This window comes from Neltuma alba, unplaced genomic scaffold (genome assembly GCF_004799145.2).
Source record: "Neltuma alba isolate B1F8T4 unplaced genomic scaffold, ASM479914v2 tig00010252_pilon, whole genome shotgun sequence".
Lineage (NCBI taxonomy): Eukaryota > Viridiplantae > Streptophyta > Magnoliopsida > Fabales > Fabaceae > Neltuma > Neltuma alba.
Window position 1 is genome coordinate 51,364 of NW_021635179.1, and position 69,596 is coordinate 120,959.

The 69,596-nt window shown below is 31.3% G+C and overlaps 2 protein-coding genes and 1 pseudogene across 2 annotated transcripts; 1 reads left to right on the top strand and 2 right to left on the bottom strand.

Annotated features, from left to right (window-relative positions):
* Positions 1-484: 484 nt before the first annotated feature.
* Positions 485-5,566, bottom strand: LOC114755351 (disease resistance protein At4g27190-like). The gene is made up of 4 exons (XM_028944228.1): positions 2,549-5,566; positions 1,268-1,936; positions 528-665; positions 485-493 (listed from the first exon to the last, which is right to left on the bottom strand). The coding sequence occupies exons 1-4, from the start codon at positions 5,564-5,566 to the stop codon at positions 485-487; spliced, it is 3,834 nt and encodes a 1,277-aa protein (XP_028800061.1).
* Positions 5,567-21,749: 16,183 nt separating this feature from the next.
* LOC114755352 (disease resistance protein At4g27190-like) lies at positions 21,750-28,258 on the bottom strand. The gene is made up of 4 exons (XM_028944229.1): positions 28,114-28,258; positions 24,148-27,602; positions 22,869-23,537; positions 21,750-22,241 (listed from the first exon to the last, which is right to left on the bottom strand). Exons 1-4 carry the CDS (start codon positions 28,256-28,258, stop codon positions 21,750-21,752), a joined length of 4,761 nt encoding a protein of 1,586 aa, XP_028800062.1.
* A 37,484-nt stretch (positions 28,259-65,742) lies between these two features.
* On the top strand, positions 65,743-68,408 carry LOC114755353 (leucine-rich repeat protein 1-like; annotated as a pseudogene).
* The last annotated feature ends 1,188 nt before the right edge of the window (positions 68,409-69,596 follow it).

The following is a 69,596-nucleotide window of genomic DNA, read 5'->3' on the forward strand; positions in this document are numbered from 1 at the left end:
ATATATATAATGATTCTAATAGCATATATTCCATCTAATTTTGAAGACTCTAAATCAAGATGATATGGAATATTCATTCATACCGATATTGTTCCCAATTGTTGAAGAGCCCTTCCCAAAGTTGAATCCACAAATTTTGGGCAGTTCCGTATGCTGATGCTGCTTAACTGCACCTGAATCTGCAATCCTTGACAAACACTTGTCAAATTTGACAAATTTGTTAGCTCTATCGTCCTCAAGCTGGAAAGCACAATTGTCTCACTGTAGTTCGCATCACCTTCACTGCTTTGTCTAAAAATCACCTCTAATTCCTCACAATCAGATAAGGTTAGGGAAGTTAGCTTGGGAAGGCTGGTATGGACAATAGTGCTTCTTGAGAACAAAAACTTCAACTTTTTATTGTGAGTTACTTCTAAGGAATGAAGATGTTGAAAGCTCAACACTTGCGTGGGAACAAGACCTCCCACCATTTGCTCTTCTGATCTCAACATTTCTGAGTTATTGGCTTCTTCTTGCTCATCATTAACAATCACTCGCCGCTTGTGTTCAACTCTAGGACTTTGAATATCAAACTCTCCAATATTTAGAACAGAAAGTGGAAGATTATTGAGAGCCTCATTGTTATCCAATTGGCTGTATCTCAACACATACTTCCTTACAAGTCCCTGCATATAACAGAGAAGTGAAAGGTGAGGGAATAAAATATTCTAAGTTCCTTGATAAAGGTTATGAAAAGGAAGAGATTGAGTACATTCAACATCTGTACCTATTTGTACAAGTTAAGATATGCAGTTCTTAATTTGGTAACTTCGATTTGTATGCAAGAATATATGATATCTTAGTCAATTGCTTGTCTACATGGCAGAATCATGGTAAAACCGGAAATATATAATGCTCTGCATTGCTGAAATCCTCCTTCTCTTCAACTTCTATGACTTGAACTGTCATTGATTTTGAGATAACATGGTGGAAGACTAGTCACAAGTTGACAAACTAAACCGTAGTTCGTTTGGTTTCTTTCATGAAATGCAGAATGATTCGTTTTTTGAAGCAGCTTTTTGTATGTAGAGATGTCTTATTCATATGCATGTGAAACGAATGAATGTATTAGACCGCAGTTCATGAGCTTAAATGAACAAAACATTAAAAACAAAAAATTGAAAGTATTAAATGTTCAGCTCGCATGAATTTAATTAATTTTGCAAAAAAAAAAAAGAAAGAAAAATATTTGCAATATGGAGAAATACAAATGCAGAATATTCGTTACCTCTTTAGTCCAATGAATAGATGCACCCATAATTGGCATAAGTTTTGGGCAGTCATGAACCGCAACCGTGCAAAACTCCCCTGTCTGCAACTTGAATCCTTGGCAGACATTAACAAGTCTTGGCAAGTTCTCAAGTTTCAGATATTTCATGTTCGGGAATGTAATCTCCTTTTCACTACTATCAATGTGATGATCTTCAATATTTGGGCATTTGAAAATTTCTTCCATTTCGGAAGAATTTGATATGGCTAGAGTGCTTAGTTGTGGCAGCATTGAGACAGTAGGACCAATCATGAAAGATAAAATGAATTTAAGCTTGTTGCACTCAGAGACTTCCAACGTCTTCAATTTCGGGAGACAAGATTCAGCATTAGGTGGATTTTTCTGAGTCTCTTCATTCTCCGAAAAGATCGCCTCCAACTCCTCACAGCGAGATATGGTTACAGAAGTTAACTCTGGAAGACTTTGACACATGTGAGCAGAAAAGACAAATTTCAATCTTGCATGGTTTGCCAAGGCTAGTTCTTTAAGGGATTGAAATGTTGGATATTGTTCTTCGACGCGCGTCTTATAGAGGGAAATGGATTCTACTCCGCAGTTATGAAGTCCAATACGTTCTATAGTTGCCAACGACTCGTGTTCTTCATTCCTCTGGTGGCTCTGAAGTTCCTGCAAATCCTTTGTGAAAGGAAAAAAAAGAATAAAGAAAATGACATCTTTTAACATAATTCCTAAAAAACAATAAATCGAGATTGATGAAAATTCCATATGCATCATTCTTGCATAGACTTAGTCCATCAATTTTTTGGTAAATTAAACAAATAAAGATAAACCAAATGCATATATAAGAAAATAGATTTCACAATCAATGAAGTCAAGGAAAAATTATAAAGAGGGGCCCATAAGAGTCAGTGTTTATTGTGGGCCGTTGAAATGGTAAACAAAAGTTGTTATTGGTCATTGCATTTTTATTTCCATAATGCAGAGTAATTCTAAACCAAAAGCAGAGTGAAATTCAAATGCTCAAAAAAATTGTGCATGATTTTAGATATTTTAATTTTATTTCTTATTTTAAATAACAAAATGTGAATGAATTAATTGACTAACTCATCTCTCAAGATCTATTCACTTGAACATTATTTGCTATTTTGTGGATGATAAAGAAAAAATTAGACGTGTAAACAAAGATGTCTTTTTACATAAACTAAAAAAAAAAATTAGCAATTTCAACTTTTTTTTTTTTTTGCAAATCAAATTACAATATGTGAGGCAAACACGTACCAGATTTGGACAATCCTCGCATTCTATTGTCTTTATAGATGGCCCCCTTAGATGATACCTCTTTGAGCAAATTCCGACAAGGTTTGGAAGATTTGTTAGTGTGAGGTATTCCAAAATAGAAAGAGCTATTTGAGTCTCATCTTGATCACGCAGTGGTTGTTCTTCATCAGCATTTTCACCGAACAAAAATTTCATCTGAGGAGCATTTGCTATGGATAGACGCTGCAATTGTACAAACCTTTGAGCTAAAAAGACTGAGCATACAGATTCTAATTTGCAGCAATTATCAACAGACAAAATTTTCAATTTTGGGAAGCTCAAATTCTCCCTTGCATCACCATCAGCCTCTCCTTCTATTACATGCTTCAGTTCACTGCACCTTTCTATTCGGAGCTCTTGTAAGGACAGCAGAGTGAACATAGCAGAGACAGGGAAGAGAGATGTCAACCTCAGACAACCAGAAATATCGAGAAACTTAAGATTGCCTAAGTTGCAATCAGCAGGGAATATATGGAGCAACTGAGGGCAATTGGATATAGTTAGTCTTTCCAGCTTTTGGAACAAGCTAAAAGAAGAAAGACCACGATGTAGTTGTTGAAGATTATCCATATCTTCTAGCACTAACTCATCCAATCTTGGGGCAATCGCATCTTCATGAGCATTGATTTTGTCAATAATGCATTCCATCTCTGAACACCTTCCAAGACAGAGCTTGGTTAACTCATTCATGGCTCCAATAGCTTGAACAACATTAGGCATGAAACTTCTGCTGCCTCCCTCAAGCTCATGAAATTCAATTGTAGTTGCTCTTTGTGCAAGATCCTTGATTCCTACACCTAACATGGCGATATTTAACTGAACCAAGCGTAAATATCTTGCACTTTCCCTTTGATACAAAAATTTATGCTCCCCAATTTCTATCCTATGCCTTCTCAGTTTAATCAAAGCAGTAGGGGCCATAAGGCATTCATAGCATTTTGCAATTTTTGACTGTGGACAATGCATGGTAACATACAACTCTTCTAACTGTGAGCATCTTCCTATTACTTTGCAACAACATTCACCTATGTAACAATCTGACAAATCTAACAACTTCAGCTTGTTTAAATTTTCAATTCCATTTGGCAATCTTTCAAACATACTTGTTTGCAAGTCAAGAATTTCAAGTCTTGTAAGGCTTACCACAAAAGAGATGTCACGTAAATTCCAACCTTGCAATCGCAAAGTTCGAAGATTAGACAAGTGTTGGATTGATTGAGGTTGTAATAGTTTAGCTTTGAGGTGCCCAAAACAGAAGGACCTAATAATTAACACCTTCAGTCCTTTAGTTCCTTCAAATGATGCATGTGAGATATCCAAGAGTTTTCCAGATTGTAACAACAGAAACTCAAGCTTTGGAGCATCCAATTGAGAAGGAAATTGAAAGACATCCAATTGAGAAGGAAGTTGAAAGAGTTTATTGTTCTCATACCATGAAGATACAGCATAACAATTTTTCACCACTTCATCAGCAATCAATTCATTCAATTCCTTTCCACAATTTACCCCAATGGTACGATCCTCTTTAGATGCTTTCCACAATGCAAAATCACGAACCATATCATGCATTGTCACATATTCTTGTGCATTTGTGTTGAATTTTGAAGAATACATCAACAATGAGGAGTTGATGAGATCATTTATAGTTGTTCTAACTTGGCTCCTTGCTATTTCAAATGAGTCTACATCTTCACATAGGCCTAAACCCACTCCATATCTGAAAAGGTCTTCAACACTAATATTACGATCTTCAGTAAACATAGCACACATTAACAATAACAACTTGGCTTCTCGGGTTGCCAAATTATCATAGCTTAATTCAAGACAAGTAAAAGCATCCCTTACTCCTTTATTCACATTGGTTGCTTTCGCATTCCTCAACTGATACAACATTACCTTCATCTCATCAACTCCTTTTTCTTTCAAGCAAGTACCCACAGCTACAATCGCAATGGGTAGGCCCTTACATTCCATAGCGATTTGTCGTGCCATATCCTGTTGAGCAGCATCATTGACATTAGCATGACTTTGAAACAAAATCCAAGCTTCATCTTCTTTTAACAAATCAAGTTTGATTGTCTTTTGACATTCCATCAAGGTACACACTTCTAAAAGGCGTGTGGTCAGGACAACTTTGCAACTTCTTTGAGGATTTCCCCCCATGGGAATCCCTATGTGCTCAAGATTTAGCTTAGCCCATATATCATCCAGTATTACCAAAATCGGTTTTCCGCCTTGTAATCGTAGTGCAATTCTTTTTGCCCTTCCTGTTTTAGATTTTTCTTCTAACTTGAGCCCCAACGAGTCAGCAATTTCATCCTGAATTTGCATGATATCTAAACTTTGAGAAATTGTGGCAATCACAACTCTATCGAAGAGTTGTGACTCTTTGGCTTTCTTTCCCACTTCTGTCACCAAGGTAGTTTTCCCTGACCCTCCCATCCCCCAAAGTCCAATCACGGAGCTACCCTCATTTTGCAAAGCCTCCCACAACTGGTCAAAAGCCATTTGTGTAGAGTTGAAGAGCTTGAAGTTTTGTGAAGAGTGATACACTATATCTGGAACAATAACGGGATGGGAAAATGGATCCAAGCGATTACTCTTTGTAATTAGATCAATCATCCTCCGGATTGTCTTAGCCAACTTTTTGCAGAGATAATATCTCCTCCAAGTAGGACACAACCCTCGAAGGCAACCATGATTAGCCCTTAGTCTTTCCTCCAAATTCTCCACCTCTTCTATGAGGCTCTTCACGTCATTCTTCCACCTGTGAACCTCATCATCAATCCTCTCAGTCCTGTTGACGGCCTCTTGAACGCGTTCCTGCACCCTCCCTTGCTTCAGGATCAGCTCTTCCTTTCTGATCTCAACATTTTTGGTGATTTTGCCCACACAGAACAAATATTGCAGCTGCTGTAAAGTTGGATGCACCAAATATTCAGCAAGTTTTGCTGCCACCGACACTCCCACCTCTGCCATTTAATACTAATAGAAACCTGAAAGGGGACCCATTCATCAAATTATTAACTCAAAATTTCATTTTGAAGAATTGAAGCATCTTAGGTACTTAATCTGTCATGAAGATATCATCAAGAGGTCATCAAGATGAGAATAACGATTTTTTTTAATCCAGAGTAAACTATAGAAAGATCAATTGTTTTTGTTCACCTTTCTTGCTGTGATGACAGGGTTTTTTGGCCCCGCCGGCTATGTCCAGAGATTAGAGTAACAAAATTTAGTGTTTTATGATTCTATTTTTGTAGCAGATCGATGCAAAGGTGAAAGAAGAAAACAAGTAGTCTAAAATTGGCAGCAGTAATTATCAGCAACTAACAAGCTTGTCATACTTTGAGAATTGAGAAAGATCACAGATAGATGCGTATGTATGGCAAAGCAAATAGAACAATGGCAAAAGAAACATGTGAATGAATAAAGTGGGAAAAAAATGAGACTCTGCAAAAGAAGGGTATTACTTCATACCTGTGACGGATGAAGTTGCACTTTCGGTCTGGGGTTGTAGATTTTCAAGAGTAAGAATAGAATTGGGCTGCAATGACCAGATCCGGCGAGAGACAAGACGCAGATAAGATGTTTCAGGCCTTGAACAGTAGGTGTTGTCCATTTTCAATTTCTTTGGTAAAATGCAATCTTTCAGAAGTTAAAATGCAATCTTATCATTTTTACTTTTCCAAGGTAAAATTTTTTAGAACTAGCATTTTATGAGATAATATAAAAATATTCTAATATAGATAGAACATGTGTGCTAGAAAAATCTTGAAATATTAACTTATTTATTGTAAAGCTATTTTTCTTCCAAACTCAGGTGCGTACCGTTTCAAAATCAAAATTTCATTCCATGAAGAGCAATCTTTTTACTGCTTCATCTCGAAATACGTAGCAGCAAGCTGATGAAAGGTAAATTTGAAGGTGTTGAATCTGAAAAATAAGAAAGATCAGTTGTTGTCACTTTATTGCCATGAGATGTAAGCTTTTTGCAGCTACTTTTAGACACAACTATGTATTGTTTTGAGTGGTATTTTCTATCGGATCTGTGCCACGCAAGTTGAAAGAAGAACAAGTAACAAATGCAATATCTGTAAGTGACAGCTCCAGAAAATGAAAGACTGATGACGGTTTGATTTTCATACCAGATAATTAAGCTTGCAAAATTCAGCTTGAGATTCTCGGCTTGCAAATTTTCAGAAACCAGATGAACAGAATTCTACTGCGATCACCAGACTTTTTATGAGCTTGATGAGTCGTCAACTTGGTTGGAAACCATACTGCTCGTTCTTTCTCTCTCTAAAATAGAAAGCAATTATCACAAAATGAAAAGCTTAGAGGCAAAGAAAAAGAGGTTTTCATATTCATATATCACATGAACTTGGGTCGTCAACTCGGTTTCAGCTAGGAAGTGATAAGGCTCTTTCTTTGTCCTTTCTAATGGACCCCAAAAATGTGAAATCAAAGTTGAAGAAATCAGTGCGTTCCAGTTAACTGTTACTACGTCTTTGGAATTCTTCTGATATTTGCTTTTCTCGAGGTACAATTCTCTGAAATTTCAGAATTCTTATTTTGCAATTGTTTGTACGAAAAATTAGTTACTTTTTTAATATCATTTTCAAAAGTTACCGAATGAATGAGTGCGACAGTCTGAGAGAGAGGAGACTCCTAATGCAAAACTCCTTCATATATACAGCACATAATATTTTTATATAATTTCCGAGGAATAAAATTTATTTTTCATTAATTAATTCATCTCATGCTATTTCTATCTTACGTTTTTCTTTTTTAATTGAGGTCCATATATTCCCTCACATCATTTTGCACTTAAATTTAAATTTGAGAAAATTCAGAAATTGCTTGGTAAAAATAATGATCTAGGTTGACTTTAAAGTTTAAACCACAACATTTATATGGACCCAATTTAATTGTGGTAAGTACTATCAGTTTATCATCTTACTTTTTTTTTTTGGCGATACAATTACCTTACTTTTTACTGTAAAAACCTATTTTAAAACAATTGAAAACTTCCCTTCTCTATAGAATTTCCCAAACCATGTAACTGGTTTTTAAAGAAAGAATTACAATGAGGTTTCAAAAATAGAAAATAGTTATCTGTAAATTTTAATGACAAGTAAGCAATTGTCATTTTTTATTCTGAAACTTGTCATTGGAGATTGTTGTATTATCACTAGGATCTTTTAGTTAAGTAATTTAAATATTTTCTTAATCTTTTCAAATTAATCAATTAGATTGTATATTAAAAATAGAAACTAGTACATTTTAAGCATACCGAACAAACTCTTTACTGATATACGAATGTTTATATATCTTTTTTGACCGAATATGAATGTTTATATATCAATAATGTATGATTACAGGCCAAAAAAATGATTTATACAGTAATGTGATCCCATGATGTCATATAATTTTATATAATATTTCAATTTTGTCCATTCATTTTATAAGTATTTTCTTGCTCATCTTGCCATAATACTGTTAGTATCAATAATATAACGATGATTTTATGTCTCATTCATTATTATTTTAAAAATTTAAATGTCAGCATCTGAGAATATTTTGTCCATTTTCAAAATTTCAATGTTGTCACTTTTTTAATAATGTTAATATTAGATAACTAATTGTGACCTTTACCCCCAAAAAAAAAAAGATAACTAATTTTGACCCCAAAAAGTATCAGATAACTAAAAACGACGTTTTTTAAAATTAAAAAACAAAAATAAAAGCTTGTGAGGAGTTAAACACCTATGGTACATCTATGTACGAGTAGTATTACTTTTCAGGCTTTCGGCTGCATATTATCCTTTTCACATATCAAAAAGCACCCACTTAGCAGCAATTATTATTAGCAACCAACAAGCCACTCATGTCATGCGCAGAGAATTGAGATATATATACACATATACTCTTCCGGTTATTAATAGAGGACCAATTGTTGAGTTAGTTTTGGTTTTAAATATAAGACTTATTATCATATTTATCAATTTTCTCTAAATTACCTCTATAGATACTCCCTCAACCATAATCAAGTAGAAAGGGGAGATGGGGTATTAAGAAAAATGATTATGGTGTTTTAAAAAAAATATGTTACTTTTTTTATAATTAACTAATTTACTTAACTTTCTTAATTTAATTAAATTAGTTAAATGGGTCTTATATTAAAGATCAGAAAAGTCTATCACATATAGATGCTCATGGATGGAAAAGCAAATATAACAATGGTGAAAGAAACTAAACGGGTGTACGTATGTGATAGCTGCTCATATCATACGTAGAGAATTGATAGTGCTCTTTCGTTTTCCTTTCCTTTCCTTTTCTCTGCAAGTGAACTTTAAAATCAGGCCTTCCGACACTCGATTGTTATTACGCGTTTGGGGACACCTTGTCCCTACTACTTGCTTTCCATTCCGGGTGCCTTTAGACCAGATGTAAAAGTGAAAGTTAAAAAAAAAAAAAAAAAAAAACCAATCTTAAGACTTTCTTTTTCTTTTTTGCAAAATTTCTGAATTTTTATTTTGCATTATTTTATCTGGGAAATTAATCATCTTTTTGTTATGCCATTTTTCAATTTGGTTGCTTCATTTTATAAGGTATCTTTGTAGTCATATGATTAAGGGTGTGTTTGGCAAGCATCCCAAACCATGGTTTGGGAAAAATATTAGCCAAACACCCTTAAAAAAATCAAAACCATGGTTTGGGTTCAAAACCATGGTTTTGACTCCGAAACCATGGTTTTGGGAAAAGCAGAAATTTTTTACTTTTGGAGAAAAAAGGGAGAGTGTGAGAGCCTATAGGATATGTATCTTGTTGTTTTTTTTATAAACATATTTTTTATAAACATATTTAATCTTATATCTTATAAATATATATACATATTAATTATTTATTAATTATATTATCTTATATATTATTAATATATGTTAATAAAAAATATATTATTAATAATTTTATTCCTTCAAATTAAAATATATCATAAAATATATTTTTTCTATAATTATCATATTAATTTATGCCAATTTGTATATATAAAAAGTACTTCTAATAACAACTATCCAAACACTCACACTTCTCAAAATCACTTTTTTCACAAAATCTATTCTTCCCAAAATCTATTTTTTTTCAGAATCTATTCTCCAGAAGCTATTCTCCAAACCATGGTTTGGTTTCATCCAAACACACCCTAAGACTAACTAATATTGTTAGACTCAAATGATTATTTTTTGTACGAATTATTTTTTTCCAAAAAGTAAGTTTAATATGCCAGTATTTAAAAATATTTTATCAATATTTAATATTTTTAACATTGACGTTTCTTATTCATGATATCATACCAAGAAAACATAAAAGACATTTTTTTATTTGACAAACCTAAAATAAATCTTGTGGGACCACACAGGTGATATTTTGAAAAGGGAAAATTGCAAAAAAAGACCTTGGAATTGCAAAAACGTAGATAGGGACCCTTGACAACTTCACTTTGGGTTTTGACAAGAATAATATGCCCTGAAGTTGTCAAAACCCAAAGTGAAGTTGTCAAGGGTCCCTATCTGTGTTTTTGCAATTCTAAGGTCTTTTTTTGCAATTTCTCCTTTTGAAAAGTTATTCTTGAGAAATTTTTAATTAGTTTGAAAATTTTTTAATAAGAATTATTTTTTATCATATCCAAACCTAAAATATTTTAAAATCACGTTTGAAAAAAAAAAATAAACCAAATGCAAATATACTTAAAAGCATTAGAAAGTCAAAGAAATACGCGGTGTCGCTAATGATTGTCCTTCACCACTTGATTGTCATTACGCGTTTAGGGGCACCTTGTCCCTGCTTGCTTTCCAGGTGCCTTCAGACCACATGTAAAAGTGAAAGTTAAAAAATAAAGAAAGCAATCTTATGATTTTCTTTTTCTTTTTTTCCAAATTTCCGGATTTTTATTTTGCATCAGTTTATCTGGGAAATTAATCATCTGTTTGTTATACCATCATTTATTTTCAATTTGGTCGGTTCAGTTTATAAGGTATCTTTGTAGTCATATAATTAACACTAATATTGTTAGATTACCAACAGAAATTACATTGCTAGATATACCAACAAATTGCCTGCAGAATTCCATTCCATCGATAATCTGACAGTAATTTCATCACTAATTTTTTTTAGTGATTTCGTCGCTAACTTTTGTCATAAAATTTTAATTCTATCACTGGTCCGTTAGTAATTCCATTGTTGAATTCCGTCAATAATCACAAGTTTTTTAGGTGAAGGCAGAAAGCGATAATTATCAAAGTGTTTTTCATTATTAATCCCACTGCCGTTAAGCTATGCCTTGAACAAATGCAAGTCGCTAGTGTATTTTATTTAGGTGCTAACGTGGGTTGATCCAGGCTTGTAAACTAAAGCACAAACAAAAGCAATTGGAGGATCACAACAAATCCAATCTTATTAAGTAATGAGTAATTCAACAACCACTAATTAGCCCTAAAGCAGAGTAAGAAAGCTACTTTTGACTAAAGTCAAAATAACTTTTATTTTGCATAAAATTTTTAAAGAAAACAATTTTAATATAACAGTTTTATATTTAAAAAGGCCCAAAACAAAGGGCAAATAAACCCAATTCTTGTCAATTTTTCCATTTTTGTAGACCCCAAAATACGCAACATGAAAGACAATGGTCAATGGGGTCACTTGGTAGTTGATAATTTGGAGCTTAGTGAAATGCACTACACTTGGTTTACTTGAAGGCAGAGTTAAAGAAATTAGGGGGATCAAAGGACTCCAAATATACCCATTTGTTTTTTTTTATCCGTTGGAATGTACTCATTTATTTCTGTTTCTTAACCTGAATATTCATAATTCCATTTGACCATTTGGTTTTCTCTGTTTTTTTTCCCTTCAAAACCTTCTTCAGGAGACTCAGCAAGTACTTTCGTTAGCATTATCGGATTGGGAAATTCTATTACTGTCACCGTTTTACAAACTTTTGAAAACATACCTTTTGTAAATTTGGAGAAACAAAACCATTCTATAGCTCGTTTGGTCACAACATTTCCAAACACATAAATGGAGATAAAATTTTCTAATACTATTTATATTCTAAACTCAATTTTCTAAGACTGTTCCAAAAAAAAAGGAAAAATTGGAGAGAAAAACCTAAAGAAAGCAATTAAAAAATAATAATGATTGTCCTTCACCACTGGTGTGAACTCCCAGGGCTAGATTCCCTATTCCACTTGGAAACATTTATTTTACGCTTTTTTGTCATCACTTATTACCTATAAAATTAATAACAAAAAAATTGTTCTGTCAATAATTTGGTATATTACCAACAGAAATTACATCACTAAATTACCGATGAATTAGTCACAGAATTCCTTCAAAGTTGAAGAAGTTGAGAAAATCAGTGTGTTCCAGTTAATTGTTATTACACTTTTGGCCAAAAAAAAAAGTGAACTGTTATTACACGTTTGGAATTCTCCTGATATTTACTTTTCTCAAGGTACAATTCTCTGAAATTTCAGAATTATTATTTTGCATTTATTTGTATGAAAAATTAATTATTTTTTTAATATCAACCTCAATGAATAGTGCGACAGTTTGAGGGAGAGAGAGAAAAGAAAGGCTTATAATTAGAAGATGCGGTAATACAACACATATTTTTTTATATAAAACATCATTATAATTTCTGAGGAATAAATTTTATTTTTCATCAATTAAATTCATCCTCTGCTATTTCTATCTCGAATTTTTTGGTCTAAATAGATTTTAGCGTCATATACAATATTGTAGTTTGTGGAATGCTTTTGAATTGGTTTTCATGTATTTAAATATGAATGTTTTGCATTTTAATTGAAAACCTATTTTAAAACAACTGAAAACTTCCCTTTTTCTAGAATTTCGCAAGCCATGCAACTGGTTTTTGTGCACATGGCAACGATAGTTATGGTAAGATATACACTCTCCGAACATAATTTTAACGACTCAGATTTAATTTACATAAAACATTATTTTTGCAAAAACTAAACATTAAAATATTTTTATTTTAGATTGTATATAGTAAAATAAATTTTTAAAAACTTTAAAATAAAAAAAAAATCTAAAAGATTCAATTAGATGCAAACAATCCTTTAGGTCCCCTTGTTCAGTTTTTCACTTCTCCAACTCATTTTCAATGGGTCAAGAAATTTAGTGGATCACAATTTTAATTATAAATGCTTTCACTCATTTCTTTATTGGTTCATCAACTCTTCCTTCTTCTCTTTGGATAATCAATCGCTTCAAGTCTTGGCCTCTATCAAACAATTTACTTAGCTTAATAACTGCGGAGACAATGCTAATGGGATCGTCTTGAAGGACATCACCTTTCTTTATCAACTGTTCTCTCTCATTTTGATGTAGTAATAGTTCATGCTTTGTACTCTGTATTTTCTAAATTTTCTCATTTTTTATTTGACTTCAGTTCTGTGCTTGTAAAGATATTATCTTTTCTTTTTAATATTATTTGCTTCTTTTTCCAAACTTTTTTTTACAAAAAATGAAAACTCTTGTCAGTCCTCGTGAGAGGACCGAAGTTTCTATCTATCTTCTTTGGGACCGAAAGCGTGTGGCCATTATTATTATTATTTTTTTGGTTATGGCCATTATTTTTTTTAGATGAATCAAGGGTATCCCTAAATTACATTGGATTTGAAACTAATTTCTTTCGGGCCTGAAGCGATTAAAGAATAACCCTCCCAACAAATACGCTTTCTGGGATTCTAACTTGTATGCTCCTTCTTACACAGCTGTTAGTAACATGTGTCCATTATTATGGTCATATAAGATGTGCAATTCTCTTCTCATTAGACAGAAACCAAGCTATATTATTTAAAAAAATAATTGTATTTTTCTATATTTTTTATTTATGAGCATAAATAAATAAGAACAATAAAATTAAAAATCAATTTAGATACGATATATACTCGTTTACTATGTATGGGTCTTTCTTGAAGGGACTGCATAGGTGATTACTTTTAGAACTATTCTAAGTAATTTCTAATTATTCTTAAAATCATTTTGTTATCATAACGAATTTTAAAATCACCTTTATAAATTTAAAATAACATTCATAATCAATTTTGAAAGCCAAAGTTGTGACTTCCTAAAAAAAGTACCAGTTGTTATAAATCATAATTCAATAAAATCGATTTTATAAATTAATTTTATCAACAATCCATCATACTCGCCGTTAACCCTTACCTATACTAAATCAAAGGAAAATGTGCCTAAAAGCATTAAACCCAAATTGAAAAAGTAAAAAAATGGGTTCCCACAAATTCTTGTTGGTTTCCTTTCTCTCCTCCAATAGAAAGCAATGATCACAAAATGAACAACCTAGAAAACTTAGAGGCGAAGAAAAGGAGATTTTCATATTCATATATCACATGAACTTGGGTCGGCAACTCGGTTGGAGCTAGGAAGTGATAAGGCTCTTTCTTTGTCCTTTCTAATGTGAAATCAAAGTTGAAAAAGGGGAAGAAATCAGTGCGTTCCAGTTAACTGTTATTACGCGTTTGGAATTCTTCTGATATGTAAGGTACACTTCTCTGAAATTTCAGAATTCTTATTTTGCATTTGTTTGTATGAAAAATTAATTACTTTTTATATCATTTTCAAAAGTTACCGAATGAATGAGTACGACACTTTGAGAGAGAGGAGACTCCTAATGCAAAACTCCTTCCTATATGCAACACATAATATTTTGGGAAAATTGCAAAAAAAGACCTTGGAATTGCAAAAACGCAGATAGGGACCCTTGACAACTTCACTTTGGGTTTTGACAAGAATAATATGTCCTGAAGTTGTCAAAACCCAAAGTGAAGTTGTCAAGGGTCCCTATCTGCGTTTTTGCAATTCCAAGGTCTTTTTTTGCAATTTCCCCTAATATTTTTATATAAAACATCATTATAATTTCCGAGGAATAAATTTTATTTTTCATTAATTAATTCATCTTATGCTCTTTCTATCTTACCTTTTTTTTTTCCTGGTCTGCATATATTTTAGTGTCATATATAATATTATTTTAGTTTGTGGAATGCTTTTGAATTGGTTTTAATGTATTTAAATATGAATGTTTGCATTTTAATGAGGTCCATATATTCCATCACATCATTTTGCACTTAAATTTAAATTTGAGAAAATTCAGAAATTGCTTGCAAAAATAATGATCTAGGTTGACTTTAAAGTCTCAACTACAAAATTTATTTGGACCTAATTTAATTGTGGTACGTATTATCAGTTTATCATCTTACCTTTTTTTTTTTTGAACGATAAGTTACCTTACTTTTTACTGTAAAAATCTATTTTAAAGCAATTGAAAAATTCCCTTTTTTTATGGAATTTCCCAAACCATATAACTGGTTTTTAAAGGAAGAATTACAATGAGATTCTAAAAATAGAAAATAATTATCAGTAAATTTTAATGACAAGTGAGCAATTATCATTTCCTACTATGAAATTTGTTATTGTTCTATTATCATTAGGGCTTTTTAGTAATTATGTTCATTATTTGGGATTTTACAGTAATTCTCCCTAATTTAAGTTTTCAAAACAGTTTATTGTGCAAATCAATATTAGAATAAAAATATGTTTGATTTTAATAGAAATATAAAATATTTAGTCCAAAAAAATAAAAATATAAAAACAGTGTCATTGTAGAGAAACACAGTTTTTATTTTATTGATATAGAATTTTGTAAAACTTAGAATATTCAGGCATTAATTAATTCATGGATTGAACTAATTAATTAATAATATATGTAGTTCTCGGAGCGCACCGCTTCACCTTCAACCCAGGTACGTCCCGTTTCAAAATCAAATTTTTATTGATCTGCAACATAAATGTTTTACTGCTTCATCCTTAGATAGGTAACAGCAAACGGAAAGTTAAATTTCATGTTTTAACATATTTTATAACTAAGTAATTTAGTAATTTTCTTAATCTTTCTAAATTAATCAATTAGGTCTTATATTAAGAATTAAGCATACCGAACAAACTCTTTACTGATATACGAATGTTTATATATCTTTTTTGACCGAATACGAATGTTTATATATCAATAATGTATGATTACGGGGCAAAAAAAAAAATGATACATTCCTAATTGCAGTTGCAACTATTTGATTTACACAGTAGCGGGATCCCATGATGTCATATAATTTTATATAAAATTTCAATTTGGTCCATTCATTTTATAAGTATTTTCTTACTCATCTAGTCATAATACGGTTAGTATTAATAATATAACGATGATTTTATGTCTCATCAATCATTATTTTAAAAATTTAAACTCAATATGTCAGCATCTAAGAATAATTTGTCTATTTTTAAAATTTCAATGTTATCATTTTTTTAATAATGTTATTATTAGATAACTAATTTTGACCTTTATCAACCAAAAAAAAAATACTATCTAATTTTAACTAAAAACGACATTTTGTAAAATTAAAAAACAAAAATAAAAGCTTGTGAGGAGTTAAACACCTATGATACATCATGTACTAGTAGTATTATTTTTCAGGCTTTCGGCTGCATATTATCCTTTTCACTTATCAAAAAGCACCCACTTGGCAGCAATTATTAGCAACCAACAAGCTACTCATGTCATGCGCAGAGAATTGAGATATATATATACGTATATTTTTCTAATCCTTAATATAGAACCTAATTATTGAATTGGTTTTGGTTTTAAATATAAGAACTATTTTTCATATTTATCAATTTTCTCTAAATTATCCTTATAGATACTCTCTCAACCATAATCAAGTAGAAAAGGGAGAGGGGGTATTAAGAAAGATGTCACTTTTCTTATAATTAACTAACTTACCTAATTTTCTTAATCTAATTAAAATTAGTTAAATAAGTCTTATATTAAAGACGGAGAAATATATCACAAATAGATGCTCATGGATGGAAAAGCAAATATAACAATGGTGAAAGAAACTAAACGGGTGTACGTGTGTGAAAGAATAATTAAAGTGGGGGGAAAAATGAGATGAATCTGAATCAGGCTACTCATATCATACGTAGAGAATTGATAGTGCTCTTTCGTTTTCCTTTCCTTTCCTTTCCTTTTCTCTGAAAGTGAACTTTAAATTCAGCATATGAAATCAAAAGGTCAACAAAATCAGGCCTTCCGACACTTGATTGTTATTACGCGTTTGGGGACACCTTGTCCCTACTACTTGCTTTCCATTCCAGGTGTCTTTAGACCAGATGTAAAAGTGAAAGTTTAAAAAAAAAAAAAAATCTCAAGACTTTCTTTTTCTGTTTTGCAAAATTTCGGAATTTTTATTTTGCATTATTTTATCTGGGAAATTAATCATCTTTTTGTTATACCATTTTTCAATTTGGTTGCTTCGTTTTATAAGGTATCTTTGTAGCCATACGATTAAGGCTAACTCATATTGTTAGACTCAAATGATTATTTTTTGTATGAATCATTATTTTTTTTCCAAAACGTAAGTTTGATATGCCAGTATTTAAAAATATTTTATCAATATTTAATATTTTTAACATTGACGTTTCTAATTCATGATATCATGCCAAGAAAACTTAAAAGACATTTTTTTATTTGACAGACCAAAAATAAAATCTTGTGGGACCACACAGGTGATATTTTGAAAAGTTATTCTTGAGAAATTTTTAAGTAGTTTGAAAATTTTTTTAATAAGAATTATTTTTTATCATATCCAAACCTAAAATATTTTAAAATCACGTTTGAAAAAAAAAAATAAACCAAATGCAAATATACTTAAAAGCATTAGAAAGTCAAAGAAATACGCGGTGTCGCTAATGATTGTCCTTCACCACTTGATTGTCATTACGCGTTTAGGGGCACCTTGTCCCTGCTTGCTTTCCAGGTGCCTTCAGACCACATGTAAAAGTGAAAGTTAAAAAATAAAGAAAGCAATCTTATGATTTTCTTTTTCTTTTTTTCCAAATTTCCGGATTTTTATTTTGCATCAGTTTATCTGGGAAATTAATCATCTGTTTGTTATACCATCATTTATTTTCAATTTGGTCGGTTCAGTTTATAAGGTATCTTTGTAGTCATATAATTAACACTAATATTGTTAGACTCAAAGTCTCAAACGATGATTTTCTGTGTGAATCATTATTTTTTTGTCATCCTTCACTTAATGGAAGAAAATCACCCTACAAGAAAAGCACTACAAAAAATAGCTTATTACTGATAGAATTAACAATGAAAAAATTATTGGATCTGTCACTAATTTTGATAGATTACCAACAGAAATTACATTGCTAGATATACCAACAAATTGCCTGCAGAATTCCATTCCATCGATAATCTGACAGTAATTTCATCACTAATTTTTTTTAGTGATTTCGTCGCTAACTTTTGTCATAAAATTTTAATTCTATCACTGGTCCGTTAGTAATTCCATTGTTGAATTCCGTCAATAATCACAAGTTTTTTAGGTGAAGGCAGAAAGCGATAATTATCAAAGTGTTTTTCATTATTAATCCCACTGCCGTTAAGCTATGCCTTGAACAAATGCAAGTCGCTAGTGTATTTTATTTAGGTGCTAACGTGGGTTGATCCAGGCTTGTAAACTAAAGCACAAACAAAAGCAAGTGGAGGATCACAACAAATCCAATCTTATTAAGTAATGAGTAATTCAACAACCACTAATTAGCCCTAAACCAGAGTAAGAAAGCTACTTTTAACTAACGTCAAAATAACTTTTATTTTGCATAAAAATTTTAAAGAAAACAATTTTAATATAACAGTTCTTATATTAAAAAAGGCCCAAAACAAAGGGCAAATAAACCCAATTCTTGTCAATTTTTCCATTTTTGTAGACCCCAAATGAAAGACAATGGTCAATGGGGTCTCTTGGTAGTTGATAATTTGGAGCTTAGTGAAATGCACTAAACTTGGTTTACTTGAAGGAAGAGTTAAAGAAATTAGGGGATCAAAGGACTCCAAATATACCCATTTGCTTATTTATTTATTTCGTTGGAATGTACCCATTTATTTCTGTTTTTTAACCGGAACATTCATAATTCCATTTGATCATTTGGTTTTCTCTATTTTTTTTTTCAAAACCTTCTTAAAAATGTGTTCAATTATTGAAGCTCATCAATAGAAATGGCCAAGTGGGAGACTCTGCAAGTACTTTCTTTAGCATTATCGGATTGGAAAATTCTATTACCGTCACCGTTTTACAAACTTTTGAAAACATACCTTTTGTAAATTTGGAGAAACAAAACCATTCTATAGTTGGTTTGGTCACAAGATTTCCAAACACATGAATGGTCACGTCATCAGTATTTCTATGGATAAAATTTTCTAATACTGTTTATATTCTAAACTCAATTTTTTAAGATTGCTCAATAAAAAAAAACAAAAAAGGGAAAATTGGAGAGAAAGACCTAGAGAAAATAATATTTATTAGCGAGGATTATAAAAATTGTAATTATTTAAAAAGACTAAAAACTTAAATGTAAATATAAATTTTAATTTTTTTATGGAGAATAATGATTTTTTAACATCTATAAAATTTCTTATGTTTTTTTAGTTTATATTGAATAGAGTTTAATTAATCAACATAAATATAGATAATATCAATCAGGCAAAAAAAACTTGATGATGTAAATGAATAGATGCCAATATTAATAATTAAATTATATATCGATGATATGGATATAACCTTGGTTGGAAAAGGTTAATTAGGTTTTTTCTTTTAAAAAAATTGAGGCAATTTAGTATTTTAAAATTTTTATTTTGACAGATGATCCTTTAAATAATTACAATTATTATAATTCATCTTCAATAAATATCAGTGGCTATAAGTCCTTCTTTCTAATTTGCACCAAACAAAAGAATATTAAAGCCGTCTTTGAAAATTTTATTCATTGAATTGGAAGAAGCATTGACATGTTATTTCATTCTTGATCATTTTGAGGTCATTTCGACTTATTAATTCTTTTAAGCAAAAGTAAGTAAAAACCCTTTTCATTGTAAAAATTAAGGCAAAAATAAAAAAAATAATTATAAAAAGTCATATATGCTGCCTCACAAAAGGTGTTGATTGAAAGTTGAGAAAGTAGTATTTGTGTATGTATGGAAGCAACAACCCGGAGTATTTAAATAAAAATGATACAAATACGAATGCCTTCTGCAATGTTTTGATTATTGAATGCAATAATGCATCAAAAAAAAAGTGATCAACAGAAGCAGACCGTACTAATTCCCTGCTAGGACCATCCCCCCATCCGTCGTAGGTTTTTCTTTGCGAGACTGAGCGAATATGAGAAAAATGACAGTTAGAAGAGTAAATAATAGATCTGAGGAAAACATATATGCAGCATGTATCGGGGAGCTAGGAGATGGTATATAAATAAGAAAAAAATCAGGCCTAAGGGCCACTAATCACAATAATTAGCATTATTCCGGCATTAATTTTGTGTTATTTAAGTACTAAATAATGTTGAATCTGTTTCAGATTTAGTTGTAAATTTGTATTACGTAAACGGTAAATGCTGACTGTCTACTAGCAAACATGCATTGTGTGAGAGGTAAATAGTTAATTTGTGAATTTGGCCTTTTACTGTAATTCTTTTTATAAATAAATTCAAAAATCAAAAGATACAAAACTTTGTATGGTGTGCCATGCCAAAATTTCTAAGTGTATGCAATCAAAAAATATATTACCGGGAAAAAGAAAAAGAAGAAATTCAAAAGGGAAAAAAAACAGAACAATCTAAAGTCAAATGTGCACACCTTTGAAGAGCCGCGAGTGTGGTTTTAGAGAAGGTGGGACAATCTGTAATATCTGGACATGACAGTTTTGGAAGTACGTTGTTGTAAAACCCTTCCTCTTGGATTTCAGGTTCACAATTAAAAAGTCCTCTTAGCTCAGAGCACTCATCAATCCACAAACGATCCAACTGTGGAAGATGATGTTGAGTAGAGGGTGGAGAGGGGAAGAGCCATTTCAACTTTCTGCATCTTAAGACTCTAAGATATTCAAGTTGTGGGAAGCAGAAGGAATGAGAGGAGGATGCATTTGGAAAGTAGTGATGCTCTTCCTCTGATGACATCATTTCCTCCATCTCTTCACATTCTTCAATGCTTAGATCCTCCAAACGTGGTAGGCTTCTGATCACAGTGTTTGGGAACATACACTTCAATTTTCCAAATGCATCCTCCCATACAGATTTTGAAAGACCATGAAACCGGGACCCTCCCATACAGATACGAGGTTCATTGAATCCTCCAAACACAAGTGCTCTGCTCCTGAGATCACCACCGTCCCTTTTTCTTCATTTACTGGCAATTCTTTTTCTCCATTTGATGAAGTTTGAACACTTGAAGCTTCTATCGAAACCTGTGGCAATTGCAATTTCATTTTTTTAAAGAAAAACGGACAAATTTATTCACATCAATAAAATTTAGAGCATTCAAATTTTCTTTTTTAAAACCTCGATTTAAAAAAGTTAGATACATTGTAAGCATACCAAGCAAACTCCTCGCTTTCTACTGATGTACAAATATTTATATATCATCAGTATATGGTTACAGGATAAAAAAAAACAAATTTATAATTGATTTAGATTAATTTCCTATAAAATATATTTTTTATCAAAATAGTCTGTGAATCACCACGCACACAATTATTCTTTTACTGCCATTTTTTCTGGGGTGAAATTTCATAGTCACAATTTTGATATGAAAAATTTTAAAAGAATATATTTAATGAATATTAAAAAAAACGTGAAATGAAGTCTCACAACACACACACATATATTCCATATAATTTCATCCATTGTGATCTGAAATTGAAAGAAAAGCTATTTGTGTCCATACATCAAGTATTTTTTTTTCCTTCTTCACGTCCTTGAAAATCTCCTTGTAATTTATAAATTCCCTATATAATTTATACAGCTACCCAAATGAGAGATATATATATATATATATAATGATTCTAATAGCATATATTCCATCTAATTTTGAAGACTCTAAATCAAGATGATATGGAATATTCATTCATACCGATATTGTTCCCAATTGTTGAAGAGCCCTTCCCAAAGTTGAATCCACAAATTTTGGGCAGTTCCGTATGCTGATGCTGCTTAACTGCACCTAAATCTGCAATCCTTGACAAACACTTGTCAAATTTGACAAATTTGTTAGCTCTATCGTCCTCAAGCTGGAAAGCACAATTGTCTCACTGTAGTTCGCATCACCTTCACTGCTTTGTCTAAAAATCACCTCTAATTCCTCACAATCAGATAAGGTTAGGGAAGTTAGCTTGGGAAGGCTGGTATGGACAATAGTGCTTCTTGAGAACAAAAACTTCAACTTTTTATTGTGAGTTACTTCTAAGGAATGAAGATGTTGAAAGCTCAACACTTGCGTGGGAACAAGACCTCCCACCATTTGCTCTTCTGATCTCAACATTTCTGAGTTATTGGCTTCTTCTTGCTCATCATTAACAATCACTCGCCGCTCGTGTTCAACTCTAGGACTTTGAATATCAAGCTCTCCAATATTTAGAACAGAAAGTGGAAGATTATTGAGAGCCTCATTGTTATCCAATTGGCTGTATCTCAACACATACTTCCTTACAAGTCCCTGCATATAACAGAGAAGTGAAAGGTGAGGGAATAAAATATTCTAAGTTCCTTGATAAAGGTTATGAAAAGGAAGAGATTGCAGTACATTCAACATCTGTACCTATTTGTACAAGTTAAGATATGCAGTTCTTAATTTGGTAACTTCGATTTGTATGCAAGAATATATGATATCTTAGTCAATTGCTTGTCTACATGGCAGAATCATGGTAAAACCGGAAATATATAATGCTCTGCATTGCTGAAATCCTTCTTCTCTTCAACTTCTATGACTTGAACTATCATTGATTGTGAGATAACATGGTGGAAGAAAATTTACATCGTATTTGTATCGGCAGTACCAAACTAGTCACAAGTTGACAAACTAAACCGTAGTTCGTTTGGTTTCTTTCATGAAATGCAGAATGATTCGTTTTTTGAAGCAGCTTTTTGTATGTAGAGATGTCTTGTTCATATGCATGTGAAACGAATGAATGTATTAGACCGCAGTTCATGAGCTTAAATGAACAAAACATTAAAAACAAAAAATTGAAAGTATTAAATGTTCAGCTCGCATGAATTTAATTAATTTTGCAACAAAAAAAAATATTTGCAATATGGAGAAATACAAATGCAGAATATTCGTTACCTCTTTAGTCCAATGAATAGATGCACCCATAATTGGCATAAGTTTTGGGCAGTCATGAACCGCAACCATGTAAAACTCCCCTGTCTGCAACTTGAATCCTTGGCAGACATTAACAAGTCTTGGCAAGTTCTTAAGTTCCAGATATTTCATGTTCGGGAATGTAATCTCCTTTTCACTACTATCAATGTGATGATCTTCAATATTTGGGCATTTGAAAATTTCTTCCATTTCGGAAGAATTTGATATGGCTAGAGTGCTTAGTTGTGGCAGCATTGAGACAGTAGGACCAATCATGAAAGATAAAATGAATTTAAGCTTGTTGCACCCAGAGACTCTCAACGTCTTCAATTTCGGGAGACAAGATTCAGCATTAGGTGGATTTTTCTGAGTCTCTTCATTCTCCGAAAAGATCGCCTCCAACTCCTCACAGCAAGATATGGTTACAGAAGTTAACTCTGGAAGACTTTGACACATGTGAGCAGAAAAGACAAATTTCAATCTTGCATGATTTCGCAAGGCTAGTTCTTTAAGGGATTGAAATGTTGGATATTGTTCTTCAACGCCTGTCTTATAGAGGGAAATGGATTCTACTCCACAGTTATGAAGTTGAATACTTTCTATAGTTGTCAATGACTTGTGTTCTTCATTCCTCTGGTGGCTCTCAAGTTCCTGCAAATCCTTTGTGAAAGGAAAAAAAGGAATAAAGAAAATGATATCAATTAACATAATTCCTAAAAAAACAATAAATCGAGATTGATTAAAATTCTATATGTATCATTCTTGCATAGACTTAGGCTATCAATTTTTTGATAAATTAAACAAATAAAGATAAACCATACGCATATATAAGAAAATAGATTTCACAATCAATGAAGTCAAGGAAAAATTATAAAGAGGGGCCCATAAGAGTCAATGTTTATTGTGGGCCGTTGAAATGGTAACAAAAGTTGTTATTGGTCATTGCATTTTTATTTCCGTAATGCAGAGTAATTCTAAACCAAAAGCAGAGTGAAATTCAAATGCTCAAAAAAATTATGCATGATTTTAGATATTTTAATTTTATTTCTTATTTTAAATAACAAAATGTGAATGAATTAATTGACTAACTCATCTCTCAAGATCTATTCACTTGAACATTATTTGCTATTTTGTGGATGATAAAGAAAAAATTAGACGTGTAAACAAAGATGTCTTTTTACATAAACTAAAAAAAAAAAAAAGCAATTTCAACTTTTTTTTTTTTGCAAATCAAATTACAATATGTGAGGCAAACACGTACCAGATTTGGACAATCCTTCCATTCTATTGTCTTTATAGATGGCCCCCTTAGATGATACCTCTCTGAGCAAATTCCGACAAGGTTTGGAAGACTTGTTAGTGTGAGGTATTCCAAAAGAGAAAGAGCTATTTGAGTCTCATCTTGATCACGCAGTGGTTGTTCTTCATCAGCATTTTCACCGAACACAAATTTCATTTGAGGAGCATTTGTTATGGATAGACGCTGCAATTGTACAAACCTTTGAGCTAAAAAGACTGAGCATACAGATTCTAATTTGCAGCAATCACCAACAGACAAAATTTTCAATTTTGGGAAGCTCAAATTCTCCCATGCATCACCATCACTCTCTCCCTCTAAAACATGCTTCAGTTCACTGCAACTTTGTATTCGGAGCTCTCGTAATGACAATAGAGTGCACACAACAGAGACAGGGAAGAGAGATGTTAACTTCGGACAACCAAAAATATTGAGAAACTTAAGATTGCCTAAGTTGCAATCAGCAGGGAATATATGGAGCAACTGAGGGCAATTGGATATATATAGTCTTTCCAATGCATCACCACCACCCTCTCCTTCTATTACATGCTTCAGTTCATTGCACCTTTCTATTTGGAGCTCTTGTAAGGACAGCAGAGTGCACACAGCAGAGACAGGGAAGAGAGATGTCAACCTCGGACAACCAAAAATATTGAGAAACTTAAGATTGCCTATGTTGCAATCAGCAGGGAATATATGGAGCAACTGAGGGCAATTGGATATACATAGTCTTTCCAATGCATCACCACCACCCTCTCCTTCTATTACATGCTTCAGTTCATTGCACCTTTCTATTTGGAGCTCTTGTAAGGACAACAGAGTGCACACAGCAGAGACAGGGAAGAGAGATGTCAACCTTGGACAACCAAAAATATTGAGAAACTTAAGATTGCCTATGTTGCAATCAGCAGGGAATATATGGAGCAACTGAGGGCAATTGGATATACGTAGTGTTTCTAGCTTTTGGAACAAGCTAAAAGAAGAAAGACCACGATGTAGTTGTTGAAGATTATCCATATCTTTTAGCACTAACTCATCCAATCTTGGGGAAATCGCATCTTCATGAGTATTAATTTTGTCAACAATGCATTCCATCTCTGAACACCTTCCAAGACAGAGCTTAGTTAACTCATTCATGGCTCCGATAGCTTGAACAACATTAGGCATGAAACTTCTGCTGCCTCCCTCAAGCTCATGAAATTTAATTGTAGTTGCTCTTTGTGCAAGATCCTTGATTCCTACACCTAACATGGCGATATTTAACTGAACCAAGCGTAAATATCTTGCACTTTCCTTTTGAGACATCAATTTATGCTCCCCAATTCCTATCCTATACCTTCTCAGTTTAATCAAAGCAGTAGGGGCCATAAGGCATTCATAGCATTTTGCAATTTTTGACTGTGGACAATGCATGGTAACATACAACTCTTCTAACTGTGAGCATCTTCCTATTACTTTGCAACAACATTCACCTATGTAACAATCTGACAAATCTAACAACTTCAGCTTATTTAAATTTTCAATTCCATTTGGCAATCTTTCAAACATACTTCTTTGCAAGTCAAGAATTTCAAGTCTTGTAAGGCTTACCACAAAAGAGATGTCACGTAAATTCCAACCTTGCAATTGCAAAGTTCGAAGATTAGACAAGTGTTGGATTGATTGATGTTGTAATAGTCTAGCATTGGGCTGCCCAAAATAGGAGGAGCTAATAATTAACGCCTTCAGTCCTTTAGTTCCTTCAAATGATGCATCTGAGATATCCAAGAGTTTTCCAGATTGTAACAACAGAAACTCAAGCTTTGGAGCATCCAATTGAGAAGGAAATTGAAAGACATCCAATTGAGAAGGAAATTCAAAGTGTTTATTGTTCTCATACCATGAAGATACAGCATAACAATTTTTCACCACTTCATCAGCAATCACTTCATTCAATTCCTTTCCACAACTTACCCCAATGGTACGATCCTCTTTAGATGCTTTCCACAATGCAAAATCACGAACCATATCATGCATTGTCACATATTCTTGTGCATTTGTGTTGAATTTTGAAGAACACATCAACAATGAGGAGTTGATGAGATCATTGATAGTTGTTATAACTTGGCACCTTGCTATTTCAAATGAGTCTACATCTTCACATAGGCCTAAACCCACTCCATATCTGAAAAGGTCTTCAACACTAATATTATGATCTTCAGGAAACATAGCACACATTAACAATAACAACTTGGCTTCTCGGGTTGCCAAATTATCATAGCTTAATTCAAGACAAGTAAAAGCATCCCTTACTCCTTTATTCACATTGGTTGCTTTCGCATTCCTCAACTGATGCAACATTACCTTCATCTCATCAACTCCTTTTTCTTTCAAGCAAGTACCCACAGCTACAATCGCAATGGGTAGGCCCTTACATTCCATAGCGATTTGTCGTGCCATATCTTGTTGAGCAGCATCATTGACATTAGCATGACTTTGAAACAAAATCCAAGCTTCATCTTCTTTTAACAAATCAAGTTTGATTGTCTTTTGACATTCCATCAAGGTACATACTTCTAAAAGGCGTGTGGTCAGGACAACTTTGCAACTCCTTTGAAGATTTCCCCCCATGGGAATCCCTATGTGCTCAAGATTTAGCTTAGCCCATATATCATCCAGTATTACCAAAATCGGTTTTCCGCCTTGTAATCGTAGTGCAATTCTTTTTGCCCTTCCTGTTTTAGATTTTTCTTCTAACTTGAGCCCCAACGAGTCAGCAATTTCATCCTGAATTTGCATGATATCTAAACTTTGAGAAATTGTGGCAATCACAACTCTGTCGAAGAGTTGTGACTCTTTGGCTTTCTTTCCCACTTCTGTCACCAAGGTGGTTTTCCCTGACCCTCCCATTCCCCAAAGTCCAATCACGGAGCTACCCTCATTTTGCAAAGCCTCCCACAACTGGTCAAAAGCCATTTGTGTAGAGTTGAAGAGCTTGAAGTTTTGTGAAGAGTGATACACTATATCTGGAACAATAACGGGATGGGAAAATGGATCCAAGCGATTACTCTTTGTAATTAGATCAATCATCCTCCGGATTGTCTTAGCCAACTTTTTGCAGAGATAATATCTCCTCCAAGTAGGACACAACCCTCGAAGGCACCCATGATTAGCCCTTAGTCTTTCCTCCAAATTCTCCACCTCTGCTATGAGGCTCTTCACGTCATTCTTCCACCTGTGAACCTCATCATCAATCCTCTCAGTCCTGTTGACGGCCTCTTGAACGCGTTCCTGCACCCTCCCTTGCTTCAGTATCAGCTCCTCCTTTCTGATCTCAACATTTTTGGAGATTTTGCCCACACAGAACAAATATTGCAGCTGCTGTAAAGTTGGATGCACCAAATATTCAGCAAGTTTTGCTGCCACCGACACTCCCACCTCTGCCATTCAATACTAATAGAAACCTAAAAGGAGACCCATTCATCAAATGATTAACTCAAAATTTCATTTTGAAGAATTGAAGCATCTTAGGTACTTAATCTGTCATGAAGATATCATCAAGAGGTCATCAAGATGAGAATAACGATTTTTTTTAATCCAGAGTAAACTATAGAAAGATCAATTGTTTTTGTTCACCTTTCTTGCTGTGATGACAGGTTTTTTTGGCCCCGCCGGCAATGTCCAGATATTAGAGTAACAAAATTTAGTGTTTTATGATTCTATTTCTTGTAGCAGATAGATGCAAAGGTGAAAGAAGGAAACATGTAGTCTAAAAGTGGCAGCAGTGATTATCAGCAACTAACAAGCTTGTCATACTTTGAGAATTGAGAAAGATCACAGATAGATGCGTATGTATGGCAAAGCAAATAGAACAATGGCAAAAGAAACATGTGAATGAATAAAGTGGGAAAAAATGAGACTTTGATTCAAGAGTGGGGTATTACTTCAAACCTGTGACAGATGAAGTTGCACTTTCGGTCTGGGGTTGTAGATTTTCAAGAGTGAGAAGAATAGAATTGGCCTGCAATGACCAGATCTGGCGAGAGACTGGACGTAGATAAGATGTTTCAGGCCTTGAACAGTAGGTGTTGTCCATTTTCAATTTATTTGGTAAAATGCAATCTTTCAAAAGTTAAAATGCAATCTTATCATTTTTACTTTTCCAAGGTAAAATTTTTTAGAACTAGTATCCTATGAGATAATATAAAAATATTCTAATATAGATAGAACATGTGTGCTAGAAAAATCTTGAAATTGTAAAGCTATTTTTCTTCCAAACTCAGATGCGTACCCTTTCAAAATCAAAATTTCATTCCATGAAGAGCAATCTTTTTACTGCTTCATCTCCAAATACGTAGCAGCAAGCTGATGAAAGGTAAATTTGAAGATGTTGAATCTGAAAAATAAGAAAGATCAGTTGTTGTCACTTTATTGCCATGAGATGTAAGCTTTTTGCAGCTACTTTTAGACACAACCATGTACTGTTTTGAGTGGTATTTTCTATCAGATCTGTGCCACGCAAGTTGAAAGAAGAACAAGTAACAAATGTAATATCTGTAAGTGAGAGCTCCAGAAAATGAAAGACTGACGACGGTTTGATTGTCATACCAGATAATTAAGCTTGCAAAATTCAGCTTGAGATTCTCGGCTTGCAAATTTTCAGAAACCAGATGAACAGAAGTCCACTGCGATCACCAGACTTTTTATGAGCTTGATGAGTCGTCAACTTGGTTGGAAACCATACTGCTCGTTCTTTCTCTCTCTAAAATAGAAAGCAATTATCACAAAATGAAAAACTTAGGCAAAGAAAAAGAGATTTTCACATTCATATATCACATGAACTCGGGTCGCCAACTCGGTTTCAGCTGGGAAGTGATAAGGCTCTTTCTTTGTCCTTTCTAATGGACCCCAAAAGTGTGAAATCAAAGTTAAAGAAATCAGTGCGTTCCAGTTAACTGTTACTACGCGTTTGGAATTCTTCTGATATTTGCTTTTCTGGAGGTACAATTCTCTGAAATTTCAGAATTCTTATTTTGCAATTGTTTGTACGAAAAATTAGTTACTTTTTTAATATCATTTTCAAAAGTTACCGAATGAATGAGTGCGACAGTCTGAGAGAGAGGAGACTCCTAATGCAAAACTCCTTCATATATACAGCACATGATATTTTTATATAATTTCCGAGGAATAAATTTTATTTTTCATTAATTAATAGATCTCGTGCTATTTCTATCTTACGTTTTTCTTTTTTAATTGAGGTCCATATATTCCCTCACATCATTTTGCACTTAAATTTAAATTTGAGAAAATTCAGAAATTGCTTGGTAAAAATGATGATCTGGGTTTACTTTAAAGTTTTACCACAACATTTATTTGGACCTAATTTAATTGTGGTAAGTATTATCAGTTTATCATCTTACTTTTTTTTTGGCGATACAATTACCTTACTTTTTACTGTAAAGGCCTATTTTAAAACAACTGAAAACTTCTCTTCTCTATATAGAATTTCCCAAACCATGTAATTGGTTTTTAAAGAAAGAATTACAATGAGGTTCTAAAAATAGAAAATAATTATCCGTAAATTTTAATGACAAGTAAGCAATTGTCATTTCTTACTCTGAAACTTGTCATTGAAAATTGTTCTATTATCACCAGGATCTTTTAGTTAAGTAATTTAAATATTTTCTTAATCTTTTCAAATTAATCAATTAGATTTTATATTAAGAACAGAAACTAGTACATTTTAAGCATACCGAACAAACTCTTTACTGATATATGAATGTTTATATATCAATAATGTATGATTAGGCCAAAAAAAAAAAGATTTATACAGTAGTGGGATCCCATGATGTCATATAACTTAATATAAAATTTCAATTTTGTCTATTCATTTTATAAGTATTTTCTTACTCATCTTGCCATAATACTGTTAGTATCAATAATATAACGATGATTTTATGTCTCATTCATTATTATTTTAAAAATTTAAACTTAATATGTCAGCATTTAAGGATATTTTGTTCATTTTTAAAATTTCAATGTTGTCACTTTTTTAATAATGTTAATATTAGATAACTAATTGTGACCTTTACCCCAAAAAAAAAGTATCAAATAACTAAAAACGACAGTTTTTAAAATTAAAAAACAAAAATAAAAGCTTGTGAGGAGTTAAACACCTATGATACATCATGTACTAGTAGTATTATTTTTCAGGCTTTCGGCTGCATATTATCCTTTTCACATATCAAAAAGCACCCACTTAGCAGCAATTATTATGAGCAACCAACAAGCTACTCAGGTCATGCGCAGAGAATTGAGATATATATACATATACTCCTCCGGTTCTTAATATAGGACCTAATTGTTGAGTTGGTTTTAGTTTTAAATATAAGACCTATTTCTCATATTTATCAATGTTCTCTAAATTACTCCTATAGATACTCCCTCAACCATAATCAAGTAGAAAGAGGAGATGATGTATTAAGAAAGATGATTATAGTGTTTTAAGAAAAATGTGTTACTTTTCTTATAATTAACTAACTTACCTAACTTTCTTAATCTAATTAAATTAGTTGAATAGGTCTTATATTAAGAACCAGAAGAATATATCACAGATAGATGCTCGTGGATGGAAAAGCAAATATAACAATGGTGAAAGAAACTAAACGGGTGTACGTTTCTCAATAAGATCAACTCTTTTGATTACATGATGGACTCCTCTGAAAAAACATTTGCGCGCGTGTAAACGAGGTGCTCTACCTAACTAAGCTATAGCCCTTGTGCTTTTGATACATATTTTATCATATTATGTAGGGAATTTATTGTCAAGATGAATATTACATGATCTAATCTCTTTGATTGGTATTGCTTATAAGTAATATTCCATTTATAATTCATCGATATGATAGGTCCCACTTGTTTTTCTTTGGAATAATAAATGACCTACTTAACTCAGTGGTTAGAGTATTGCTTTCATACGGCGGGAGTCATTGGTTCAAATCCAATAGTAGGTATAGGTAGAACTTTTTAGCTACCAAAGTCAATGGTATCTAATAAGTTTTTTTACTCACCTTTTTCTTTTATTGATTTTGTATCTTTTCCCTCTTATCTTACTCTTCTATTTCATTTTTATTCATTTTTTGAATTTCCAATTTTTTCGTTGCATTAGAATTCGATTGCACTATTGGATTCTATTCAATCAACAGAAATCCAAATAGGTTGTATAAAAAAACCTCTGTTTATACAACCTATTTGGATTTTTAATTATTTTATTCGTACGCACCAACTTGTTACGAAATCATATGATAGCCTCTACTCGTGTCCTAGCTCGTCTGAGAGCTAGATTTGCCTCAATTGTTTGTCTCTTGCCTTCAGCTTTACTCAAGTTAGCTTCTGCTATTTCAAGAGTTTGCTGAGCTTCTTGTGGATCAATGTCACTACCCTTCTCCGCATCATTTACTAAAATAGTGATCTCATTATTGCCTATTCTAGCAAAACCGCCCATCAGAGCCATCGTTACCCATTGGCCGTTAAGGCGTATTCTCAAAATACCGATATCTACAGCTGTGGCAATAGGCGCGTGATTTGGTAATACTCCAATTTGTCCACTATTAGTAGATAAAATAATTTCCTTCACTTCTGAATCCCAAACAATTCGATTTGGGGTCAGTACACAAAGATTTAAGGTCATATCATATTTCTACAATTCAATTAGATGCGAAATCTAGAAATATACTTTTTGTGGTTGTAGAAGATGTTTTTTGTTGGAACCCCCTTTTTTTTTTTATTAAAAAAAAAAGGGTTAGTTGTCCAATAAAAAGTAACAATAATAGCAGTAATAGATAGTATTTAATGACAGAAAAATAACAAATAATTCCATTTTTTTTAAGAAGATCAATATTCGCGGCATGCGCATTGTTGTTCTTGTATTACACTCAAAAGGCTCCTTCTTGCCTTAATTACTTAATTACAATTACAAGGATAGAGCTTTATTTTATATTAAAATAAGGAAAGAGAAGAGAAAAAAATGTAGAACCCTAGTTTCGAGCGATTTGATACCTTTTTTCTTCTCGTTGGAGATATTATGAAAATGGAACCTACTACAAAATCCAATGAATTAAAATCATTGTAAAAAAGTCAAGTAACGGGCATTAGAAGGTCACTGTTCTTTTGGTCTAAAAAAATGGATTAGATACAATCCAAATTAATAAATAAAAAATAAAAAAAGGATCAAAATAGATATTTTTCCGATTTGATTCTATATTAATTCAAAGAAAAAGAGAGTTTTCCCTTTTTGAATTGAATGAAATTACACAACAAAGTTCTTATTCTTATAATATTAATATAAATATAATTTTATATAATTTTTTTATTATATTAGTTTACTCAACTCAAGAGTTGTTCAATGAATCTGTTGATTTGGAATCACAGGACGTGTAGATGTCACAGATGATGAATGGATTTCTTACCTATGTCACTATATTTTTGTTCGTCTATAATGATTGATTGATGAATCAAAAACTTTCAATTGGATTTTTCAAGTATTTGTTTATCTTCCTATCTTTCTAATGGAAACTTAGGGAAGTGCTTTTTAAACATATGTATAAAAAGAACATATTTCATTTAGCCTCTTCATGCCCACTATAACTAGTTATTTCGGTTTTCTACTAGCAGCTTTAACTATAACTTCATCTCTATTTATCGGTCTGAGCAAGATACGACTTATTTGATTTGAGATTATGAAATTAATTGAATGAACAATTCATAAAAATCAATGTTTCTGGGATATTCAATATATTCTATAGTTCCTTACCGTGTCAATTTCCAATTCTTGGTCATTGAGATTCATGGGCAGGGCAATACAGATTAATATTTAAGGATATATATTACCTCCCCCTTTCCTTTCTCCTTTCAAACCAAAGTAATGATAGCTGCTCATGTCATACGTAGAGAATTGATAGTGCTCTTTCGTTTTCCTTTCCTTTCCTTTCCTTTTCTCTGCAAGTGAACTTTAAAATCAGGCCTTCCGACACTTGATTGTTATTACGCGTTTGGGGACACCTTGTCCCTACTACTTACTTTCCATTCCGGGTGCCTTTAGACCAGATGTAAAAGTGAAAGTTAAAAAAAAAAAAAAAACCAATCTTAAGACTTTCTTTTTCTTTTTTGCAAAATTTCTGAATTTTTATTTTGCATTATTTTATCTGGGAAATTAATCATCTTTTTGTTATGCCATTTTTCAATTTGGTTGCTTCATTTTTCAATCTGGGAAATTATTCATGATGTCATACCAAGAAAACTTAAAAGACATTTTTTTATTTGACAAACCAAAAATAAAATCTTGTGGGACCACACGGGTGATATTTTGAAAAGTTATTCTTGAGAAATTTTTAATTAGTTTGAAAAAATTTTTAATAAGAATTATTTTTTATCATATCCAAACCTAAAATATTTTAAAATCACGTTTGGAAAAAAAAAAAAATTAAACCAAATGCAACATTAAAAAGTCAAAGAAAAACGCGGTGTCGCCAATGATTGTCCTCCACCCCTTGATTGTTATTACGTGTCTGGGGACACCTTGTCCCTACTTGCTTTCCAGGTGCCTTTACATGTTGAAGTGAAAGTTAAAAAATAAAGAAAGCAATCTTATGATTTTCTTTTTTATTCCTTCCAAATTTCCGGATTTTTATTTTGCATTAGTTTATCTGGGAAATTAATCATCTGTTTGTTATACCATCATTTTTTTTCAATTTGGTCGGTTCAGGTTATAAGGTATCTTTGTAGTCATATAATTAACACTAATATTGTTAGACTCAAAGTCTCAAACGATGATTTTCTGTGTGAATCATTATTTTTTTCAAAAAAATAAGTTTAATATTTTAAAATCACGTTTAAAAAAATTTAAACAAGATGAAAATATACCTAAGAGCATTAAAAAGTCAAAGAAATACGCGTTGTAGCTAGTGATTGTCCTTCACTCACCCTAGAGGATTAGAGTATTTAAGTGACAATACTGGTGTGAATTCCCTGGGCTAGATTCTTGGAAACCTTTATTTTTTGTGTTTTCGTCATCCTTCACTTAATGGAAGAAAATCACCCTACAAGAAAAGCACTACAAAAAATAGCTTATTACTGATAGAATCAACAATGAAAAAATTATTCGATCTGTCACTAATTTTGACAGATTACCAACAGAAATTACATTGCTAGATATACCAACAAATTGCTTACAGAATTCCATTCCATCGATAATCTGACTGTAATTTCATCACTAATTTTTTAGTGATTTCGTGGCTAACTTTTGTCATAAAATTTTAATTATATCATTGGTCCGTTAGTAATTCCATTGTTGAATTCGGTCAATAATCACAAGTTTTTTTAGGGTGAAGGCAGAAAGTGATAATTATCATAGTGTTTTTCATTATTAATCCTACTGCCATTAAGCTATGCCTTAAACAAACGCAAGTCGCTAGTGTATTTTATTTAGGCGCTAACGTGGGTTGATCTAGGCTTGTAAACTAAAGCACAAACAAAAGCAAGTGGAGGATCACAACAAATCCAATCTTATTAAGTAATGAGTAATTCAATAACCACTAATTAGCCCTAAAGCAGAGTAAGAAAGCTACTTTTAACTGAAGTCAAAATAACTTTTATTTTGCATAAAACTTTTAAAGAAAAAATTTTAATATAACAGTTTTTATATTAAAAAAGGCCCAAGGGCAAACAAACCCAATTCTTGTCAATTTTTCCATTTTTGTAGACCCCAAAATACGCAACATGAAAGACAATGGTCAATGGGGTCTCTTGATAGTTGATAATTTGGAGCTTAGTGAGATGCACTACACTTGGTTTACTTGAAGGCAGAGTTAAAGAAATTAGGGGGATCAAAAGACTCCAAATATACCCATTTGTTTTTTTTTTCCCGTTGGAATGTACCCATTTATTTCTGTTTCTTAACCTGAATATTCATAATTCCATTTGACCATTTGGTTTTCTCTGTTTTTTTTTCCTTCAAAACCTTCTTAAAAATGTGTTCAGTTACTGAAGTTCATCAATAGAAATGGCCAAGTGGGAGACTCTGCAAGTACTTTCGTTAGCATTATCGGATTGGGAAATTCTATTACTGTCACCGTTTTACAAACTTTTGAAAACATACCTTTTGTAAATTTGGAGAAACAAAACCATTCTCTAGCTGCTTTGGTCACAACATTTCCAAACACATAAATGGTCACGTCATTTTGTAGATAAAATTTTCTAATACTATTTATATTCTAAACTCAATTTTCTAAGACTGTTCAATAAAAAAAAAAAAAGAGGAAATTGGAGAGAAAGACCTAGAGAAAATAATTAAAAAATAATAATGATTGTCCTTCACCACTGGTGTGAATTCCCAGGGCTAGATTCCCTATTCCACTTGGAAACATTTATTTTATGCTTTTTTGTCATCACTTATTACCTATAAAATTAATAACAAAAAAATTGTTCTGTCAATAATTTGGTATATTACCAACAGAAATTACATCACTAAATTACCGATGAATTAGTCACAGAGTTCCTTCAAAGTTGAAGAAGTTGAGAAAATCAGTGTGTTCCAGTTAATTGTTATTACACTTTTGGCCAAAAAAAAAAAGTTAACTGTTATTACACGTTTGGAATTCTCCTGATATTTACTTTTCTCAGGGTACAATTCTCTGAAATTTCAGAATTATTATTTTGCATTTATTTGTATGAAAAATTAATTACTTTTTTTTAATATCAATCTCAATGAATAGTGCGACAGTTTGAGGGAGAGAGAGAAAAGAAAGGCTATATAAACAAGGTCTTATAATTAAAAGATGAGGTAGTACAACATTTTTTTATATAAAACATCATTATAATTTCTGAGGAATAAATTTTATTTTTCATCATTTAAATTCATCCTATGCTATTTCTATCTCGAATTTTTTGGTCTAAATAGATTTTAGTGTCATATACAATATTGTAGTTTGTGGAATGCTTTTGAATTGGTTTTAATGTATTTAAATATGAATGTTTTGCATTTTAATTGAAAACCTATTTTAAAACAATTGAAAACTTCCCTTTTTCTAGAATTTCGCAAGCCATGCAACTGGTTTTTGTGCACATGGCAACGATAGTTATGGTAAGCTCCGAACATAATTCTAACGACTCAGATTTAATTTACATAAAACATTATTTTTGAAAAAACTAAACATTAAAATATTTTTATTTTAGATTGTATATAGTAAAATAAATTTTTAAAAACTTTAAAATAAAAAAATAAATCTAAAAGATTCAATTAGATGCAAACAATCCTTTAGGTCCCCTTGTTCAGTTTTTCACTTCTCCAACTCATTTTCAATGGGTCAAGAAATTTAGTGGATCACAATTTTAATTATAAATGTTTTCAGTCATTTCTTTATTGGTTCATTAACTCTTCCTTCTTCTCTTTGGATAATCAATCGCTTCAAGTCTTGGCCTCTATCAAACAATTTACCTAGCTTAATAACTGTGGAGACAATACTAATGGGATCGTCTTGAAGGAAATCATCTTTCTTTATCAACTGTTCTCTGTTATTTTGATGTAGTAATAATTCATGCTTCGTACTCTGTATTTTCTAAATTTTCTCATTTTTTTATTTGACATCAGTTCTGTGCTTTAAAGATATTATCTTTTCTTTTTAATATTATTTGCTTCTTTTTCCAAATTTAAAAAAAATGAAAACTCTAGTTAATCCTCGTGAGAGGACCGAAGTTTCTATCTTATCTTCTTTGGGACCGAAAGCATGTGGCCATTATTTTTTTTAGGTGAACCAAAGGTATCTCTAAGTCACATTGGATTTGAGACTAATGTCTTTCAGGCTTGAAGCCATTAAAAAATAGCTCTCCCAACAAATGTGCTTTCTGGGATTAAAACTTGTATTCTCCTTCTTATACAGCTTGTGAGTAACATGGGTCCATTATTATGATTATACAAGATTTGCAATTCTCTTCTCATTGGACAGAAACCAAACTATATTATTTAAAAAAAATAATTGTATTTTTCTATATTTTTTTATTTATGAGCATAAATAAATAAAAACAATAAAAGTAAAAATCAATTTAGATAAGATATATACTCGTTTACTTTGCACGGGTCTTTCTTGAAGGGACCGCATAGGCGTATACTTTTAGAACTATTCTAAGTAATTCTAATTATTCTTAAAATCATTTTTTTATCATAACGAATTTTAAAATCACCTTTATAAATTTAAAATAACATTCATAATCAAGTTTGAAAGCCAAAGTTGTGACTTCCTAAAAAAATACCAGTTGTTATAAATCATAATTCAATGAAATCCATTTTATAAATTAATTTGATCAACAATCCATCATACTAGCCGTTAACCCTTACCTATACTAAATCAAAGGAAAATGTACCTAAAAGCATTAAACCCAAATTGAAAAAGTGAAAAAAAAAAAGGGTTCCCACTAATTCTTGTTGGTTTCCCTTCTCTCCCCAATAGAAAGCAATGATCACAAAATGAACAACCTAGAAAACTTAGAGGCGAAGAAAAAGAGATTTTCATATTCATATATCACATGAACTTGGGCCGGCAACTCGGTTGGAGCTTGGAAGTGATAAGGCTCTTTCTTTGTCCTTTCTAATGGACCCCAAAAATGTGAAATCAAAATGGAAAAAGCTGAAGAAATCATTGCGTTCCAGTCATTTGAAATTTCAGAATTCTTATTTTGCATTTATTTGTATGAAAAATTAATTTCTTTCTTTATATCGTTTTCAAAAGTTACCTGAATGAATGAGCGCGACAGTCTAAGAGAGAGAAGACTCCTAATGCAAAACTCCTTCCTATATACAACACATAATATTTTTATATAAAACATCATTATAATTTCTGAGGAATAAATTTTATTTTTCATTAATTAAATTCATCTTATGTTATTTCTATTTCAATTTTTGTGGTCTAAATAGATTTTAGTGTCATATACAATGTTATTGTAGTTTGCGGAATGCTTTTGAATTGGTTTTAATGCATTTAAATATGAATGTTTTGCATTTTAATTGAGGTCCATATATTCCCTCACATCATTTTGCACTTAAATTTAAATTTGAGAAAATTCATAAATTTCTTGGTAAAAATAATGATCCAGGTTGACTTTAAGGTTTAAACTACAAAATTTATTTGGACCTAATTTAATTGTGGTAAGTATTATGAGTTTATGATCTTTTTTTTTTTTGTGTGGATACAATTACCTTACTTTTTTACTGTAAAAACCTATTTTAAAACATTGAAAACTTGCCTTTTTGTAGAATTTCGCAAACCAGGTAACCGGTTTTTGTACACATGGCAGCGATAGTCATGGTAAGATATACACTCTCCAAACATAATTTTAACGACTCAGATGTAATTTATATAAAAAATATTATTGAAAAAACTAAACATTAAAATATTTTTATTTTAGATTATATATAGTAAAATAAATTTTTAAAAACTTTAAAATGAAAAAATAAATCTAAATGATTCAATTAGATTCAAATTATATATCTATAATACATTTTTTTAAAGCTCATGTTTTTTTTAATCATTTTACATCCAAATTTTTTTTTTTTACTACTCATCCAAACAAATTTTAATGTCAAACTGACTTTTTCATAAATGTCAATCCAAACATAAATCACATTACACTAGTTGAACTTCAAGTTGACTTTTCTAATGGTCCAACTATTACCATTTAGGGTATGTTTGGATTGGCGTTGGGCAAAACTGACTTCTAGTCCAACTGACTTTTGTAACTGAAGTTAGAGTAAAAGTCAGTTATGGTATGTTTGGATAGGTGCTTTTAAAAAGTCAGTTGGAAAAGTTAAAAGTTGTTTGGATGAGTAAAAAAGTTAGTTCAGTTGTAAAATGACTAAAAAGGACATATACTTTATTAAATAGTAGTGTTTGATATTTTTAATATGATAATTGTTAAAAAATATCTAAAATTATTATGATAAAATAAAAATAGTTTATTTGTGAGATTATAAGATAAAAATATTTGTTACCAAGACAAATTTAAAAACACATTTTAGATAATTAATTAAAGGGTTAATACAATGATTAGTCCTTACACTTTCCATTCATTTTAGTTTTGGTCCCTGAAGTTTGTAACCTCCAGTTTTGGTTCTTTAAGTTTGCTCCGTTTAAAACGTTAGTCCTTATATTTTTAAAAGGACTTAGTGTCCAATATAAACACTGTTAAATATGTTGACATGTCCCTAACTCTGTTAAATATGCTGATATGGAACCAAGTGGACGAGCTGAGGTGGCTTATAAAAGATTAAAAAAATGGTAGAGAAAAGATTAAAAAAATGGTAGAGAAAGGAACAGGCGGTAAAATGTAATACGCAAGTCGAAAGGCAAAACCATTCTTTCTAATAGAAAAAAGAAAAGGAGAGGGTTAGGTCAAAAGGGGTCCCACTTGGTAGTCGCTGAAGTTGAGCTGGCCGTCGCCGGAGGTGGGGAACTGACCGATCAAGGTGCGACGACAGTGAAGAAGGAATCGCATTTGACAGCAAATAAAAAAGTAAGCAATGTGTAAAGACTTATCACAACGAAGTATGCTTTGCTCAATGAATATGAAGATTAGTTCTCGAATATGTATTCAAGAAGACCAGTTCTCGAATAGGTATTCGAGAAGACCATTTCTCTAATATATATTCAAGAACATATTCAAGAATATATCCCCCTTGCTTCACACATTCATTCGTCCCCATCTACCCTTGACTCAGTTTAATTCATTCATTCATTTCACATTCGTCCCCATCTTCCCATCACTGATATGCTTCGGTCAACAAAATGAAATTCTCCGATCAACAAAAAGAGGGGCGAAAAAACCCATATGCTTCGGTCAAAACGGCATTCACACATCCATAATTACAGCCATACACCATTAATTAAAGCCATTCAGTTCACATTCACACATATGCACACACAAACCGATTCAGCACGAAGAAGGAGTAACAGCCCGGAGTGCACATATTCAAATAGCATCTACAATCAACAATCAGAGAAGGAAGAAAAAAACGAAGCCTTCAGCGATGGAGGCAGCTGAGAGCCGAACAGGGAAGAGAAGAAAAACACACCAACGGTGGCACGAACAACCTTCAGTGGAGGAGGGAGCAAAGCCGTCGACACCCACGGACAGAGACGGCAGAGAGAGCGACGGATGGAGACGCAGCCACACCCAGATCTGTTTTGATGGAGGGGGAGCAGAGTCGTCGACACGGGAATCAGACAGAGATGGCAGAGAGAGCAACGGATGGAGACGCAGCCACACCCAGGGAGCAGAGCCGTCGACACCCACCGACAGAGGCGCTAGAGAGACCGACGGAGACGCAGCCGAGACCGATGGATGGAGACGCCGGCAAGAGCACTGAAGAGAGAGTGCTGAGAGTGAGGGAGTTGAAACACGGCCGAATGCTACGCACACCGATAGGCGAGTGCCGAGAGTGAGGGATCAGAGTGTTTTGCGTTGGGTCCGGTAGAGCTCTGGAATGGTGAAGCTTTGAGAGAGGCACCTGGGTTCGGTAGATAGGTGAGAGAAATTAATATTCATTAATATAACGGTAATAATATGCATTTGAAATGGTGGAAAAGTTGCATCTGGGAGCGTTCAGAAATAAGGTGCTTTTTTTCAGAAGTCAGGTTGAAAAGCTACCTATCCAAACAATGAGTTTAGCTCAGAACGCTCCTAACTGGCTTATTACAATTTCCAAGGCACGTTTGGATCTCAAAACGGAGATCCAAACATACCCTTAGTCCTTTTTTTTTTTTGGGGTATGCACTTGTTATCTCAGGTTAGCCTCTTGTCATAAGGAAATCTATAGTTCCACACTAATATGCATTTTGGGATGCCAAGACCCTTATGGTTGCTACCTCTATCATTGAGGTTCAATGTTGCTGCATTCCCAATTCTTGAAGTTGAGATTTTTTATTAAACTGAAACAATCTCCTTACCAGTTAATCCAAACACTCAACAATTTACCATCAGGTTATTGATTCGTCTTTTATGTCTTTGATTTTTCGTTTGTTAATTAATGACTTATGCTTTGGCTGTTGAAATTGAACTTATTAATGAACTTGTGCTGTCTCAAAGTGTTAATATATTTCAGTCCGTTGTTCCTCTGAATATTCTTTCTGGTTTGTTTATAATTCGTTCACATTATGTTGGCACATGCACGTATTAAGGGAGAGCAACTTTGATACTAATTTATTGCATTAAGGTTTTTGTCATGATCAAAAAGGGGCAAAAATATTTGATTCTCATGTTTTGATGATTATAAAACTCGGAAAAGATTGTTTTGCAAAAATAAAAATGTAGTCTCTATATAGTCTATGCATTTTCATAAATTGGAAAGTTAAATTTTTATCAAGACATAATTTTGTATAGTCTCAATATTCATTTAATAAAATTAAAAAAAAAATCACATAATACTTGATAAGGATATTCTAACAGCCACACTATAATTCCTCAATTCATGTTAATTCAGATGACAATGATGCGCTCTAGCCCTTTTTCTGTGGTAAAAATTTTTTTTAAAAAAATCGAACACTTTTCTTGTATTGAACTTCGCAAACTGTGTATTTTCCTCATTCAACCCTAATCAATCCTCGTTAGACCACAAGAAGCTCTTATCTTATCTTCTTTGGGACCGAAAGCATGTGGCTGTTGCTATAGCTATGATAACTTTAATAAATGAAAAGATCAAGATGTGCAATTATATACTGTAAAATGTTGGTTTTGTTGAAAATATCTAAACACCTCTTAACTCTAAAATCTATTTTTGAGCTAAAATATTAGTTTAAATGTTTCACTGTAAGCTTTTTAAAGAAGCACCTGATGAGCAATTGTTATAAATTAATTTTATAAATCATAATTCAAATTTTTTTATAAATCATTTCTATCAGAATCCTTTGCTTCCATGGGTAATCCAAACACAAACTAAATCAAAGGTGAAAATTATCTAAAATATTGTTGTTAAAACCGTAACTTGACTCGATAAATTTAATGTTTTTATGTTTCTAATTTATATAATATATATAATAGTGTCAACTCTCACACTTTCTATAAAGTAAGGGGGCGTTTGAATTCTTGCCCAAGTACTTTTTAAAAGCATTTTTTTTATAAATTAAGATAAACTCTTTTACATAGTTATTTTATATACCGTAAAATTACTTCTAAAATCATAAATTAATTTTCATCCAAACACCTCCTAATTTAAACTCACAAGTTGACTCTCTGAGGTACCATTTTTACTAAGTTAAAGGAGTCAAATATATACTGATAAAGATAAAGTAATAAACTTCTGAGTTCATGACCTGAGTTCACAATTTGAACTCATATTCTTATCACAAGTTATCTTCTTTGGGACCGAAAGCGTGTGGCCATTATTATGATTATACAAGATGTGCAATTCTCTTCTCATCCGACAGAGACCACGCTATATTATTAAAAAAAATGTATTTTTATATATATTTTATTTATTAGCATAAATAAATAAAAACAATAAAATTAAAATCAATTTAGACAAGATATATACTTGTTTACTTTACATGGGTCTTTCTTGAAGGGACCGCATGGGTGATTACTTTCAGAAGTTATTATAACTTCTAAGTAATTTCTAATTATTCTTAAGACCATTTTTTATCATAACAAAACTTAAATTATTTTAAAATCACCTTTATAAATTTAAAATTTTCAAATAAAATATTTTTATTTTAGATTATATATCTGAAAATAATTTTTTAAACCTTCAAAATAAAAATTAAATCTAAATGATTGAATTAGATGCAAACAATCCTTTAGGTCCTCCTTTTCAGTTTTTCACTTGTCCCGCTCATTATCAATGGGTAAAGAAATTTATGGGATCACAATTTTAATTATAAATGTTTTCAGTCATTTCTTTATTGGTTCATCAACTCTTCCTGCTTCTCTTAAGATAATCAATCGCTTCAAGTCTTGGCCTCTATCAAACAATTTACTTAGCTTGACAACTGCGGAGACAATGCTAATTAATGAGATTACCTCGAAGGACATCATCTTTCTTTATCAACTGTTCTCTCGTTTTGATGCAGTAATAGTTCATGGTACTCTGTATTATTTAAATTTTCTCTTTTTTTTTATTTGATTTCAGTTCTGTACTTGTAAAGATACTATCTTTTCTTTTTAATATTAATTGGTTCTTTTTCAAAAAGAAAGAAAGAAAGAAAGAAAACTCTAGTCAATCCTCGTGAGACGACCGGAGGTTCTATCTTATCTTCTTTGGGACCGAAAGCGTGTGGCCATTATTATGGTTATACAAGATGTGCAATTCTGTTCTCATTAGACAGAGACCAAGCTATATTATTTAAAAAAATAATTGTATTTTTCTATGTATTTTATTTATGAGCATAAATAAATAAAAACAATAAAATTAGAATCAATTTAGATAAGATATATACTCGTCTACTTTACATGGGTCTTTCTTAAAGGGACCGCATAGGTGATTACTTTCAGAAGTTATTCTAAGTAATTTTAATTATTCTTAAAATCATTTTTTATCATAACGAATTTTAAAATCACCTTTATAAATTTAAAATAACATTCATAATCAATTTTGAAAGCCAAAGTTGTGGGCTTTCTAGAAACATACAAATGGTTATAAATCATAATTCAATACAAATCGATTTTATAAATTAATTTTATCAACAATCTATTATTCTCGCCGTTAACCCTTACCTATACTAAATCAAAGGGAAAAGCACCTAAAATCATTAAATCCAAATTGTAAAAGTAAAAAAAAAAAAAAAAAGGTTCCAACTAATTGTTGTTGGTTTCCTTTGTCTTTTATGACCCCAAAATACGCAATGCGTAATTAACGTGCCTAGAAAATCACACAACGCTCGTTAGGATCAATGATAGCTGAAAAGCTCATTTGCTTCCTAACGTTGCCAAACGCTGAGGCTGTTTTTTCTTACTTCTATGTTGATTGTGTCGAGTGGCTGACTTTTGGCTTACATTATCATACCTTTTGCAAACCATTATTACACCACTTTCCATATTTACCCTCTGCCACCAAGTCCTCTCTGCCCCCTTCCTCTCTCTTGTTGCATTGCGTGGGTATGTTGAATGGGTTTTTTTCTTTTATTTTGTGTGTTGTAATTTATAAATGATCTTTTGTTAAATGAGATTTTTTATTATACTACCTTTGATTTTTAATTATTTTTATTATTTGTAATTTTTTCATATTTATTTATTGAATATATCTGATTAAATATGTTTAAGTATTTACAGATTTTTCTCAATAATATATTAACTCCTTTTATTTTTATAATTGTAATATTTTCAAATTTATCAAATTATATATCTATAATATATTTTTTAAAGCTCATGTTTTTTTGGATCATTTTACATCCGAACTTTTATATTTTTCATCCAAACAAGTTGAAGACTTGAAATTAACTTTCCTAACAATCCAACTATTTTTTAAAGCTCATGGTCGTTTTAATTTGTTAAACTGACTTTTCTAGAAATATCAATCTAAACATAAATCACATTACACTAGTTGAATACTTGAAATTGACTTTCCTAACAGTCCAACTATTACCATTCAGTCTTTTTTTTTTTTGGTATGCACCCGGTATCTCCTGCTTGCCTCGTCATAAAGAATCTATAGGTCCATACTAATATGCATTTTGGGATGTGGACACCCTTATAGTTGATACTAATTTATTGCATTAAGGCTTTTGTCATGATCAAAAAGGGGCAAAAATATTTGATTCTCATGTTTTCATGACTATAAAACTCGGAGAAGATTGTTTTTAAAAAATAAAAATATAGTCTCGATATAGTCTACGCGTTCTCATAAATTGGAAAGTTAAATTTTTATCAAGACATAATTTTGTATAGTCTCAATATGCATTTAATAAAATTAAAAAAAAAAAAGAATCATATAATACTCGATAAGGATATTCTAGCAACCACACTATAATTCCTAAAATCGTGTTAATTCAGATGACAATGATGCGCCCTAGCCTTTTTTCTGTGGTAAAAACTTTAAAAAAAAAAAAAACCTAACACTTCTCTTGTATGGAACTTCGCAAACTGTGTATTTTCCTCATTCAACTCTAATCAATCCTCGTTTGGGACCACAAGAAGTTGTTATCTTATCTTCTTTGGGACTGAAAGCGTGTGGCTGTTATTATAGCTATGATAACTTTAATATATGAAAAGATCAAGATGTGCAATTATATGTTGCAAAATGTTGGTTTTGTTGAAAATATCTAAACACCTCTTAACTCTAAAATCTATTTTTCAGGTAAAATATTAGTTTAAATGTTTCATTAAAGGAGCTCCTGATGAGCAATTGTTATAAATTAATTTTATAAATCATAATTCAAATTTTTTATAAATCATTTCTATCAAAATCCTTTTCTTCCATGGCTAATCCAAACACATACTAAATGAAAGATAAAAATATATCTAAAATATTGTTGTTAAGATCACAAGTTGACTCTATAAATTTAATGTCTTTATGTTTCTAACTTATATATGTAATAGTGTCAGCTCTCTCATATAACTAGTAATTTTTATAAAATAAGTTAAACTCACGAGTTGACTCTCTGAATGTACCATTTTTACCAAATTAAACAAGTCAAATAGATATCGATAAAGATAAAGTAATAAACTTCTATGAGTTCATGATCTAAGTTTACAATTTAAGCTTATATTCTTATCACAAGTTATCTTAAACTTATGAGTTTGACAACGGCATGGTAAAATACAAATTGAAAAAAGTCAAAGAAATAACACGCAGCTAATGATTGCTAGTTTCTTCTTTTTCCAGACCTAAAATACTTCTCTGGTCCTTAATATAAAACCTGATTAACTAATTTGATATGTTTTTTTTTCCTAAAACACTCTAAGCATCATTCTTAATTTTCTTTCTCCCTCTCTTACTTAATTATTAGTGGGAGAATATTATGGTTAATTTGAAAAAAAATTGATGAACATATGTGATAAATCTTATATATAGGACTAACATTAGGTACCGAAAGAGTACACAATATGTAATTCCTTCCGTACTCCACAAAGATGAACAAATTTGGACTGGGTCATTTGGAACTTCTGAACCGCATAATTGAAGTCGCCTTTCCTAACAATCTAACTGCCACCAACCAGTCATTGGTGCCTCTTTTATGTCTGTAAATTTTTACTACTTGTTTGTTGTTGTTGGGCTGTTATTGTAATTTTGGATGCCCTCCACACTCCATGATGCCCATAAGCTATTCATCTCTAAAATCTGCTTTGAATGAATGTGATCAATCATCATCCTTGACGCATATAATTTGATTTTACATACAACTAACTTCAGTTTCAAACCAGCTAGGGTTCCATGCATCCAAGAAGGTTTTGACTCAGTAAACCACCAAGCTGTGCCCATCTTAAAGAAGGATGAACTCTAGGCCCAAAGCCAACCTAACCCGAAGATAGCCCTGGCATGTGTGAGAGCGGGTGGGTATGGTCTTCGTTTTGAGTTTACTTGGCTAAAGTTAATGAAACGGAACGGAACAACGCTTACAGTTGGATATGTGTGTGTGTGTTCTAAATTCTTTGTCTCCCTCCAAAGTTTTATCCTAAGAAGTTAAAATGTTATAATATCCTTTAGCTTGTAGATTTTCAACCACAGCATTTCTCATATTGAGATTGTATTTGTGTACTTGCTAATCTTGCCTTCCTCAGCACGCTCTCATTTCTCCTGTATTGTTTATCTTCTCCATCTTTCTCTCTATTGGCAAGATTCTTGTCACATTCCAGGCTTTCATATTATGCTCGATGTACCAATTGCGGATTTTATTACATATATGTTAACATGTAGTAACTTTATTCTTAATATAAAAGTCAGATAACTAATTTGTGAATATGAAAAAATTAATTAAGTTAATTATTTGTAATAAATGAGTATTATCTTTCTCAAAATACCCTTTAATATAAAATTAGTTAAGTGCATTGTAACTACCTTTTTGGTGAAAACTTTTTAACATGTGTAATTACTCTAGAGATTATATGGGGGCAAAATAGATAAAAATAAAAAATAAAAAGGATTGAGATATTATATTTAGGAATGGGGAGCAAATTGAATTCCAAGTAGGTCTTATATTGGGGGCACATTGCTCATCTTAATGTCTATCATCCAGATGGATTTTAGATAGTTCAGATTCAATTTAATTTTTTATATATTTTAATTTTTATTTTATTCAAAATAAAAATAATTTTATAACTAACATTTTTTTGAAAAATAAATTGATCATTGAAAAAAAAAACTACCCATTAAAAATTTTCAATCCAAATCATCCGTATCAAATTATGAAAGGTTTAAATTGCATTACAGCAGCACTTTATATAAATAACGGAATATGCGTATATAAATAACGGAACATGCATAATATATCTTTTAAACCCAATAAGGGACCAGGGGCCAAGTAATGGGCCGATGGATCATGCAGAAGCCCGCACCAGAATTAAAACAGGAAAGTGCTGATTCCAAACCGAGGCATTGAAGGACAAAAGCACAGCTTACTTAGTAGGGAAAATATGTCAAAAAGAAGCATGTTAAGGAAACAACTCGGTCTGCAAGTCACAAGATACAGAAAATTTGCCTTTTTCTTAATCAATGTCACTTTAAAATCAGCATAATTTTTTTTTTGATAACAAAATCAGCATAATTTTAAATATTATGTCTCCTTTTACCTGCAATTGAGAGGTTGCCAGTTTTATTTCGCTTTAGCGTCTACTCCTCTATTTTTTTAAACTAAAAAAAGAGAAACTTTTCGAAAGCATACTTTTTTTAATTCTCAAGCACCTGCTTCTCCATACAATTGGCGTATGAGAATATAATGAGAATGAACGAATGTCTCTTTAAATTCCTTTCTGCTGATTTTCTTTTTGAAACTTAAATTTGAAAATAACATTAATTCAATATAATAATATTCATGCGGGCCAATTTTTTTTAATAATATTTATAGTCTAAACTCAATCCACTAAGACTGCTCAATCAAAAAAAAAATCTGTGAAAATTTTAATTTGTTGATTTGGAAGAAGCATGTCACACCCCAAAAAATAAGGGATGACTAGCACAGAATATGTAAGAACTCATAGTCCTTAAACCTTAAAATAATTAAATAATTACCCCACTTAATAATGTTATTATCACTAAATCAAGCATATAAAAATATTTATTGTATTCACACGAAAACATAAGTTCCAAAATAATAAAAAAGGATAGAAATTTGCGTATAAATTACATGGAGCATTTAAATCATAAAAAAAAAACAGGTGTAAATTTAAATTTATAAGCTTTGATCAACAATGAAACGCCTCTACTATCAAGCTCGGCAATGCTCTCTAAGGCCCAAAAATTTTTTTCCAATGAATAATATACCATTAATGAGAACAAGATAAAGCAGTGCTTAAAAGAAAAATTGCGCACATATTGTTTTGTAAAATAAATAATTAATGGTTATTTATAACTCTAGTAAAATATAAAAGAAAATATATAAATGGTTTTTAGTAGATAAAATTTACTAAACATTAAAACAACTTATGTATGAAGTCTAATCATGTAATAGTGTGAAAAACCACAAATATCAAACTCAGCCGAAGCCACGAAACAAACTCAGCCGAAGCCACGAAACAAGTGAGCTCCATAGTAATCATAGCACACCATAAACTAATAGTTTTGTTGTTAACAACCAGTGTTTTGTATTCAGTTCTCACAAAAACATTTACAAGCATGCATAGGGTCGAAAACCATAGCGAACAAAGCTTTTCTTTGTCCATAAAATTTGTAAAATGAATATTTCATAACAAAAGACCCCAACATGAAAGTTCACAAAATTTAAAATATTTTATTCAAATTCTGTCATTGGACAAAACCATTTTTTTTTTCAAATCTATATTAATGGCTCGCATAAAAACATTTCAAGATGTTAAAATAATATGATATCAATAAAGTGAAAATGAATAACAATACATTTCAAATTACATTGTTTTGCTGAAACCATACTTGAGAAATGTAGTAGCTAAATAATAATATAACAAATAGGAAAATATCATCTAGGAAAATGTTTATGGGATGCTATTTACACATTTGCTACGCTCTCAATATACAATTTACTCCTATTAATCAGCTTTTGAATTATATTCACTCCTTAATTTCTAATGTTCAAACAATGTCATTAGTTTTCCAATCATAACTTTTTATGAAATACTTACAGTATCTCACTTAATAGGATTTGCTTTTCACTAACAAGGCTTTCCTTGACTTTTACCATATCCAAACATCATTTTAAGTTTTACAAGTCACTTCACATAATTATACCAACACTTAATATATCAATATGCTCATAATTCAATTCTTAAATCAAAGCTATTTTTTATGAAACCATACTATGTTATACAAAATAAATGCATCCCACTACCTCACAATCAACATTCTACCTTTATAGCTTAAACTTACGTTACTAGAGTCATTTATTAATATTCTTCAACAACTTAACAAGTACAATCAACCACCACGTAGGCATTCTAGGGTTGACATAAGAATAAACACACTTAACTATCAAAGTTTTCAAATGGTGTTCTTTCCAACATCAAGTTTTTTTCCTTTTCACCAAGTTTTCAATTAGAACACTCTTAATTTAACCAAATTTCTTTTCTACACAATTCCACAAACACCTTGTGTGCATTATAAAAATCAAGTTGTAAAACAATCATCATCATCTCAAATTGCTATCCAATCAAATTTAAGTATCCTTGTTAAGTCCCAAGACCAGATAAATTAGATTTCTTGATAACTTTTGAACCTATAAGTAAACATCGTACTCTGTCATTTAACAACGACATATCATTCAAGTTCAAGCGTCATAGTAGTTTCACAAAAGTCTCAATATTCCATTCAATACCAATATTTTGCTTTCAATTCTGCTTTCAAACATGTTATCAAACACCTAATACGCATTTAATTTGGAAAGCTTAAAAAAAATTGTTCCTCTTAAAACTATGGGCGCGAACCACATACATTATGTTTATAATTCAACTTTATTTAATCACCAAAACTTGATAAAGCTCAAATCTAACACCAACTAAATTTCCCACTCCACACCCATACACGAGCCCCTGGGGGGGGATTGATACATTAAGAAAATAGCAGCATTAAAAACACATAGTAGGAGGAAGATCTCTAAATATACTCAGAAAATCATGTATGAATAAAAATGTGAAGCTTTGCTTATACCTCGTCTCACGCCCAAATCACCAAAACAGAGAAGGAAGAAGAAGGTTGGTGTTTCAAAACACACCTTTTTAACCAAATCAAACCAACTAGACAGGCATAGCGTTGGCAGGGTGGAAGAACGAGAGGAAAGGAAGCAGGCGATCTCAATGTGGAGAGTGGGATCGAATGAGAGCCTCTAGAAATTTCTTCTCCTCTACTCAGGGATCACCCCCACTCCCCCAGAAAGAATGATGGAGTGATATATATGAAATAAAATATAATCAGTATCATGTTTATTTAAGGGCAATATGGAAATTTTGGGTGGTAAAGATAATAAATAAATCATCTCCTGGGCACACACGAGACTTGAACAGAACAAGCAGTAAGGCTCTCTTAGATTCAGTTTCAAATATAATAATAAGATATTAATACTATTTAGTATTTAATTCCCCATGTCTATGTTTTTTTTTCCTTCCTTTTTTTTTAATTCAAATTCATTATTATTATTTTTATTTAATAAATAAATATTTATTCACTACAATAGAATACACCCAACTTCTCTTTTTGCATTTAATCCAAAAATTTAAATATAGATATGAAATATGCTAATCTAATAATATTGTTATTATTATTACTATTGTTACTGTTACTTTTGACTATATTCATTGTTTCTTCTCTCTCTCTTTTTGATTTTATTAACTTGCTTCATCCATTAATCAATTATTGTTTAATTTAAGAGTTCTCAAATAATTCTTGGGGTCATTACAGATACTCTATATCTGGAATAACAACATGACAAGAAAATGGTTCAAGCTGACCACTCTTTGCATTCAACTGTGTCTCTGCTGGGCTGTCTTCGCCAACACTTTGCAGAGATGATATCTCCTCCAATTAGGACACCACCATTGGAAGCAGTTATTGTTGGCCTTTAGTTCTTGCACCAAGCTCTCCACCTCTGCTATGAGACTCACCACCTCATTCATCCACTTGTTAACCTCATGATCGATCCTCTCAGTCCTCTTAATGGCTTCTTCAACAAGTTTTTGCACCCTCCCTTGCTTCAGTATTAATTCCTCCTTTTTGGTCTCAACATTTCTGGTGATTTTGCCAACACAAAACAAATATTGCAATTTGTGCAAATTAGGATCCGCCAAATATTGCTGATATTCCCACGTCATCCATTCGGATATGTAACGACAATTCCCGAAAGGTAAATTTCATGATGTAGGATAGGAAGCCTCTTACATACTTAATCGTTCTTGCTATGAGATCTAAAATTTTTCCAGCTATTTATTTTTAGACACTAGAGTAACTAAATCTAATATATTTTAGATCGTACTCTCTGTCAGTGCGTAGTTGAAAAGCAAAAAAGTAACAAATGTGGTTTGTAAGTAACAAATTCCCAGCACAACTATCAACAAGCTACTCATACTTTGAGAGCGTGATCGCGGGTAGACCCTCATGTAGCAATTGGAAAACACAGATCAGAAAATGAAAGACTAAATTGAAGAGGCAAAGGAAAGAGGTTTTGATTTTCATTAAAGAGCGAGATGAACAGAATTCCACTGCAACCACCACACATTTCATAGTAAACTCGGTTGGAAATGACAGTGCTCTTTGCCTTTCCTTTATTTTCTTTTTTTAAAAATAAAAATAGCCTTAAATTTAAAGTGGATAATTTGATTAGATAAATTTTCAATTCTAATGGAACACAAAATATGAATTTAAAATCGAAAAAGTTGAAGATATCATGAGTTCCAGTTAATAACTATATTGGGACTTGTGATTTTTACTTTTCCTAAGAGTTTTCAAGGAACAAACAAGAAATCTTGGATTGAATGTAGCACTAGTGACGGTTGCAATTAGATAAATGATTAAATTAAATAAATGAAATAAAGAACCAAGCAGTAGAAGTTGCCTTTTCTTTGGGGGGGGGGGAGTGGCTACTATTTTGTCATCGGTTGATTCGGACTTATAAAATAATACATTGACAAAAGATAAAATAGAGAATTATTGATCAATCAAATTAGCATTATAAAAGGTAAAGTTCTATGTATATATATTGTCTTATTTCTCTCTATTGTATTTTTTAAAATAATTTTGATCACTACTACTATCATATTATTTTATGCAAATAGTTTGCAAGTAATCAGTAGATTTGTTTGGGAATAAAAAAAAAAGAAAAAAAAACAAAGTTAGAGTTATCTGAAGAACAAAACCGGTCAACCCAGCCGGCGGGATGATCATTTTGGGCGATCAGAAGACCAAAACTGAAAAAGGAGGAGGAAGGCGCATATATGAGAGAATATAATGGCTGATGTTAAAAATGAAGAAGAAAGAAGACTATAAAAAGAAATAATAAATATAATTTTTGTATTGAAAAGAGGTAGAAGTTGATGAAGGGAGCAGATACTTTTTTGTGTTCCCTTTGATGTTTTCTCTGTGAGAGAATGAACATCAGTTTCACACTTTAAAAAAAAATAGAAATAACAGGGGAAAAATCCAGTAAAAATATCAAAAAGAGAAAGACAAAGAAGAAAGCGCGGCAGTTTACGTAGTACTTGACCCGAAAAGCCGAATAACTTTTTTTTAAAAAAATTGTATGTTTTTAATTCTGATAATGAGGCGTACAGAAAAGATGAAAATTGAAGTTGTTATCTTTTTATTTTTGAAATAAGAAGAGACTGCTTAAAAATAAAAAATGTAAAAGAAGAAAAAAGATGTGAAAGAGGATAACTACACTTGATCCTTTCAATAAAGGCAACCAATATAGAAAGATATATAGCATAGAGTAGTAAATAATTACACATTATCCATGGCTCCTTCTGTTTTCTGTTTTTAATTAAAAAAGGATTTCTTGACCAACTCAAGAACAGATCAATTGTCGATAAATGACGATCAAAACTGCTCCAGCAATACTACTAATTTAGCTTGTTGCCAACAGACTGAAAGAAACAATTAAGGAACAAGAAAAAAGGATCATTCATTTTAATTACATGATTCATTTTGTAAATAGTTTTATGCTCTATATTCATCCTTTAGAATTAAGACATTAAGTTACTTTTTGTTTTATGTTTTTAAAATATTTTTATTAAAATTGTACGAACACATATTCTACTTTAAAAAGTTATAGAGGGCCTGTTTGTTTTTGTTCTTTGTTTTCTTATTCGCAAAATAATTTTATAAAATTGTTTTTAAGAACAAGTTTTGGAAACAAAAAACAAAAAAATTTCTTTGGAAAATAATTTTTAAAAAATCACATTTGAAAAAAATATAAAAAATTACACTTTGACAAGTGGTAGTTATCACCTGTGGTAATAAGTAGTAGGTAGTAGAGGAAAAGAGAAGAAGATTTCTCCAATTTCTCAAAATAAAAAAGTAAAAAACACAAAAACAAAAACAAGAAAACATATAAAAGTTGTTTTGGTTTTTCAGTTTTTAAAACCATATTATTGTTTTTTTGTTTTTTAAAACAATCAATTAAAAACAAATTGCCAAACAACTTGTTTTTCTGTTTTTAAAAACAAAAAATTGCTTCCAAAACAAGAAACCAAAATTTTCATGATAGATTTTGTTTTTTCATCTTCAATATAAAAAAAGGAAAATATCAAGTTTCTTATATTCATTTATGTCAAGTTGAATTCTCTATGGCCAAGTGCTATATTTTTTCACGTGATTGTATAATTAAATGATAATATTTTAAAAATATAACTCAAGATCACATAAAATTAAAAATTTAACATAATAAATATAAGAAAATTAACGTAAGTATTGTACATAAAGAAAAATCCCTTGTGTGCATATGTAATTTAAAGAGAGAATTACAATGAGGTTAAAAAAAAAAAAAATTACTAATAAGTTTCAATGACAAGTGAGTAATTATCATTTCCTACTTTAAAACTTGTCATTGGAGATTATTCTATTACTATTAGGACTTTTTAGTGATTATGTTCATTTCTTGGGATTTTATAGCAATTCTCCCTAATTTAAATTTTCAAAACAGTTTGTGCAATTCAATATTAGAATAAAAATATGTTCATTTTAATAGAAATATAAAGTATTTAGTCCGAAAAATATATATTAAAAAAGTGTCATTGTAGAGAAACAAAGTTTAAATTATTATGTATTTTTAAGCTAAATTTTTGTAAAACTAGGGATATTCAGGCATTAATTAATTCATGGCCTGAATATCTTGTTCTCAGGGTGCACCGCTTCAGCTTCAACCCATGTACGTCCCGTTTCAAAATCAAAATTTTATTGATATGCAACAGAAATGTTTTGCTGCTTCATCCTCAGATACGTAATACTCCTCCGGTTCTAAATATAAGACCTCAAATATATATAAGGGTCTTATATTTAGGATCGGAGAAGTAGCAACTGGAATGGTCAATTCATGTTTTAATATATTTTATAATTAAGTAATTTAGTAATTTTTTTAATCTTTCTAAATTAATTAACTGTGTTTTATATTAAGGATAGGAAGTAGTACAATTTTAGCATACCGAACAAACTCTTTACTGAAATACGAATGTTTATATATCAATAATGTATGATTACAGGCAAAAAAAAAAAAAGATATATTCCCAATTGCAGTTGCATCTATTTGATCTATACAGTAGCGGGATCCCATGTCATATAATTTTATATAAAATTTCAATTTGGTCCATTCATTTTATAAGTATTTTCTTACTCATTTAGCCATAATACTGTTAGTATCAATAATATAACGATGATTTTATGTCTCATTAATTATTATTTTAAAAATTTTAAATCAATATGTCAGCATCTGAGAATAATTTGTCTATTTTTAAAATTTTAATTTGTCATTTTTTTAATAATGTTATTATTAGATAACTAATTTTGACCTTTACCAAACGAAAAAGATAACTAATTTTGACAAAAAAAAGTATCAGATAACTAAAAATGACATTTTTTAAAATTAAAAAAAAAAAGCTTGTGAGGAGTTAACAAATTAGTTAGCAGCAATTATCCTTTTCACATATCAAAAAGCACCCACTTAGCAGCAATTATTAGCAACCAACAAGCTACTCATATCATACGTAGATAATTGAGATATATATATATATATATATATATAAATATATCAATCAGAGATAGGTGCTCATGGATGGATCGGATAAGCAAATATAACAATGGTAAAAGAAACTAAACGTGTGGACGTGTGTGAAAGAATAATTAAAGTGGGGAAAAAATGAGATGAATCTGAATCAGATGACGATTTTTTGTGCGAATCATTATTTTTCAAAGTAAATATAAGGTGTCTTTGTAGTCATATGTTTAACACTAACTAATGTTGTTAGACTGATCAGATGATGATTTTTTGTGTGAATCATTATTTTTTTTTTCAAAAAGTAAGTTTAATATGCCAGTATTTGAAAATATTTTATCAATATTTAATGTTTTTAACATTGGCATTTCTTATTAATGATATTATACCAAGAAAACTTAAAAGACATTTTTTTATTTGAAAAACAAAAAATAAAATCTTGTGGGGAGTTAAACATGTACACCCATCATATATCATTTTTCAGGCTTTTAGCTGCCTAGTTTCCTTTTCACATATAAAAAATTTACCTTTTTTTGCCATCCAACTAGACAATTATACTTAAAATCATGTTAATTGAAATTATAATGAAGTTTCCTTGCCTTTTTTTTCCTTTTTGTAAAAACTTTTTAAAAATATTCGCACACTTTTCTTTTGATTGAATTTCACAAACCCGGTATTTTACTACTCATCCAACGTTTCAACTCTAATCAATACACATTAGACGACACAATGTTACTATCGTACCTTCTCACTGGACAAAGATCAAGCTATATTATTAAAAAAAAAATTTCCTAATTCAAATTTTAAGTTTACAATAATTCGGTATTTTAACTATAAGTTGACATGTCTCAGTACTCCAAAGTTTAGTTCTTACCGTCAATGACTAATCTGATGTGGCACAAAGGGGTCCGACTTAGCTATAAGTCAACCTCCAAATCAGAATTTTTCTTTTTTTTTTCCCTTAAAAAAAAAAAGAAACAAGACGAGATTTGTGCTGCGAAGGGAAAAAAGGAAAGAAAGACAGAGATCAGCGAGAGGGATATCAGCGACCACGAGAACGCAAGATCAACAGAAATATAGAGTTAAATTTAAAAGCAAAAAAAATTAAAATCAATTTAGATAAAATATATACTCTTTGGCAGATTTAAATTTTAAATTTTAAATGATATATGCCAAAAAAATGCCGAAAAAAATTGCACAGAGTTACTCTAGCTAATTGTTGTAGCTTACATCATGTTGTGAATACTCTTTACATGGGTCTTTCTTGAAATCTTGAAGGGACCATACAGGTGATATGTTGAAAAGTTATTCTTGAGAAATTTTTAATTAATTTGAAAATAACTTTTAATAAGAATTATTTTCTATCACATCCAAACCTAAAATGTTTTAAGATTACGTTTTAAAATAAATAAATAAACCAAACGAAAATATACCTAAAAGCATTAAAAAGTCAAATAAATACGCATTGTAGCTAATGATTGTGTCCTTCACTCACCCTAAGGACTAGAGTATTAAGTAATATTGCTAGTATGAATTCCCAGGGCAAGATTCTTGGGAACCTTTATTTTATGTTTTTTTTTTCCATCCTTCCCTTAATGAAAGAAATCACACTAGGCACCACACAAAAATAGCTTATTACTGATAGAATTAATAATGAAAAAATTACCTATAGAATTAATAATACAAAAATTATTCGATCTGTTACTAATTTTAATGGATTACCAACAGAAATTACGTCGCTACATACACCGACAAATTAGCCACAGAATTCCATTTCATCGCTAACCTAACATTAGTTCAATCTCTAATTTTTTAGTAATTTGTCACTAATTTTTGTCACAAAATTTTAATTCTTTCATTGATCTGTTAGTAAGTCCATTGTTGAATTCCGTCAATAATCACAAGTTTTTTTATAGTGAAGGCAGAAAGTGATAATTGTCATAGTGTTTTTCATTATTCAATCCTATTGCCATTAAAAAAAACGCAATTTTTCCATTTTTCTAGACCCCAAAATACGCAATATGAAAGACAATGGTCAATGGGCTCTCTGGGTAGTTGATAATTTGGAGCTTAGTGAAATGCACTACACTTGGTTTACTTGGAGGCTGAGTTAAAGAAATTAGGGGGATCAAAGGACTCCCAATATACCCATTTATTTACTTTCCGTTGGAATCTACCCATTTATTTCTGTTTCTTAATAATCCTTGTTCCTCATTTTTCTTGATAATTCCTGCTGGATGAATTGTAACTATGAAATAAATTTTCTTAAATTTGTTCTCTTGACATTGGGTTAAAGCCAACCCAAAACTAATTGGCTCGATTTGGATGTACAATAGGTTTTTTAAGCTGGGGTAGACCACAAGATACTTCTTTCAATCTGGTGGATATTTTCGGTTGATGTGCAAGTCCCAACTTAGCCAGATCTTTTAATACCTATGACAAGTCATATCTGCCCCTCAAAATTAGATTTTGGTAGATAATGAGATAGAATTTTAAAAGATATTTGTAACCTGAATATTTATAATTCCATTTGATCATTTGGTTTTCTCTGTTTTTTTTTTTAAAAACCTTCTTAAAACTGTGTGCAATTATGGAAGCTCATCAATAGAAATGGCCAAGTGGGAGACTCTGCAAGTACTTTCGTTAGCATCATCAGATTGGGAAATTCTATTATTGTCACCGTTTTACAAACTTTTGAAAACACACCTTTTGTAAATTTGGAGAAACAAAACCATTCTGTAACTGGTTTGGTCACAAGATTTCTAAACACATAAATGGTCACGTCATCGATATTTCTGTGGATAAAATTTTCTAATACTAATTATATTCTAAACTCAATTTTCTAAGACTGCTCAATCAAAAAAAAAAAGAGGGAAAATTGGAGAGAAAGACCTAGAGAGAATAATATTTATTAGCGAGGACTATAAAAATTGTAATTATTTAAAAGTACAAAAAACTTAAATATAAATTTTAATTTTAATTTTTTATAAAAATTTCTTATGTTTTTTTAGTTTACTTATGTTATATTAATTAAGTATCAATCAGGCAAAAATACTTAATGATGTAAATGAATATAGATGCCAATATTAATAATTAAATTATATATCGATGATATAGATATAAGCTCGGTTGGAGAAGGTTAATTAGTTTTTTCTCTTAAAAAAATTGAGGCAATTTAGTATTTAAAAAATTTTATTTTGACATTTGATCCTTTTAAATAATTACAATTATTATAATTCATCTTCAATAAATATTACTGGCTATAAGTCCTTCTTTCTAAATTCCACAAAGAAAAAAAAATAGAATATTAAAGCCGTCTTTGAAAATTTTATTCATTGCATTGGAAGAAGCATTGACATGTTATTTCATTCGTGATCATTTTTAGGTCATTTCGACTTATTAATTCTTTTATGCAAAGGTAAGTAAAAACTCTTTTCATTGTAAAAATTAAAGCAAAAATAAAAAAACTAATTATAAAAAATCATATACGCTGCGCCACAAATGTGTTAATTGAAAGTTGAGAAAGTAGTATTTGCGCATATATGGAAACAACAACCCAAGAGTAATTAAATAAAAATGATACAAATATGAATGCCTTCTGCATGTTTTGATTATTACAGGCCAAAATGCTCCTGGTGTATCCTCATCCCTCGTAGGTTTTTCTTTGCGTGACTGTACAAATATGAGAAAAATGACATTTAGAAGACTAAATAATAGATCTGAGGAGTATGTAAATAAGGAAGAATCAGGCCTAAGGGCCAGTAATCACAATAACTAGCATTATTCCAGCCGTAATTTTGTGTATAAATCAGCTCTTTCTTTCTCTATTTTAAACTAAAAAAAAGGATTGCTCAATATAATATATTCTTCCCATCCTTAATATAGAATTTAATTGTTGTGTTAATTTTGATCTTAAATATAAGACTTCTTTTTCATATTTATCAATTTTTTAAAATCATTTATATAGATATTCCCTCAACCATAATCAAGTAGAAGAGGGAGAGAGGATATTAAAAAAATTATTATGGTATTTTAAGAAAAACATGTCATATTTCTTATAATTAACTAATTTATCTAATTTTATAGGTTTTATATTAAGGACCGGAGTACTAATATTTTACAAATTACTACCACATAAATTTTAAATATTATTTTTTTGACAAAAATATATTATAATAATATTTTATAAAAGATTACATTTAAACTATTTTTCTTTTAATTCAAAGGCGAAAAATGAGTTATATGAAGTGGTCATCGGCACGTGCGAAAAAACTTTTTAGGATTTCACGTCATGTGTCGTCTCGGTTCGCGCGTTAGTCTCAGCTGCCTAGGTTGTATGACGATTTTTGATAGACACAATTCTGAAATTGATGAGATTGTCCCTGCCAGGTAGTGACTGCATTCTACAGAGGGGTGACGCGTGTGAGGGACAAAACTGGAAAGTTACGGATAAAAGTGAAAACTGGGGAGAACACGGGAAGGCGGAGCACGGCTATAATGGCTGCGCCGCCCACATGCCGTCATCCTTAACAAATTCGTTAGAATGGGATTTTTCAAATTTTCAAAATATTCACCCATGATCCACAAAGATCATTTCCTTTCTATTTCAATTTTTTCCCTGAATATCCATATCCATATCATCTACATATTATTTAATTATTAATCAAATATTACATATATAGTGTGAAAGGTTAAAATATCATAATATATTACTGTCCCTGTCTGTATTAGAAGTTTTAAATAACTAATTTACGGATAACGAATAATTAATTCAAATTAGTTAAAAATAACAAATATATTAGAAACATACTTTTATTTTTTAAAAATACTTTTATAATAAATAAGAAAAAAAATGACAAAGAACTTGTGCGCGGAAATTGATAAGAGAATAAATAATTAATAACAAAATTGAAAAAATTGCATTAGATGTTAGAATAAACTCAAAATAAAGCTTATAAAATAAACCACGTATATCTCCAAAATTAAAGCTTATAAATAGGAGCGAAGAGAGTATTTGTGTACAATTTGACATTTTATAAATTTCAATATCAATTTAAGACTCAATATCAATTTAAAACTTATCACATATTATGACTATAATCTTCTAAGATTATGAAAAATAAGCCATGTTATTTTTATTTATAATTTATAAGTAAATAGTGTGATTTGTTAAAATTTTATATTATGTGTGTCATTGTGTGCCTTATAAGATTCACCTCTTAAAATCATCAAGCAAACCTCATCCAATCCGCACTCATTTAACATGAACCCATGGCTTTCTCATATTCTTATCGTCAGAGTTATAGCAGCCAAGTGCTTTAATTTCCAAACATCCCTTAGAATTACCCACTTGGATCCGTCAAGAAATATGAAGTGATTTTCAAATTATACTTTCAGTTATTAATATAAGAACTAATTAGATATTTAATTTTATTCTAAATATAACTAGAAATTTCTTACCCATGCAATACACAGATTAACACATTTGATTAGATTTAAAATTCAAATAAATTGTATTATTTAATGTGGTTTAAGATTTATTTCTTAGAGGAGTATGATTTTTTTTAATTTATTCAGATGGGATTCAAACTAAAGATGCCGAATTTAAGAAAAATAGATAAAAATTTGAAATTAACTATTTATTTCTCCATTTAAGCCTCCAATATCATTTAATTATGATGCTTCCTATTTAATTCAATATATTCAAATCCCAATTAAGATATTATTCAAATTAAAAATTAATTATTACTACTAATTTTTCATTTGAGCCTCGAACTAAAATCTCATTTAATTCAACATATTCAAAATCCCAATCAATATGCTATTCAAATCTCGTTAATTGAATATATTTGGATTCTACAATATCATATCTGACCTATTTTTGAACGAATTGTGTATTACAAGTTTTTAAAAATATAGCTGATGATGATTGATTGATACTCTAATTTACTTTATCTTTAATATTTATTCATTTTGCTTTCAAATAATTTTTATAATAATTACACATATTAAAAAGTTTTAATGACAAAATATTTCCATACATATCATTAACAGAGGTATTTTAAAAAAATCTATTTATTACAGATAATTAATTTAGTCAATCTTTTTAATATTTGCAAATTAATCATTTAATTCTTATAATAATAAGAAGGGATAACAGCATTGTATTCCTCCAGTGCCATAGCCACCAACATGTATCACCAAACCATATCCCACTCGTTGCTCCCACTCATTGTGCCAAAATCATTCTCTCCCGTGTCCAACACCTTGCACATATTGTCAGCTCTAAAAATTTACCCTCCTAAACGTCTCTTGAGAAATTTAACTTACCCCTATCCTTGAGACTCTGTTTGTTGGAGGGTTGTTGAGGGGAGGGGAGGGGATAAGTGTGTTTGATTGAAAAAAATAGAGGACAGGGGAGGAAAGAAATTTGTCTTTTAGTGCTCCTCTCTCTTCCTTCTGCTCCCCTCCAAATTTGGGGTTTTTTTGGAGGGAAGAAAAATATTATGTATTATATTGACTAAACTACCCTTACCAACTTTTCAATATTCCAAGCTTGCTCCTCTTATTATAAACCATTTTCTCGCTTCTATCTCTTTTCATCCAGTATTATTATACTGTGGGGGAGGTTATTGACTTACCGCTTAGCTGTTTGAAAAGTCAAAGTCTTTGTCATCATCAGTATGCTTGCATACTTAATTTAATATATAGGCTTCACACACTGTATGATTGTTTTCTATTAAGTTCCGACCTTGTTTTGTTGATATAATAATGTAGCATGGCTTGTATTTTCCATAGATTGAAAATGAATAGGAAGAAAATACTTAAATAGAGAATAATTTTAATCAGTTTTGAGAGTGAAACTGAATAAAAATATCATGTATTGAGCAATTGAATTATTTTTCATATACACCGCTTGATATATACATATCACAATGTGTGTATATTATAATTATATATCATGACATGTGTATTATAATCTCAGATGGTTGCAAATATGCATATATATTAATCTCAGATAGGCCACACACATGCATATATATATATATATTAATATATACATATCATAGCATGTGTGTATTATAATTGCATAATATATACATATCATATATTTTAATACACATGCATGTGTATTATAATTATAAAATTAATGAGATAGAATGTTGAACTTTTTATCATATTTCCTAATTTTTTTAATCACATAAGTGAGGTAATTGGTATTTTTGAAATTGATAAATTAAGAAATAATAATTTTGATATAAATATTGTAATAAAAGAATAAAGTAGTTTAAATATATAGATAAGGGTATACTTGTCAATTTATAATTACCTCCCCTCCTCTCTTTTTATGAACCAAACAAGAAATTTTCCCTCTCTTCCCCTCCCCCCAACCAAACAAAACCCATGACCTCTTTCCCCTCTTTTCCCCTTCTTTTAATTAACCTCCCCTCCCTTCCCCTGCGTTGAACCAAACAAAGCCTAACATCCATGTAATAATACTCAACACACGATCACAATTTATGGCTTATTTGTATCTGTGTTTGTTTTGTACTTATAAACACTTTCATGTAAGTTGATGTAGAATTCTTTTTACGTATTTATCTCATATTCTATAAATCACGATTAAAAATTCGCTTTCAAAAGATCAAATCACAATTCCAAACAAATACTTCATAAGTCCTTTCAAAAAACAAAGGGGAAAAAAAGAATTGGACTATTTGATAGGGCATGCAACCATCAAATAATTCCCCTTTTCATGCTTCCTTCGCAATACTTGTAAACGCAGGCTACAAGGCTTTGCTGGCACATTCCAAGCAACCTTCCCATAGAGAGAATCCTTCATGTCTCTAAGTCCAAAACCGCCCATCCTCTATGGTGAACACTTGACTTCCAACCCACTATAGACACCCTTCGGTACACTTTAGATATCTCTTAGATTAGATTCTTCCACTCTCTTTTGACTTCATAGCACAAATTTGCATTGAGATATATATATACTCGAAAATATCTCTAACAAAATTGTTTCCAATAAGAAGATACATATACTTTAAAAAAATGTTGGTCTTGTGTTCATTAACCCTCTACCATGAAATAGTGACAAACACATCCGTACATATCCAAAATGTTACACATGACCCAATACCTAATTTGATTTGGGGGTGGATAACCCTAAAATACTTTTTAAAAGCATTTTTTTAAAAATCGATGTAAACTCTTTCACATATTTATTTCGGATACTGTAAAAATACTTATAAATCGATATAATTCTTCTACATATTTACTTCGTAGCTGTAAAAAACTTGTAAAATCATGGTTTTGTTTCTACTCAAACGCCTTTTTAATAGGAACAACGTTATGCATTAAAAAAAAATAATGTAATTAAAATTTATTTTGATAATCTATTAAAAACTAATGTAGTCAATTAAATAATAAAGGAAAATCCCCAAAAAAATACTTCTTAAATTTCAAAATCCCAATCAGGAATTACTATAAAAATGTGTTGTCATTTGTTTTTCAATTATACTCAGTTGCTATCAAATTTTGATAGATAAGACTAATTTGACATTTTCAGATTGAAGAGGTATTTTTTGAAATTTTTTCAGTAACAAAACTATGGCAAATATCCCTTATATATATATATATATATATATATATATTCGACATTCCAGATTTACTTAGAACCCCTTCTTCAGCGTCAAATCAGTAATTTTTTTAACACATCATTATCGTATTTATTTACATTAATATTCATATTAAGTACAATTTTTACTTTCAAAGATATTAAAATTAAGATATTTCCATGATCATTTCAATTTTTACTTTGGAATATCATTTAAAATAATAGGAAAGTAATGATGTTAGTCATTAGAATATGTCGTAAAATTACTTCTTCTTTTAGAGGTATTGATTCCTATTCTCGCGTAAGTAATGCAACCAATATTCATGATTTTTTAACCCAGTATTATTATTGATTATTGATCTTATAAATCTCCATCTCCATTGGGTCGCTCGGAACATATAAAGTATTGCCGTTAAAAGAGTAGCTGGAAAAAAAAAAAAGGAGTAAATGTATGCTCTTTTTGTTTTTTAACAAGACGAGTAAATGTATGCTCTAAACTTAGAAATTACTCCTCCCGTACTTAATATAGTCACTAATTAGAGAATTGATATTAGTCCTATATATAATATTACCTCCGATTCTTAATATAAAACCTTATTTAGTTTTTATTTTGGTCCTAAATATAAAATGTCAATCTATTTTGTCTCTCATATTTATATATCTTTTCCGAAAAAAACCCTTCTAATAATAATAGTTCTAGCCAACACACTTGATTAGTAATGATATCTTAAGAAAGATAACACCTATTCATTACAAATAACTAATTTAACTTATTTTCTTAATCTTGTCAAATAGTCAACTAGCTTTTATAATTAAGAATGAAAGTATTACCTATTTTATATGTTTAATGAATTTTTTTCAAACTAACCCTGTTGATATTCTGTTAATAATAATAAGTAAAAGAGAAAGACAAAAAAAATTAAGAAAGATACTGATGGTTTAGAAAACATATAATATATTAATTATTTAATTAATATTTTTAATCTACTCAAATTAATTAATTAAATTATATGGTAAAAAAAAGATACTAGGAGTTTGCAACGTTGCATGGCATCCCATTGAGGAGTATTAAGAGTTTGCGCAAATTCAAATCCCACTTTCGCTGCTTCTCAGTTCTCACTGAATTGGGCGGGAAACAAAAAATTTGCCATTCTCAATCTGAAAATCTGGGTAAATCACAAATCTGTGTACTTTTGGACTTTGTAGAGACGAAAACGGTAGGGAAAAAAATTAAGAAAGATAGGATTGACTTTAAAAGTACGCCACGAACATGCTTTACATTCTAAGATTCCATTCTATTCTTATCCTCGTTCTTATTTTAATTTGATTTCAAATCTTTCTACTCAGTGAAAAGCGGCCTAAGCCATAGGTCTGTCAAGTGTGAATGGAGAATCGGGTTACCAACACTTTCTCTAATAATTGAAAAGAAAAATCCATCTTTTACTGTTTGTGATGATATTCCCAAAGTGGATCCTGTCTTCCACTTTCTCATTTTCGAAGCTTCTCTTCATCTTCTTTGGAGCATTATTATTGAATCAGAAGTCGTAAAGCGAAACCTAACAACAGTTGTACAGTTCAATTCAGATCACAGATACTTCAGCGATGGAAGCAGCACCTACCTTCCTTTCCTTTTGGGTTTTGTTATGCTTTTCTCTACTTTTAGCTGTAAATAATCTCGTCAGTGCTAACTCCGAAGGCGGCGCACTCTACACCCTTCGCCGCAGCTTGTACGATCCGAATAACGTGCTCCAGAGTTGGGGATCCGACCCTTGTCAATCCTTGTACTTGGTTCCATGTCACCTGCAACCAGGACAACCAGGTCACTGTATGTGCATCTATCCCCTATCATTTTTCCCGCATTTTCTTCCATGCTTTTGTTCTGTGATGGATGTGAATACATTTTTTGGTTGTTTGTTTCAATAGGATAACTGAATTTCGGCTTTTTATGTTTAAAAGGTAGTAATAGGCACCATTCCTATGATTACAAGCAGTTTGTCTTAAGATTTGTTCATTTGTTGCCTTTTTCACCGGGGCAGAAGACATCTGTTGATTGATTGTTGTAAATTTTGTGTATTTTAGTGCACGTTAATGGTATATTCTGTCCTGACCAAGAATTTATGGACTTAATAATTCTATTTCAGCCTCTGTATTGAATTACCTTATGCTGATAGCCTAGCGTGGCAAAGAGTGATAACCTGTATATCAGGAATATATGGACTGGAGCAACCGTGAAATGTTGTTATGGAGGCAGAAAAAATAGAGAAGGACACGGATGAAAGCAAATGCGATGGATAATCTTCCTTCGTTGAGTCATAGAAGGGACTTCAAATGAAATCTCTCACCAAATTCCTCACCGGTCCCCTATCTTCTTTCATCCTCTACTACATGATGGGAACACGCAAAGCCCTGATCAAGGTAGATCCATAACAAACTTATTCTGCAATATGACATGATTGGACAAATTAGCCATTTTGTTCCAGCTCAGCATCTTCTTGCTTCTTCCTTATCCTTTTCTATTGCTTGTCTTCCACCTGCCCGGGGGTATCGCGTACATTGCTGGATTTTTGTGGTCTGACTTAATAAAGGGGTTCCGTCTATTATAGATAAAACCATGAAACTAAGCGTCATCAACTAATCATATATAAAATTTATGCATGAATATAATGACTCATTTCTCAAACTCCATGCTATGTGCAGGGAAACATGTTAAATTATATGTAATTCTGCTATATCTATTCACTATGGAGTTGCTGACTTATTTCTTTCTCTTCCTTTTGGGTGTGTGGGGTGGGGGAAGTGGACGGCACAGTTGGACAGTAAGGGCAGGTGGTTATGGGTAATCCAATCTTGTTAAGCTCTGAAGAGGCGACATCAACATATGTTTTTTCCGGGCTATCGAAGTTCTCTGTGGTGTGACCCTGTTAAATGTTCGGGATCTTTGTAAAACAAATCATTACGCCTTTTCTTTGCAAGAAGAACATGTCTAAGATTGTTGACAAAAATCTCCTTCGATTCATTTGTGCATTGAGTTGGTGTCTTTGCAATTTTAAGTAGCCAATGGATGCTTCTTTTGTTCAGTTTCATAATCTTTTTTATTGGAAGAGGAATACAGCGTATTTAGTTGATTAAAACCTTTCTTTATTTTCTCTCTTCGTTGATGATTCTGTTGATGGTCTTATAATATTTTCTGCAGTGATCTTGGCAACTCAAACCTATCTGGACATTTGGTGCCTGAACTTGGGAACCTAGAACGTCTACAATATCTGTATGTTTTCAAATCTGCGGTTACTCTTTTGTGTTGTGCTCTGAGTCTGTATTGGTGCTTTGACTCCAAATATGTGAAATGCCCTCACAGAAATCATCAACACATTTTTTATAGTTTTAGCTATCTTTTGTTATGAATTAAATGAAGTTGACTCCAAAATACTTTACTCATACTGATGTAGTGAGCTTTATAAAAACAATATTCAAGGAACATTCCACCAGGGCTTGGGAACCTGAAGAACCTTATTAGCTTGGACTTGTATAACAACAACGTATCAGGAACCATTCCTCCTTCATTGGGAAGCTGAAGAATCTTGTCTTTATGTAAGTATGGTTAAATCTTTCATTGTTCTTAGAAGAATTATTAGATAGAATAGGTGATGTGGGACAGACTCAAGAAAATTTTGTGCTCAAGTGAAAGCTATGATGGAGTCCAACTACCTTGCGTTGACTTCTGGGTTCTATAGTTGTATTGTTAGGTTCATCTTGCAGAATGTAATTAACGGACCTACTAAAGGATTGGGAGCTCTTTGGATCTAAAGTCTTTGTTTTTTGGTTTTGATTTTTGTTGTTGGAAAATTCCTTTCCTCCATAGTTGTATTACTTTCACTGCTCTCAATAAATCAATATTTTCTTTGCAGGCGGCTGAATGACAACTGGTTAACTGGTCCAATCCCTGGGCGGTTTGCTGATGTTAAAAGCCTTGAAGTATTGTAGTCATTGTTTTCTTTATGGTGCCATTTTATGGTGGTATTCTGAAGTAACACCCATGCACTCTAACTTTTCTCTTCAGCGATGTGTCCAACAATGATTTATGCGGAACAATTCCTATGGCAGGGCCATTTGAGCATATTTCATTGAATAAGTATGTTTCCAAATATATTTATCTTTAATTCTTAAGTATAATGCCATTGTTTTCTTGAATGGAGCAATTCATGTCGCTTTGTATTAGTGTCTGTTGGTTGCAAATTGCAGTGTGTTGCTTAAGCATTGAGAATTATTGATTGAGAATTTCAGATGTTATGGATGTCCTGGCTTTTGATTGTTATATGCTTCCTGTCTATTCGCGGCAGAACCATGCTCTGAAACTGCAAATTGGAAACTTGCGAAAGATGTTTTCAGTTTTTACACAAAATAACTGGTGCATTTTTGTAATTTTGCATGGGTATATATGTAAAATAATTAAAGAAAATTAACTAATCTTGTCAAAATTAGAAGTCAAGTAGTATTAATGGCACTTATGTCTGGTTGATTCAAAAACAAAAGATGAATACCATTTTCACTTCATAAAACAAATGCGTTTTCTGAATAACTAATTTTTGCAAAGGAAAATAAAGAATCGAAATATGAAGTTGTTAGACACCAAATGTACCCTTACACTTCCTGCTGTATTCGGTCATCTATGCTAGGGAAGAGAGTGAAGGTTGGGGCTGGTTGTTATGGTCCTTGCAGTTTGCACTTTGTAGACATCCTAACTGCAGGGCTCTTAATAAACCGTGAAGTTCATATCTGAATGCTGTGTAATATGCATAGTGCAGTGATAAAATGTATGATTTTGCTAGTGCGCTTGGTGTTTCCTGTCTAATTTTCCCAATCAATTTATGAATTCTCGTTTATGGTTTTGGTCAATGGGTTTATGTCTATTTGTCAATGGCTAAACCTGGTCTTCATGCTGCTGCAGCTAATCGAAAATCAGAGATAATTAGAATAAAATTTGATGTTGGACAAGTGAAAGTATCATTCTTCAGTCGCAAATATGTGACTGAAGTTGGAATAAATGTAACATGAATAATTAACCTGGAAAACAATATTGCATGAATAATTAATTTCAACATATCATGTCCCTTGCTGGCAGCCAGCTATGAATTGTATGATAGCGCTCTGGTGGAGAGGATCAGATTGTTCTTCCTGTTTCTGTAACTGTTCATTTGCTTTCATTCCTTTTTTTTCCCCCGGCACACTGATTCTGAAAGCATGGGAACCTGAGTTTCTTGCTATCATATATTGCAAAACTGTACTTTTAATTGTCAAGATTTATATAAAATTTTATTTCGGCCTCATAATTTTATAAAGCATCTTTTGTCCTTTAATCCTACTATCATTAGACTCAATTCATATTTTTTTTTTGTGCCCATACTTACGCTTAATATATCAGTATTTGAGAATATTTTGTCAACATTTAAATTTTAAGA

Excerpts from the sequence above, each read along its gene's own strand:
- LOC114755351 (XM_028944228.1), bottom strand. The coding sequence starts at position 5,566 with ATGGCAGAGGTGGGAGTGTCGGTGGCAGCAAAACTTGCTGAATATTTG. Across the intron at positions 1,937-2,548 it reads GCGAGGATTGTCCAAATCTG|GAACTTCAGAGCCACCAGAG; the intron begins GTACGTGTTTGC and ends AAGGATTTGCAG. Across the intron at positions 666-1,267 it reads CTATTCATTGGACTAAAGAG|GGACTTGTAAGGAAGTATGT; the intron begins GTAACGAATATT and ends TGTTATATGCAG.
- LOC114755352 (XM_028944229.1), bottom strand. The coding sequence starts at position 28,258 with ATGGACAACACCTACTGTTCAAGGCCTGAAACATCTTATCTACGTCCA. Across the intron at positions 27,603-28,113 it reads TGCAACTTCATCTGTCACAG|AGGTGGGAGTGTCGGTGGCA; the intron begins GTTTGAAGTAAT and ends ATTGAATGGCAG. Across the intron at positions 22,242-22,868 it reads CTATTCATTGGACTAAAGAG|GGACTTGTAAGGAAGTATGT; the intron begins GTAACGAATATT and ends TGTTATATGCAG.